A 66,336-nucleotide genomic window follows, 5' to 3' on the forward strand; every position below is an offset into this window, starting at 1 on the left:
GCTACACCAGCCAGGGTCCCCTGAATACCTTGAATATTGTTTGGTGTTTTGAACCTTGTGATATACATTAACTATTTTTTAAATGTTTTAATTAAAATAAGATAAAAACTTTATTTAAAAGGAAGCAAAATCCAGATTTTGCATACTCAACCAGAATAAAAATTAAAAATTGTTTTTAATGAGCCCTGGCTGGTGTGGCTCAGTTGGGTTGGGTGCTGGCCTGTGAACCAAGGGGTCACCAGTTCGATTCCCAGTTGGGGCACATGCCTGGGGTGTGGGTGGGGTCCCCAGTTGGGGGCGTGTGAGAGGCAACCTATTGATTTTTCTCGCACATTGGTGTTTCCCTCTCTCCCTTCTTTCCCCTCTAAGAAATAAATAAAATCTTTGAAAAATTTGTTTTTAATGATAAAAATGATATAAAATGAATTTTATTTTTAATTAAAAATAAAAACTTAAAAGGGAACAACAGCAACAAAAAAGAGAAACAGAATGTGGATCCTTCAAGAGCCATATGAATAAACATTATTTTAAAAACTGTTTTTCATTTAAAAAGGATAAAATCTAGAATGTGCATACTCCACATGAATAAAAATAAAAATAGTATTCACATTTTAAAGATTTTATTTATTTATTTTTAGAGAGAGGGGAAGGGAAGGAGAAAGAGAGGGAGACAAACATCAATGTGTGCTTGCTTCTCACATGCCCCTTACTGGGGACCCAGCCTGCAACCTAGGCATGTGCCCTCACTGGGAATCGAACCAGTAACCCTCTTTGGTTCACAGGCCAGCACTCAATCCATTGAGCCACACCAACCAGGACATAAACTAGTATATACATTTTAATATACATTTTTAATGTAGAATCCAGAGTTTTTACACTCAAGCTAAGTAAAGATATTTTTAAAAATAAGAAAGAAACCTTGCAAATTCTACCTAAACAAAAATATGATGAAATGACTAATTGAAAAAAAGTAAAAGCTGGATTTTATACTCTATCTCTATAAATAAATCTTACAAGTAAAATAAACATATTTTGCACACTTCACCCAAATAAAAGAGCCAGCAGTGCGAATCAACCGCAGGGACAATGGGAAAGAAGGACCGAGGAGCACTGTGTGCACAAGCTGAAGACACCACACTAAGTCCTCATGCCTCATCCTCCCTGTCCCCCTTTGTCCTCATGGTTCCCATGAGCAGGTGGCACATCCCTGGGTACCCCCAACCCAGGGCCCCATCTCACCTGCTCCTCTGTGGTATCATCCACATCAACATCGAACAGGGAGCCCAGGTAGGCCAGGTGGAAGATGGCCAGGGCTCCGAAGAGCAGGTTTAAGGCTCGTACCCCCAGGCCCTGTTGGGGGACAGATGGATTTGTTTGGCAGCTGGACCTACTCATTGCCTCTCAGTACCACCTGGACAGGGGAGCCCAGGGAGATGCACAAAGTGCAGTGGGTTCCAGGAATGAGGATATCCACAGCACCCCAGGGGTGGGAAAGGGATGGTTCAGATCATCCTATGGGAGCTCAAGAGGTATCCAGGGATGAGGGTACTGGTAGCATTGAGGGCATCCAGGTTGACGGAGATGTGAGTATTCAGGCAAAGGAGGCAGAATGGTGGAGCTCCACATCGGGGGTTTATGATAATAAACATCAGTAGTCAGATGGGAGGCAAATCTGAGGTTGTCCGTACTTCTTATTGCAAACAGAATAAAACAAACAAACAAGCAAACAAAAAAAGCAAATCCCCACCACATTTTAAAGGGCCCACCATTCTCCTCCTTGCTCACTGTGCTCAGGCCACAATGGCTTCCTCGCTGTTCTTCAAATGTTCCAGGCCCTCTCCCATCTCAGGGCCTTTACACTGGTTCTTCCACTTGCCTGAATGCTTCTGTCCCTCACCTCCTTCAGTTAAAGTACTCAAAAGGCACCTCCCTGAATAAAATTGAATCCACTTACCCCTGATATTTCCCTTCTCCTTTCCCTATGTATTTCCTCCTTGGCACTAATCGCAGTCTAACAAACTATTATACTTTACTGACTTATTTTTTATTCACTGTCTCCCCTGTTAAAATGTTTGTCCCAGAGGACTGAAATTTTATAGTTTGTTTTGTTCACCATTGTATCTCCAGCATCTAAAACAGTGCCTGGTACCAGCGGGTGCTCAATAAATGTTCACTGGGGACATAAATGCCCGGTGTGTATACAGCAGGTGCTTGATAAATGTTTGTTAGAGACACAGGTGGCAGTGAACAGAGATGAGGTTTTGGGGATGGCTCAGGCACCAGAAGAAGAAGCTGGGTGCCCTGAGACAGATATGATGGAGACAGAAGTGACACTTTTGAGGGGGAGTGTTGGGCTTGAGGTTGCCCAGGCTGAACTCTCACCAAGCGATGCTGGTGTGAACATTCTGGTGGGCACCGTTTGGACAAGACGCAGGCACTGAGGATCCGAGCCAGGCGCTTCCGGAGGACTGGGGTAGATGGGGGGAGGTAAGAGGGTCAGGTTAGCCTCAGGGGACAGTGGTTCCAGTGCCCTACCAATCTTCCATCCTGTCTGCTAGACTGGGCTCTACACTTACCATGCTCCACATAAGTGATAAAGGCCAGGGACAGCAGCACCGCAGCCAGGTGGAAGCTGAAGCCCTGGTGGGGGCCAAGGGAGCAATAAGGTGAGTGAAGCGGAGGCCCTGACACGCCCGCCCATCTTCCACCCTAATCCCACTTCACCCTGCTCACGTGCAGGAGGGCGCTGGCTGCATAGGTGACCAGCACGGCTGAGAAGGTCCCCAGGCGGAGAGCATTCTTGAAAACATCTGGAAGAGGGTGATGCAGGTCAGGAGTCTCCCAAGATTCTCTCCTGCCCTTCCTGGGGGGCGCCGTAAGGCAGGGTGAGGATATACACAACATGTTGGAAGCCCCAGGAAAAAGTCTTTATAATGGCCTCATGCTTCATATGTCTAAAACTTAGCTCCTGAACTTCTCTCCCAATCTGTCCCTCCCACAGTCTTCCCAAGTGTAGCCAAAGTCAATGCCACCCTTCCAGTTCCTCAACGCAAAAACTTGAGAATCACCCTTGAGCTGTCCTCTCCCCACTCTCACAACCAAATTCAGCAAATCCTATCAGTTTTACTATCATAATTTATCCATAATCCAGTCTCTCCTTTCCACACCCACTACTGCTTACCACCATCCCCGGCCTGGACTACTGCAGTGGCCGTCTCACTGCTTCGGCCCTCACCCCCTCCTGTGTCCTCACAGCAGCCAGTGGGTACTGTTACAACCCAAGCGAGCCCAAGGCCCTCCTCTACTCAGACCCATGTTGTGGCTCCAGCCCTCTCACAGAAAAAGCCAAAGTCCTCCCCATGGCCAGTGAGGCCCCACAGACCAGGTCCCTGTCAGCTCTCTGACCTTACCTCCTACCACTGGCCCCCTTGGCTCTCTTTTTAGGTTTTTTGCAGTGGCCGTTCCCTCTATCTGTTATACTCCTCCCTCACATGTTTACATTGCTTGCTCTCTCATCTTCTTTAGGTCTTTTCTCAACTGTCATCTCCTGCCTCAGATTGGCCCAGGCTAATTTATATTAAATGGCAACCTCCTACCCCCACTGGCAACACTCCCAAATCATTCTTTCCTGCTTTATTATTTTCTTTTTTACCATAACACTTATCACCATCTGAACCATTGTGTATTTTTTTTCTCTTATCTGCTCCCCCACAAAAATGCCAGCTCCACAAGGGCAGGGATTTGGGGGTATTATTATTATTATTATTATTATTATTATTAGTCCCTGCAGTACCTTCAGTAACTAGCACACAATAGGTTCTCAGTAAATGTTTGTTGTATGGATATGTGAAAAGGGCCTAAGGTAAGGACTTTCCACTCTTGGAGTGGTGACTTGGTGACTCACAGTTATTTAGCCAATAAGACATGGGCAGGTTCCAGCTTGTGACAACTTCCACCATGGATCGAGGCAGCTCCACATTCAGTGGCTTGGACACTGTCAGGTCCCTGTGAGCAAAAGAAATACAAATTCATCTGGGATCTCAATCTAGCTAACTGCCACACTTTTGTCTTGGCTATTTCCTCCCACGGGAGCACCCCCTCCCTGAAGCTCCTCCAGGCAGCACCCTGTGGGAGAGGATGGCCCCCCAGCCCTCCCCACCATTCCAGGTGATCCTTCTCCTCGGTAAAGCCAGCTCCCGCCAATGTAGCCGTGGCCTCGGACAAGAAGCCCACAAAATAGTTGCTGAAGTGGAAGGAGACAGCACTCTCGTAGGCTCGCAGCCACCTGGAGAGAAAGGAACAGGGGGAAGAGGCATCATGCCCAGGGGCCAGCGTGACACCCCACCATGCATCATCATCCCCAGCCCCACTCTGTAGACTCACCTTACCACGGTGCCCCTAAGGCCCGCAGGGGTCAGGAAGGCAGCAGAGAAGAAAGGAAAGAGAGTCAGAGGCCCAGGAGGCTGGCCTGAATTATATGTAGACAAGACAGAAACATAGTGGCAAAAAGAGGTGCAGTGTGATAGTCACACACATACATACATTGTCAGTTTCATGGGGCTCAAACAGATGTGTGAGCTGCCCATGACAGTCTTGCAGTCTCACATGGTCACACATCCAGACCCAGCCACTGTCAGAGGCCTGACCTAACAATCCCACACTGTGACACAGCTACTCGGCCAGGCACAAACATGATCAGACTCACAGCCTCACAGCTCTCAAACCTGGCTCACTGACCATGAGACACACAAAGTCCTGCAGTTAGGCACAGAGATCACCAAGCACCCTGCTCTGAGCACATGCACAAGTCTACACTCAAGATAGTCATCCTGTCAGTCATACAACAGACACAGTAAAAGACAGGCAGAGTCGCGCATTGGAAAAACGGTCGGTTCTGGAATCAGGCCTGGGATTAATGCCTGCCAGCTTAACTGAGTGACACTGGGCAAGTCACTCCACCTTCCAGAGAGCCTCATCCAGCATCAGACACAACCAGTGGCCAATGAGTTGGGGAGGAAGGGGGGGTCATACAATCAAATAGCCAGATGAAATTCTGTAGTCATACCAGAGGCTGATGGTCAGCCCCGCACACAGGCACAGGCACAGAGTGGGTCACAACTCCTCGGCTAGACAACACCATGCAGCCAGAGAAGGCAGACCCACAGGCAGAATCCATCACAGACAGGCACATAACATGCTACAGGCAGACCCATTCCCAGCCAGAGTTACAAGCCAGACTTAACCCAGTGACAGCCACACACCCCATCATTGACAATGGCACAGTCAGACAGCCAGAACTCCAGGCCCACATAGGGAATCAGTGGCTGAGAGACAAACAACCCATACACACGCCTAGCCAGAGTCACAGACAGGTCAGCATCACCAACCAACACATACTTGTCACCCTCTGTACAGTCATGTAATTTGCTTCTAATGGTGAAACAGCAGACCAGATAGACAGTCACACACAGTATATGTCAGTGTCAGTCATACGCAGTCACAGAGCCAATCTTGGCCAAACAACAGCCACAGACAGACACTCAGTTTCTGTCCAGTCATGGGGTAAAATGGTCAGATGGTCTCAGACTTAACAGAACCAAGAGGTCAGACTGGGCCCCCACCCCCCAGTTAGCCCACTCGCCCTCAGCACCTGCCCTCATTTACCTGGCTTTGCGTTTCTTGCTGTAGTAACAGAAGACAGACAGAAGCATTAAGAGACAGGCTCAGAGCTGGGGAGACCCCAGGTCCCTACCCAAACCCCTCACTGCAGGGCAGAGGCCTCAAAGTCCGTGCTCACTTTCGAAGGAGGCGGTCACCATCAAGAGGGATGAAGTATGGGAAGAGGTAAGGGCCCACACAGGTGGACAGCACAAGGCACAGCAGGGCCAGTGCCAGGCTCCGAGCCACCTTCTGCAGCCATCGGCGACTCTGTGGGGATCAAGGCTCCATGAAGACTGCCCCGTGGGGGCTCCCATAGTCCCTGCCCACCTGTCCACCCAGAACCTCACCAGCGGGCGACCTTGGACAGCCTGTAGGTAGCTGTGGAAGGATATCCAGGGCCCAAAGACGATGGTGCCCACGAAGTAGAGGTAGCCCATGAACTCCACAGGTGAGGGCACCGCACCCACCTCGCCCCGGTCCAGGTCGAAGCCCAGAGACACCGCCTTCATGGCCACGATCATCTGGGCCCCTATGTGTGGTGCCCATGGTCAAGTGAATGGGCAGAGAGCAGGTCAGCATGGGGAGATGGAGAGCACCAGGTGAGGGGAGGTAGGAAAAGAACAGTTCAAGGGTGGACAGGTAGGCATGGAGTCAGATGGGCAGATGAGCAGGTAGGCCCAGCACTGGCAGATGCCTTTTTTCAAAAGTCAGGCACATACATGGGATGGGAAAGACAGGTGGGGGGAAAGGTGTGGTAGAGAGAGAGACACAGATGTGAAGGGAATCTGAGGCCTGCACATCCAGTGGGGTGGGCAGATGAGGGACAAAAGTAGGGAAGGAAAGACAGGGTTGGGGGAGTTAGGAGATGTAGAATGGGGCAGGTGAGAGAACCAGGGTGTCCTACCTCGCATCTTGTGCCATGTCACAGTGTCTACCATGTGCATCTCACTGAGGAAAAAAGGTGGCGGTCTTGGGCCCCTGACTCCCATGGCCTCAGAGACCACAAAGGGCAGACCAAGGTTCAGAGAGGGTTATGCCTTCCCCTGTCCTGCACCACCTCATGGAAGAATAATTCTCCAGGATTCCCTCCTCCAGAGGGAGCTCAAAGTCCAGCCTGTTCTGTACAGCCTTTAGAAAGAACTGGTCTCCCACATTCCCTCCTCCAGAAACCCCTTACCCACTTCCTGTCCTGGACAACTTCACACGGAGCATCCAGGGGCCCTACTCCACCCATATGCCAACAGTGTGGGAATGAGAGCTCACACCCATACCCCATGAGCAGGTAGATGAGGATGGTGACAGACAGGAAGACGCCGCGATGGGAAGAATGTCGGCAGAGGAACAGCACAAGGTAGCATAGGAGGCTGAGCAGCACAACCCAAACCATGTGTAGCTGGAAGAAGTGGTAGAGGCTGAAGAATCCACCTGCCACGGTGCTTGCATGCTTCAGGTAGGATGGTAACCCTTCCGGCAATAGAGGGAGAGAAAACAAGAGAGGGAAGTCAGGTCGGCTGACAGGGCAACCTGAGCAGAGAGCACAGCCTGGGCAACGGCCTAAAGGTTACAGTGTGGTGGGATTGCAGGGGGCTCAAAGCATGTGTTGGGGAGCTGGAGAGGTGGCAAGGCCTGGGTTTAAAGAAAAGGAACATCTATGAAGGATATGTGGAAACCCTGGGAGAAATGTGAGTACCAACTTATATTGCATAATATTATTGCATCCAGATTAAATTTCTTGAGGGGTGATGGTTGAGACGGTAGTTGTTGGGGGAAGATGTCCTTATTATTTGGGGACACATACACCAATAGATTTGGGGTGAAGTAATTTAGGAAGATGATAGAATGGGCATTAGTGGGAAGATATTGACAGTTGGAGAATCTGGTAATGCATATGTGAGTATTCATTGTACTATTTTTTTCAACTTAACATCAGTAATTGAAATATTTCAAAATGAAAAACCTAAGAAAAATAAAATAAAATACCTTTTTTTATTTAAAAATACCTTTAAAATAAAAGAAAAAGATGAAAGTGTAAAACCTTTGAATTTCATATTTCCAAAATTCTCAGCATCCTATAGGGACCTTGGGAACTTGCCATCTTATCATTTGGATATAGGCTTGCTGTGACTGTAGAAACATTCCAGAATCCCAGCATCCAGAAATCTCATCATGCCCTGATTCTAGAAATGCAGAATGCCAGCATTTTGAAGCCTAGAATATGAGAATTTCAACTTGTCAGATCCCCAGACCCTGTAATGTGGTACTTTGGGATTCCATAACCCTTTCACAGCAGCATTCTAGAATCTTATAACCTTGGGATATAGACATTTCAGGATCCCCAAATTCAAGAACCTCAACTTTCCAGAATCCTAGAGCCCAGGAATACCGAAAGGCATGGTGTGGCATGGTTGGACATGGCATCATGTGGCATGGGGTGGCTGGGTATAGTAGGATGTGGTGTAACCTGGTGGGATGTGGTGGATGGGACATGTTGGCATCTGGCTTGGCATGGCAAGATGTGGCAGAATAAGGTGTGGCTTGGTATGGATGAAGTGGCAGGTGTGATATAGACTGGCATGGTGGTACATAGTGTGGCAGGCACTTACCGAGCCTCCAGAAGAGGCGGCAGGCGAGGCAGATGGCAAGGAGCAGCCAGATCTGGTCAAGGCCCTGCTGGGCAGTAGGCAGGAGACAGCCCTGCAGCAGTTGCTGGAAAAATTCCTGGCGGCTGAAGGTGGCCATTGCAGCCCCCCCACGGACGGATGGACAGATGGATAGACCTGTGAAAGTGGGTACACAGAGCCAGGATGTCCATGGGGCAGACCATGGTCAAGGAATAGACTTGAGCACTCAGATTTCAGTTTGGGGCCGTCCAACCCATGTAGGCACAGGATACTGGGGTATTGGGGGAGGGTGTGAGTGTCAGGTACATCAGACCGAGCTGCCAACTGTGTGTGTTGTGGTGTCCTGGGTGCCCACACACAGGCCATGACCTGTGGTGAATGAAGGACTTGTGTCTCTCCTATGTTATGAGGAATCGGGGTCCAATGAGGAATGAATGGTGTACATTCCAGGCCGGTATATCAAATGAAGGGGGGGTCCTCTGGTTTCCAAGGTAGAGTCACTGTGTGTGGAGTGCAGAGAGGGAGATTCTGTGACATTTGGGGGCCATGTGCATCTCTCCTTGTACGGTCATGAGGGGTGTCCTGTATCTCCAGCATGCCCCATCTCACCCCCACCCGGCCACTCCTGGCCACCAACAAAGCCCTGACCATGCCCGAGGGCTTCAGGAGGGTGGTGATGGTGGTTGGGGGCAGAGGAAAGGGGGGAGTCTGAAAGGTGATGGAGAGGGGACCCCAGAACACGCGCTGCAGACCAGTGAGGGGAGGCCGGCTTAGGATGGGAGCAGAGCAGCCGCGAGCGCATTCCTGCGACCTACCTGGCAGGAAGGAAGCTGCGGTCCCAGGGGCCGGGGACGCACTGCTGCCGCCGCCACCGTCGCCGCCTCCTCCCGGCAGCCTCCCCAGCAGGCCGCAAGGCCGGGACCAGCTGCGGCTCCCAGGGCAGCGCGGCGAGCGGGCCCTTTAAATCCCAGGGAGGCCCGGCTTGCCACCTCCGCCAATGAGACGGCAGAAGCGGGGCGGGACTGGAGGAGGAGGAGGGAAGCTGGAGATCGAGCAAAGGAGGAACGGGGAGGTTGAGAGGAGCCGGTCGCTGCGAGATTTTTTCGCGTACCACGTTTGTGCCCCCACCTTTCCGGCCCTGAGTGTTGCAGCCCCTGAACATTCGCGTCCGGAGGTCTTCTGATCGTCCTAGAACAAACTTTCCAATCGTCATATTCCTAATTCTTGGAAGCTGACATGGGAAAGATGGGGTAGGGAGGAGGGAAAGCCCGCTCACCTTGACTGTTCCCCCGCGCACGTCCTTTCGACACTGTAACGCTCCCGATTCACAGATGGGAAGATAAAGCGAGGTCTCTCCTATTCCATCCTTTGAGGGAACTAAAGGAATTTCCAATCCTCCCCATCCCCAGGGGCAGGCTAGAAACATTTGTAAGTATTGAAGATGTAACTGAGAAGAACCAATTAGGTACCTGTGCTTCCCCTAGGGACTCCTTGTGAGCGCTTTGCTGGTCGTTGAGAACTGATTTGTTTGCTTAATTTCCCATCCTTTAATTTTTCACCCTGAATTGAGGGTGAACCCAGCAACTAGTGAGTATTCCCTGTGAACCAGGATGCTAGTATGGAGCACCAACCGATACGGAACATTTATGAAGCTTTTACAGCGTCCCCAACGATGGTTTGTATCAGGCTCTGTATGCACCAACACAGAATTTATGCTACACCTGCTGTCTGCCTCCCCTACCGCGCAGTGTCTGGGCACTCCACTCTGTCCTTAGGCTGACGAAGGGCCTATTTTTCCAAAGGAGCATCTGTTGCACGCGTACTGCATGGTTAGCTATGATGTGTAAGGGAGAAGGAAGCCCAGGTAAAGCTGCGACCCTACCTTGACCTGAGGAGGTAAGGAAAACAGGTTCTAATTAGATTAGTGTCTGCCTAGATGGAGCTGGACAAGTCCTGCCCACTCACAGGGCTTTAATGTCCCTTTCTGTTAAAAGAATGGGATTAGTAGTTCTTGGAAATACCTGTGACAATTGAAGAGAAATATGTAAGTTCTCCCTCTTTAAAAAAAGTGTTAACATGAAGTTAAATGGAGTTTTAACTCATACATTAATATTCATGTATCACAAACAAAAAATATTCCCTGCATGGGTAGCTTAGCTGGTTAGAGCATCTTCCGGATGCCCCAATGCTGCGGGTTCACTCCCTGGTTAGGGCACATATAAGAGGCAGCCAGTGAGTGTGTAAATCTATATTTCTCTCTATCACTCTAAAATCAATAAAAAAGAAAAATACTGAACCAGTAAGAATATATACAATGAATAAATTACATAGACCAGATACATGAATGCTAATTCCTTTTCTTCTTTTTATTTATTTATTTTGTTCTTTTTGATAGTTCCTTTTCTTAACAGCAGAATACAGCCATACATTTTATGCATTAGACTTCATTCTCATTTTTTTCTCTTTTCAAACATACTTAAGTAGAGTCAACAATGACCCACAGCCCATGCCAGAAATATTTCCCTTAATTGCAAAATGACATTTAAAACAGAAAGATCCTCACTATGCACCACACTGAGCTTCACAGACTTGTTTCCATCTAGTTTTTTGATGTATGTGATAGAGAACTAGTATCTAGATTCTACAATGTATAAAGGACATCTACCAATCAATAAGAAAAGGACAAACAATACACTGGAAAATGGACAGTGGACATGAATAGGTAATTCACAGCAGAAGTTCCCTGAAGTGGCCAATAAATATAACCTATGAAAAGACAAACCAATCTCTTTCATTATCAGGGAAATGCAAAATTAAAATAACAGATACATTTCACATCTACTAGGTGTGGTGCTTCATATTTTTATCACTGGAGCTTAGGAGACAAGTGGGCACTTAATAAATACCTGCCAAATTTTACAGCCTTTGTAGTCATTTTGCATTATGCTTTCTGGAGCATTTCAAATGGTCTCCCCAAAATTAAAAATATGCAAATCAATATAATAAGATCGCCTTTTCACTTATTAAATTGGCAAAAACTGTCAAGCTTCATAATATTTTATCTATTTATCTATATTTCTAGTTATATATTTTTCTAAACTATTTGATAGTAGTTGCAGACATGATGCCCTTTCAACAAAAGAGTTAAGTATGAATTTCCTAAGAACAAGGACATTTTCTTAGATTCCTACCAGCAGTGTATGAGGGTTCCAATATCCCCACATTGCCATGTCCACTTGTTGTCTGACTTGATTCTAGCCGTCCTAGTGGGTGTGCCAATAACACCCTTCTATAGGGAAAGGAAGTCCTGGGTCAGAAGCTGCATTCCATTACAGGTCTTTTCAGTCTCCTTCAATCTGAGCAGTGCTGCAGTCCTCCCTTAACTATCCTAATCTTGATGCTTTCTTTTTTTTTTTTTAAAAAAGATTGTATTTCTTTTTAGAGGGGAAGGGAGGGAGAAAGAGAGGGAGAGAAACATCAATGCATGGTTGCCTCTCATGCGCCCCCTACCGGGGACCTGGCCCACAACCCAGGCATGTGCCCTGACTGGGAATGGAACCAGCAACCCTTTGGTTTGCAGGCTGGCACTCAATCCACAGAGCCACACCAACCAGGACAATATTTCCCTTTGTAATTAATAAATATCTTGTAGGGACATAATTTGAGACTATGTAACTCTCCTATTTTCTTCAAACTTCCATTCACTAGTTTATCATCCATTGGTGATTCTTGCCTGAAGCAATTACTACTGTTATGGTGGTCAAATGATTTTCTTTTACATGTACAACTGGGATTTTACTCTAAGGAAGAGCTTTCCCTTCTTCCCCACGTATGTATTTATACATTTGTTTATTTGTATTAATATGAGATTCATATGTTCCTCTTTTAGTTTACAGGCTAAAGTCAGTTTCTATATTTATATATAAAAGTAGATAAATTGAGGTATAATTTACATACCATAAAACTTACCTGTGTTAGTTGTACAATTCAATGGTAGTTAGTGTATTTTATAGATTTGTATAAAAATCACCACAGTTTAATTTTAGGACATTTCAATCATTCCAAAAAAACCTTGTACCCCTTAGTAGTTACTCCCCATCTACCCCTCAGAGCCCAAGGCAATCACTAATTTCTGTCTCTATAGATTGATTTGCTTATTCTGGACATTTCATATAAATGAAATAATACAATGTATCATATTTAGTGTTGTGCTTTGTTTCTTTTACTGAGTATCAACACACCAGTATTATATGAAATGTTAAAGGGTCTTCTTGAAGAAGAAGAAGAAGATCAAAAATATAAACAATAAAATGGGAATACATATCTATCAACAATTGATTCTAAAAAAATAAACAAACTAGAAGAACAGAAACAGAATCATAGATACAGAGAATGTTTTGATGGTTGCTAGATGGGAGGGGGTTTGGGCAGATGGGCGAAAGAGGTGAAAGGATTAAGAAGTACAAATTGGTAGTTACAGAATAGTCATGGGGATGTAAAGTACAGTATAGGGAAGATAGTAGTCAAAGAACTTATATGCATGACCCATGAACATGAACAATGATGTGGGGATTGTCTGAGGGGGGGGCTGGTAGAAGGAGGCAAAGATGGAAAGTCTGGGACAACTGTAATAGCATACACAATTAAAAAATATATAAGACATTTAAAAAAAATAAAAAAGCACAAACAAGAAAAGCTGCTATTCACACGAGAAACCAAACAGTCTTTCTTGCTGCCATTCAATAGTCCATGTTGGTTTTAATTTATTTATTTTAGACAGAGGGGAAGGGAGGGAGAAAAAGAGGGAGAGAACCATTAAAGTGTGGTTGACTCTCGTGCACCCCCTAAGGGGGATCTGGCCTGCAACCCAGTCAATGTGCCCTGATTGGGAATCAAACTGACAACCCTTTGGTTCTCAGGCCAGCACTCAATCCACTGAGCCACACTAGCCAGGCCATGTTGGTTTTAAGATTGAGGGATTAACTTCACAAAGACTGGCTTTTACGGACTGATTAAATTTTACCACCATTGTTGGAGCCTCCACCAGTGGTTACACCCTGGCCCCCAACCTGATGCTGCCATCAGAGCCACCCATTTCACAGAGACAGCAACTGAGGTCACATGTAATAAGGCACAGGAGGGGCCACCTATGGAGAGCTATCTGTGATTCAATCCCTGTCTGTCTGGGCTACAGGTGATTTTAGAGAGTTAGCATTTGTTTGTTTGTTTCTTTTTAAAAAATCCTCACCTGAGGATATGGCTTTTTCTTTATTTGCTTGTTTGTTTAGATTTTATTTATTTTTTTAGAGTGAGAACAATGGGGGGGGAAGAGGACGAAAAGCACTGGTGTATGAAAGAAACACCAATTGGCTGCCCCTTGCACTCCCCCCACCGGGAACCTAGTCAACCCAGGCATGCGCTCTCACCAGGAATCCAACCAGGAACCTCTCAGTTTGCAGGACAACACCCAACCCACTGAACCACACCAGTCAGGGCATGAGGATATGTTTTTTTTTTATTGATTTTAGAGAGAGAGGAAGGGGGAAAGAAAGAGAGAGAGAGGGAAAGAAACATCATGGATTGGTTGCCTCCCATACACGTGCCGACTGGGGATTGAACCCACGACTTAGGTATGTGCCTTGACCAGGGATCAAACCTGCAACCTTCTGATGTACAAGACAATGCTCCAACCAACTCAGCCACCCAGCCAGGGCAGTATTTGTTTCTTTGTGGGATCACAGGCTTCCCAGAAAATCTGATCAAAGCCCTCTCCTTAGGAACACACTGGGAAAGAGAAAAGCAGCCTCTACATCCAGGAGCTGGCCTTGCACTCACAGCCAGGCTTTGGTGTCCTCCTGTTGAACAGGAACAGTTTCATAGACCATCAGCTTCAGACAAGGCTAGTCTGAAAATGGGATATATTGCGACAAAATCAAGACCACTCCATAACCACATCTGAATACAGACAGAACATGAACATTGCCCAAGCCATACAAATGACCCTCTGACTCTCCCACGTAGAATTATCTGTAATAGTCCAGAAGAATAAACTTCCCTCTTTAGAAAGATCCTTCCTCAATGTTACAAATTGATGCTTGATGAATGAATACACAACTACACAACAACTTTGGAGCAGAGCTGCAGTGAGAGGCTGACAGCTGGACAGATAGATTCCTCAGAGGAACGGAGCAGAAGAGCCTAGAACTCTGACATGCCTGGAGGGCCATCAGCCTTGAGTGGACATCTAAGATGAGAAGGAGCTTTTTCTTTCCTCCTGGGCAGCCTTTGTGCTATTAGGTCCACTGCGTACTTGGAAGTCTCCCCAGAGACCTCCCGGGGCATTTTGTCACATTGCCTTAAATTCCACCATTAGATTAATTCTACCATTTCCAGTGAGGCGTTACCTTCTTTCACAAAGATGTTTAACCATTTCTGGGAGACATTGACATTTGACTATACTACCTGTTAATCTGTCACAGGAGACAGAATTTCTGGTGGCTGAGAGAGATGAGGTAACTTTACTGCATAAACCTGAGGAACTCCAAATGGTGGGCAGAGAGGGACAAAGGCTGCCAGTGATTTCATTTAAGGATACAGTGGTGGCCGAATGTAGTAGGCAGGTGTTCCGTTTGTCACCTAAGTACTCCTTCCCTCTTCTATTAAACACCACCCTCCATTTTCTTTTGGTGACATACCACACCCCATCCCAGTGCATGTAGTTCTTATGGGGCTAAGTCCTCCCAGCCCTTCCTAAAGCTCTAGGAGTAGACCTGTGACTAACACAGTCCCTCAGAGCAATCTGTCATCCTGAGCACAGAGTCAGGAGAGCCAAGCCCAACCACATGACCTAAAGCTGGGACTACAGGGAAAGAACTGTTTCTATACCTTGGGGCTCCTAGCTGTTAGGTGGAGGTAAGGTGGCCCCACATGAGGGGCAACCATTACATGAGGAGGGCCTGCTGAGGGTGCAGCTACCAAAGAAAAAGTAGAGCCCACTTTCAGTGAGAAGTAGGGTCCTTAGATGTGAGGTGCATGCCCCATGCTCCCTCTCCCTTCAGTTACCTACATCTGTTTTCCTTCAGCTGGTTTGACTTGTACTTCTGTCACTTACAACCTGCAGATCCCTGAAGAATATATCTACGTTCCCACCTTTTCATTCCCTAGTGGAGTTATTTGCTCATTTTTAAGGTTGGCTCACTGGGGTCAGAACAATGCCACAGGAGTCGGGGACCCCTCAGGTCTTTAGTCCACCCCTTTGGCCCCTACAAGTTCCTCAGGCAGACCTGGACCAAAGTGTCTTCCTCACTAGCGAAGAAACTTGGGCACCTGGGCTCTTGGCCAACTCTCCCTTTCAACCTGCTATGTTATGGAGGTGAGTGACTTTCCCCTTCTTGTCTGCTGTGCTTTGTCTCCAGAAGCAGGGCCTGGCCTGGGAGAGCTTTAGCTTCCAGCTCTTATGCTCTTGAAGACCATCTGTTCTTCCGTCAAAGGTAGCTGCAAAGTCAGCAATTCCCAGCTCCAAAGTGCCTATTGTGCAGATGGAGAAACCAAGGCCCTTAGAAATGACTTCCCCCACGGCACCACACAGTTACCTGTAAGAATTCACCTTTCCTTATGCTCCTCCTCTTTTATCCTCCAGGTCCCAGGATCCCATGGGTGGGAACATGGGGTGCCAAAGACAGCAGGCCAGGCATATCCTCACTGGCCAGAGATCTGACTCACTGATTCATCATTCAGGAAGCACTTGCTGAATGTCTTAGCCAAGGATAGAGCAGCTGGGTCCTGCTAGGCCAGCATCCAGCAGTCCCAAGCATCCTTTCCCAAATGTCTGCCACTGAAGTTCTGTAAAGCAAACACAACTAATGACTGACAGCTATATTTTTGAGCGCTTACTCTATACCAAGCTATTAAAAGAGCTTCATGTCCGCTATCTCATTTACTCTTCTCCACACCACTGTAAGGCAGGAACCATAACTATCTGCATATTATTGATAAGGAAACTGAGAGGAGGCTCGGCAGTTTAAACAATCCACCCAAGAATAAAGCCCTTCCCATAGGTGTCACCAGCATAGTGTCCAGGATGGCAATGGGGGTATTTCAGCAGCTGCATATCCTGAATAAACCTACCCAAACTACCACTGGGGATGGGGAGCTCACTGTGTCTTGGATCAGAATTAAGGTACAGAACAAAGGGTGGGATCCAATCGGGGACCCTCACCCCAAAGGGACCATTCCACATCCTTGGAATGGGGTGTGTTATAGCCCCCCATTCCACATCCTGTGCAAAGCACAGCCCCCTGCCTCCAGGAGCAGGGCGGAGTCCAGAATGGCCTGGATTCAGCTCTGTCTCCCAGTCCCAGCCCCTGAGAGACACTGGAAGTAAGTCTCCCTCCCCGCATGGTGACCTCAGCTGTACTATGAGTTGGTGAATTCAGTTAAAGGATAATTTCCAAAATGATAATATCACTACATACAAATATAAAATGAATATGTGTCAAAAACCTTACTTAGGCCTTTTATTATTGAAAAAATTGGCAAGATGTTACTAATTCTCAAAGAAGAATCTGCAGAACAGATACATATATAGGCTACCATGATACTGAATGAATTTGCCAATAGATGACTCGAGTATTTGTAATCATCTTTTCTAAGGGCATAAATCAGTTATATCTTGAAAGGACCAAATGTATTTGCATGTTTGTGAATGGAAATTGTCAGCCCTGCACAAGTTAACTCTTGTGTTGTACAGGCCCAGAGACAGGTCTGCTATAGAATCAGATAAGCTGGAAAGACACCAGCATTCCATTGAAAGGACACCTGGGGCTAGTTCTGCCCATTAAAAAGCCTTTCAGAGTCTTTTCTGACAACCCCTAGGGCTGGACTAGACAATGACTGAGACTTTTCCGGCTCAGAGGCACCCTGGGCTAAGGTGTGCCTACTCATCGGGGGATGTCCACTTTCAGACTCATCTCCTGACTTCTTTTGCCTTTAAAGACCTGAATGCTGAGTGGTGCCACTAGTTCGCTCACACAGTGCCTTTGTGTATTTCAGAAAAAGAGGCCCCTTCCTTCTAATGAATGCAGCCCTAAATCGGGACTCAGGATACAAGAGAAGCTGAGGCTGCATTTCTGTCACCACTCTTCTCCTTGGCCAGGCATCCTTTGTCAGGGCACAGTCTGTGCAATTGTCACAGTGGCCTGATGCTGCCTGACACTCACAGTCAGTAGTGGTGGCCCCTGGGATCATCTAAAAGAAAGTCATCGGCTTGGGGTTGAGGTGGGGGCACAGAAGGGTCCTGACACTACACCTGAGGGGCTTTTGGGGGGCGAAGCTTGGCAGGACTGGGGTGCTGAGGTGGAAAGGAGAGACCCCTCTGCTTTCCCCAAACCTGGTTTATATCTGGGTCAGATTTGGAATTCAGGAGCAGCAGTCATCCCTTGTTCAATCAGAGCCAGGAGGAGGGTTGGGTTCCCTGTGCCTCCCTTGCCATGCTTGAGTGGGTTGGTGGGGGACTGAGACTAGTGGTGAAGGTGTCCCCTCCAACCCCAGGGTTGTGTCCCCACCAGGTCGGGGTTACTTGCTGCTGATGGGCCAGTGGGCATGGCTCCCACAGCCCATTTTAAAGCCCTGCTCCTATGGGCAGGTTGTGAGGACTCAGAGGTGGCAGAGGAGCAGGAGGGAGGCCCAGTCTTGGGGAGAAGTGACATGCCTGCTTGCAACAGGGTGCGGCCAAGAGGGGGGCCCCAAATAGGGATTTGTAATGGGGTCCAGAACTCAAGGTGTCCAGGAAATATTAGAAAAATATATATAGGATGTCCTCACCCCCACAAGTCTGAGCTGGGGGAAGGGACATATGGAGCAGGGCCATTGAGAGTTGTTTTGAATAGCAACAGTTTTGCAGATAACCTCTGGCAAGGTCATTTAACATATCTATAACCTTTAACTGATTTCATAGATATGTTAAATAGCTGTGGCCATGCTTTGAGCCAGGGAGCTGAGAGTGACTTCCACCCAAGATGTAACTGGGAAGCAACTCCCCCTGGTTACAGTGCCTGTGTGACAGCTTGGAGATGATTAGCTCCATGCCATGGGGCCCCACCTGCCCAGACTTACTATGGCAGCCCAGTAAAGCTGGAAGAATACGGGAATGCTGGCAGGTGTAACTGATTGTAGGAAGAGTCGGAAATGGGGCTGCAGAGGAAGACTGGCGCTGGGATTTAAACCCAGGTGCGGCAGCCACACCAGAGAGTGGACCATGCGGTTTTGGGGGAGAGGAGAGAGGACCACGCGGTTTTGGAGGAGAAGGGAGAAGACCACACGGTTTTGATGGAGTGTGGGGAGATAACCACGTTGCTTTGGAAGAGTGCGGACCCCATGGCGGCAACACAGCTGATGTAGCCGGGAGCCTGAATCACAGACTTCTACTTCTTTTCCTGAGATACGGTACCCCAGACTGGGCAGAGGGAGAAGGAAGCACTGTGTGCATCTGTGGGTATTCTAAAGGACTTTAATATTTTAATGAAGACATTAAGTCTTTAAGTCTGTATAACTTTTAAATAAATAATTTCTTTCCTTTTCACCAGTCTCTGGCATTGAGAGACATCTTTCCTCTGGCGGCAGGCAAGGTGAACCTAGTAGGTGTGTGGGGGGGACCCCCAGAGAGAAAGGGGGGGTCCTTTCTGTAATAGTATATTGTTTACCCCCCCGGGTCTGTTCTGTAACATGCTTACTACCTGTGAGCTACTGTTTTAGGATAAATGCTCCCCTGGGTCTGAGCCACAGACAGGTGAGGCCAGCTGTTTGGCAGCAAGGAATACTGAGGCCTAGAAAGGGCAGGTGGCTTACCCTAGGCCCCTGTGGTCCATGGAACCTTAAAAATCTTCTTAAGTGTAGGCTGCCTGCTCTAGGGACAGAGAGATGACTCTCCCTGCCACCAACCCTCCTTCATTGCGGGGCCCCTCCCAGGCCTGGGCACTCAGTCTCCTACAAGTGATGAGAGAGCCACAGGCAGCTTCCTGACCAAACAAACTGTTGTCCCAAGGTCCAGACCTTTGCCTTCAGAGTTTTCTTTGCCTTTATTTCCTTCTCCCTGCTCCCATCCCTGCATGTCCAGGTTCCCTACCCCATTGCTGTGGACTCCTTTCTCTGCCCATTCCTACCTCTCCCCCTCTCCACCCCTGAAACCTTACCTGAGGCTCTTCTCCCTGCTTTCAGCTGTTTCCCAGCACTTCTCCTTCATATCATGGTGGCTTATAAGCATTGCTCATCTTTCCTGGAGTCTGGAGTCTGGCCACATTACCTTTGGGTTGCCACAGAGTCCAGCACAGTACTCAAGTTGGGAGCATGGGGCTGAATGAAGGAAGGGGAGTTTTCCAAGCTCCAGCTTTGTCCCAAGTAACAAAGTTTGAGAAAATCAAAGGGGTCCTGATTTCCGCTCCTCTGGCTCTGTTGAAACCTGGATTCCTAGAGGAAGTGCATTCCTTGCATTTCCTTACAGTCCCAGCTAGGTGTAGGTGGAATTGAAGTTACATACCCATCCCCTCACACTGCCACACATACATGCACAGATGCCATATGTGGACCTCCAAGGAGACATGTGTACAAACTCCAAAATCCAAGCCCACAGATAGGCATATCTGAACACATGAGCATACCCATGGATGGGCCCCTGGGGATATGCCCTGACCCAGGACCATGGCCATACCTGAAACCATGCACACACACATGCCTGAACACCCAGAGTTACATATGTGTAGATACTGAGGTCCAGGCCCATGTGCACAACTGCACCTATACACACATACATGTACATTCATACAGGATCCATGTGCACAAGCACCCAGACCCAGGCCCTAGGCCCATTGACAAATTTGCACTTGTGCACACATATACACATTTACGAGCACCAAGGGGTATATGTACACAGATGCCCAGGCCTGAGCCCATGGACACAGCTGCACTCATGCACGTACACATTCATGGCTGCCCAGAGGTCCCTGTACACAGGCACCATGGTCCAGGCTACTGGGTTCTTGTGCATTCATGTACACACGTGTATGCATTCATGAGCAACCCCACCAGGAGACATTAGCACAGATATCCAAGTCTGGGCCCCTGGAAGTACCTGGACCCATGCCATACACATGCCCAGGGGCAGGCTCTTAGGAGTACATGTGTACTGATACCCATACCCAGTCCCATGTGTGCACCTGTACACTCACACTTGCACATGCGTGGTCACCCAGGATATATGGGCACAGACACTGGACACACAAGCCTGGGCTAACGGGCTCCCCCTGCACTTGTGCACTAACACACAGCATATATGTGCACCTTGGGGTACACATGTACACACACAGATACAAACACTCAGGCATGTACCCCTGACCATAAGTGTTTGAACACAGAATCTCATTCATAAGCACATTCTCAAGCATATGCACAATTGCTTTTCACAAAACTCTGTTAAGGTACAGGCCCCTATGTACCTGCTAGGTTCACCTCCACAAGAATGACATTAATCAAGACCATCAAAGCCTGAACGCACACACACATATCACATGTGCATGCATGTATGAATGACTGCACATAAATGTCATACAGGCATAAGGACAGCATGCACACAATTGCACACATGCTGGGACACACACATGTGCACACCCCCCCATATAGAAATACACACCAAATTACTCTTTGAGATTCTCATTAGCCAACCCTGCCTCATTGGTAATTGCTCCCAGGTTCTGCATCTGGCAGAACTTTTCTGTGTGATGAGGGCTGTGGACCACGATTCACCCCAGCTTCCCCCAATGCCTGTCATCTAGGGAGACTCAGACATTTGCCCCCTTCTTTTGGGCTTCTGCCAGGCCTGATATGACGCCACTACAGCTACTCTCCTGAACTGAGGCAATGATGGCTCTAAAGTTACATATGTGTTCCATGGGAGAATGACCTGGCATGAACCAGGTTTGAGCAGGGCTTTAAAGGCAGACCCATTCTGAAAGTTCCCCAGACAATTCTTACTCACCTTACTCACCATGGACACAGCTGCACTTATGCACGTACACATTCATGGCTGCCCAGAGGTCCCTGTACACAGACACCATGGTCCAGGCTACTGGGTGCTTGTGCATCCATGTGGTCCATGGTCCATGATGTTCTATGGACAAAGTCCCAGAATCCGATCCATGGTAGTGCTGTGGATTTCATCCCTGGGTTTCCCAGGACTGCACATCCCCTCTCTGGGCTCCAGAGCTGCCTTCAACTAGACAAGGAAGATGTGTCGGATTTTCCCTTCTTTCACTTGTATACCTGCTGCCTTCACACATGGCCAAGAAGAGTCTCCTGAATTCAGATCTGAAACTAAGGGGCAATGTGTTGGTCTGGTCAGGCTGCCATAACAAAATACCACAGACTGAGTGGCTTAAACAACAGATATTTATTTCCTCATAGTTCTGGAGACAGGAAGTCCAAGATCAATGTGCCATTAGGGTTGGTTTCTGGTGAGGACTCTTCCTGGCTTGTAGATGGCTGCTTTCCTGCTATGTTCCTCACATGGCCTTTCCTCTGTGCATGTGTGTAAGGAAAGATCACACTGGTGTCTCTTCCTCTTCTTATAATGCCACCAGTCCTATTGGATTAGGGTATACCCTTATCTCATCATTTAACCTTTATTATCTCCTTAAAGGCCTATCTCCAAATGCAATGACATTGTGGGTTAGGGGATTACCGTATATGAGTTTTGAGAGGACACAGTTCAAGTCCTAACAGTCAATAAACAAAGCACTACCTTAAATGGCTTCAGGATGCTCATGGCACCGCCTTTTCCTCAGGGGCATTCCTGAGACACGTCTGTGCAGACACCACACGGAGAGGAGGAGTAACAACAGGCATAATCACAACCCTCCCATAGAGAATTCTTTATTGCTTGCAAAGTATTACACTTAAAAAATGTCATGTTTATTGCAGTATATTTTACATAGAGTAAAATTTCCCCTTTGTAGGGTACAGTTCTCTGAGGCTTGACAAGTAAAATAGTTGGTTAACCGCCACCACAACTAGAACACAGAGCTGTTCTCTCACTTCAAAACAGTCTCTGGGTGGCCACTTTTTAAAAAAGATTTTATTTATTTATTTGAGAGAGGGGAAGGGAGGGAGAAAGAGGGGGACAGAAACATTGATGTGCAAGAGAAACACCAATTAGTTGCTTCTCGCATGTCCCCAGTCAGGAATCAGGGACTGGCCTGCAACCCAGGCATGTGCCCTGACTGGGAATTGAACTGGTGACCTTCAGTTTGCAGGCTGAGCCACACCAGCCAGGGCTGTGTGGCCACTTTTGAAGTCAGCCCCTCCCTCCACCCCCAATCCCTGAGAATCACTGATCTGTTTGCTATTCCTACTGTTTGGCCTTTTCCAGAATGCCATATAATGGAATCATATAGTATATACCTTCGTTATTCAGGCTCTGTTCACTTAGCATTGAGAATTTGAGAGTTATCTATGTTGTATGCATCAGTAGTTTGTTTTTCATTAGTGGGCAATAAGTAAGGATGTATCAGTTTATTTAGTTGTCAGTGGAAGGACATTTGAGTTGTTTCCAGTTTGGGGAAATTATGATTAAAGCCGCCATGAATATTTATAAGATTTTATGTAAACATGAGTTTCATCTCTCTAGGATAAATACATAGAATTTCTGGCTTATATGGTAAGTGTTTCACTTAATGAGAAACTGCCAAACTTTTTTTTCAAAGTCACTGTACCATTTAACATTCCCACCAGCACCATAGGAAAGTTTCATCCTCAGTGACACTTAGCATGGTCAGTCTTTTTAAATTTTGCCATTCTCTAATGGGGAGCGGAGTAAGGGTCCCTGAAAATAGCAGAGTATTTTCCCCATAAACCTTAATTGGGGGGAAGGGAGAAGTGGAAGATAGGGCACTTAAGATACTTTCCATAACAATGGCAAGTTAATAGCTGTGCTGCTGCCCAGGGCAAAAGGTGTACTTGGCGTATAGTTAGTGATTTGTGACATAGCCAGGGGAGGTGGATGCCCCTGTGTCTGGGAGAACTCTTGTCCTGACTAAAGATAGCAGCCAAAAGAAGGTAAAAGATATGGGGGAACTGGCAAAAGTAGCACATCATAGGAGGGGCGGCATATGAAGAAGTTACATAGGATGTTCCGGGCTGAGCATTTAAAATAAGGGTGGGCTGAGACAGGTAGGAGCAGCCATGCAGTCTGTAGTGAAGTAGTAGAAGTTATGCAGGCTGAGAGAGAGGAAAAAGAAGCCACGAGGGAGAAAGGGTGTAAGGAGAGAGCCGATGGAGCTGTGCAGACAGGCATGCAGCAGACCTTATGAAGCTGAAGCTGTGCAGGGAACTGCCTAACCACACACGGACTGAACTGTGACCAGAAATGCAGACTTCTGCTTCTCTGAAGGATGTACAGAGAAGCGACTCTCTTGGGACTGTGCCTCCCTGGACTCCACCATGATCCAGTGAAATATGGCACATGTTTCCTCGAATCATTACATGGAGCTGAGGACAACACACCTCAGATCCTGAAGGGGAGAGCTGCTGCGAGAGGATGGTGACTCTGAAACCCACAAGAGTACTTTACAGAGGGGATGGACACCTGTTTGCGCAGCCAGCTTAAAACCAGATAAGCATGTGGGGAACTTCTGGGCATGGTTGTGGCTTATAGCCTTTTGGGGAACAAGGGAAGTGCTGGGTTTTGTGGGCGAACCGGCCTCTGGGCAGGAGTGCTCTCAGATCCCCACCCTGAGGCTGGAACCCTGTAAATAAAAACCTGTTTCCCTCAACACTAATCGTTGGGTCGTGTATCAACATGCCACGTGGCCGAGCTCTGGTTTGCTTGGTTAGAGTTCTAATAAGCATATAAGGATAATATGGTTTTAATTTGCATTTTCCTAATGACTAAGGATGTTGTGCATCTTTTCACATGTTTGTTTGCCATCTATATTTCCTCTTCGATGCAGTGCCTGTTCAAATCTTTTTTTAAATTGGGTTGTTGGTTTTATTATTATTAAATAATAATAATATTTGGGAATATTATTATTATATGGGAATTCTCTGTATATTCTGGATACAGGTTCTTTGCCACATAATGCATTTTCTCCTAATTTGTGGCTTATCCTTTCACTTTTATATTATACTTTTATATCTACTTTTTTGCTTCATGTATTCTTTCAACAAATATTTATAAAGAACCTGCTGTGTGCCAGACCCTGCTTTAGGTACTAGAAACACAGAAAGGAACATAACAGACAGGTCCTCCTGTCTTTTGGGACCTCCTATACTTGATATTATTCAATAGACACTGGAAAACACTAAGTTAACCTGTTGGATATTCTATTTGTCCCTCTGATCCATTCTCCCTCCTTCCCTGTCTTGCTCTGTGTCCCAGAAGATTGTATGGACTTCAAAAGCCAGGTTCTGCCCCAAGTGGATTCCAGCTGGGTTGGCCAATGAGAAGCCCTGGCAGGTGACTGGACAGAGAGAGCTGTGTGTTCACTGCTCACATCCTTGCTGCTTCAGCACTGGGTTTCTGGCTGGGGCTGGCTCCAGCTTCCCCTGGGTTTCATGCTCAACTTTGGCCACCCTCAGAGTCACAAACTTTGGGGTCTGCACACTCCTGGGGTAATACAGACAGGGACAAGGACATTACTGAGGACATGTGAAAAGGGGAGTAGACACTACTACAGTCAAATGACTGTGATGTAGATGCTCCTGGACTATCATAGGTTCCACTATGGACAACCCCATAGTCACACTGCTTGTGGTATGCACTCCGTTGGGGTCACATCAAATGGAGCAGAGACACCTCTCAGGACATATAGACAGGGGTAGTTACTCCTGTGATCATGAAGAATTTGGTGTGGGAACTCCTCAAGTCACACTGAATGGGGGGTTAGCACCTCTGTGGTCACAGACACTGGGGTAAGAAGATTTCTTTGATCACAGGGATGATGGGTGGTGTCCTTTCCTGGACCACCTAGCTGAAGTGTGAACCTGCCAGTAGTCACAGGCATGGGAGTTTCATACTGCTGAAACTCAGTCACCCTGAGAGGGTATACTGTCCTGGAGCCACAGAGACTGGGATGTAGACACGCTGTGCCAGGGACTGTGGGTTTGGACACCACTGGGGTCACATATGTTTGGGATTGGACATTGCTTCCATCACAATCACTTAGGTTTGAACACCCCTGGGGCCATAGAGACTGTGGAATGGAAACTTTTTTTTTATTGTTGTTCAAGTACAGTTTTCTGCATTTTTTAAATGTATTTTTTCTTTTTATTTTCTTTATTTTATTTTTAGAGAGAGAGAGGGAGGGAGAGAGACAGAGAGAGAAACATTGATTTGTTGTTCCACTCATTTATGTACTCATTGGTTTGATTCTTGTATGTGCCCTGGCTAGTGATTGAACCCGTAGCCTTGGCATATTGGGATGATGCTCTAACTAACTGAGCTACCTGGCCAGGGCGAAATAATGGGGTCTCAGATACTCCTGCCTAACATAATTATTTATTTTTTTAAAGATTTTATTTATTTTTATTTTTAGAGAGAGGGGAAGGGAAAGAGAGGGAAAGAAACATCAATGTGTGTTTGCCTTTCATGCGCCCCCCCCACTGGGGACCTGGCCCACAACCCAGGCATGTGCCCTGATTGGGAATTGAACCAACAACCGTTTGGTCCACAGACCTGTGCTCAGTCCACTGAGCCACACCAGCCACTGCTGTTACTATTTTTTTTTTAATTTCATTTTAGAGAGAGGGGAAGGGAGGGAGAAGAGAAAGAGAGGAAGAGAAACATCAATGTGAGAAACATTGTTTGGTTGCCTCTCATGTGCCCCAACTGGGGACTGACCCTGCAACCCAGGCATGTACCTCAAACAGGAATCGAACCAGCGATCTTTCACATTGTGAGAAGATGCTAAACCAACTGAGCCTCACTGGTCAGGGCTAACATTCTTTTTTTTTAAATATATAATCTTTATTATAGTTTTTCCATTACCACTTAGTCCCCTTATATCTCCCGCCCCCCAGCAATCACCACACTATTGTCCATGTCCATGAGTCCTTTTCCTTTTTTTCTCAGTGCCTCCACCCCCTCACCTCCACCCCCCTTAGCTGTCGTCTGTTCTCCATCTATGAGTCTGTCTCTGTTTTGCTTGTTAGTTTAGTTTGTTCATTACATTCCACATATGAGTGAGATCATATGGTATTTATCTTTCTCTGATTGGCTTATTTCACTTAGCATAATATTCTCCAGGTCTATCCATACTGTCTCAAAGAGTAAAATTTTCTTCTTTTTTACAGCTGAGTAGAATTCTATTGTGTAAATGTCCCATAGTTGTTTTATCCACTCATCTACTCAGGGACACTTGGGCTGCTTCCATATGTTGGTGATTGTAAATAATACTGCAATGAACATAGGGGTGCTTATGTTCTTTTGAATTAGTGTTTCGGGTTCCTTTGGATATTTTCCCAAAAGTGGGATTGCTGAGTCAAAAGGCAGATCCATATTTAATTTTTTGAGGTATCTCCATACTGCTTTTTTAAAAAGATTATTTATTTATTTATTTTTAGAGAGAGGGGAAGGGAAGGAGAAAGAGAAGGAGAGAAACATCAAAGTGTGGTTGCCTTTCACATGCCCCCCACTGTGGACCTGGCCAGCAACCCAGGCATGTACCCTGGGCTGGATATTGAACCAGTGACCCTTTGGTTCACAGGCCCACACTCAATCCACTGAGCTACACCAGCTGGGGCGTCCATACTGGTTTCCACAGTGGCAGCGCCAATCTGCATTCCCACCAACAGTGCAAAAGGGTTCCCCTTTCTCCACATCTTAGCCAGCACTTGTTTATTTATTTTGCTTTACTGATGATAGTCATTCTGACAGGTGTGAGATGGTAAATCATTGTGGTTTTTATTTGCATTTCTCTGATGATTAATGATGTTGAGCATCTTTTCATATGTCTATCAGCCATATGTATGGCCTCTTTGGAGAACTGTCTATTCAAGTCCTTTGCCCATTTTTTAATTGGGTTGTTTGATTTTTTTTGTGTTTTGTAAGTACTTTATAAATTTTGGATATTAACCCCTTATCAGATCTGTTAGCGAATATGTTCTCCCATTCTGTGGGTTGTCTTTTTATTTTGTTGATGATTTCCTTTGCTGTGCAAAAACTTTCTAGTTTGATGAAATCCCATTTCTTTATTTTTTCTTTTGTTTCCCTTGCTTGGGGAGATATATCCAATAAAAAACTTTTATGAGCAATGTCTGAGATTTTGCTGCCTATGTTTTCTTCTAGGATTTTTATAGTTTCAGGTGTATAATTTAAGTCTTTGATATATTTTGAATTTATTCTCGTGTGTGGTATAAGAAGGTGGTCTAGTTTTATTTTTCTGCATGCATCTGTCTAATTTTTCCACAACCATTTATTGAATAAACTATCTTTAGCCCATTGTATGTGCTTGTTTCTTCTGTCAAATATTAATTGACTATAAAAGTGTGGGTTTATTTTTTAAAGATTTTATTTATTTATTTTTAGGGAGAGGGGAAGTGAAGGAGAAAGAGAGGGAGAGAAACATCAGTGTGTGGTTGCCACTGGCATGCTTCCCACCAGGGACCTGGCTCATAACCCAGGCATGTGCCCTGAGTGGGAATCGAACCGGCAACCCTTTGGTTTGCAGGCCAGCACTTAATCTGCTGAGCCATACCAGCCAGGAAGGTGTGGGTTTATTTCTGGGCTCTCTATTCTGATCCATTGATCTGTGTGTCTGTATTTATGCCAGTACCAGGTTGTTTCGATTATTATGGCCTTGTAGTATAGTTTGATATTATGTAGCATGATTCCTCCAACTTTGTTCTTCTTTTACAGGATCGCTGTTGCTATGTGGGGCCTTTTGTGGTTCCATATAAATTTTTGAAATATTTGTTCTAGTTCTGTGGAATATGTCATTGGAATCTTGATAGGAGTTACATTGAATCTATAGATTGGGTAGTATGGGCATTTTAATGATGTTAATTCTTCCACTCCATGAACACAGTATGTGCTTCCACTTATTTGTATCTTCGTCAATTTCTTTCTTCAGTGTCTTATAATTTTCCAAGTACAGGTCTTTTACATCCTTCATTAGGTTTATTCCAAGGTATTTTATTCTTTTTGAAGCAATTGTGAGTGGGGTTGTTTTCTTAATTTCCCTTTCTGGTAGCTTGTTATTGGCATATAAAAATGCAACTGATTTCTGACTATTAATTTTGTATCCTGGTACTTTGCTGAATTCATTTATCAGTTCTAGTAGTTTCTTGGTGGAATCTTTGGGGTTCTCTGTGTAAGCTATCATGTCATCAGCAAACAAAAACTGTTTTGCTTCTTCCTTCACAATTTGGATACCTTTTATTTCTTTTTGTCTGATTGCTTGTGACTAGGATTTCCAGTACCATGTTGAATAAGAGAGGTGAAAGGTCTTGTTCCCAATCTTATGGGGAACACTTATACTTTTTGCCCACTGAGTAAGATGCTGGCAGTGGGTGTCATATATGGTCTTTATTATGTTTGGGTATGTTCCCTCTATTCCCACTTTGCTAAGAGTTTTTATCATAAATGGGTGCTGGATATTTATCAAAAGTTATTTCTGCATCTATTGATATGGTCATGTGGTTTTTATCCTTCATCTTGTTTATGTGGTGAATCACATTTATTGATTTGCAAATATTGTACCATCATTGTGTTCCTGGAATAAATCCCACTTGATTGTGGTGTATGATCTTTTTGATGCATTGCTGTAGTAGGTTTGCTAATATTTTGTTGAGGATTTTAGCATCTATGTTCATCAATGATATTGGCCTATAATTTTCTTTCTTTGTAGTTTTAAATATATTTTTTATTTGTTGATTTTTAGAGAGTGGGAGAAAGAGAGAGAGAGACAGAGAGGGAGAAACAACAAGTTGTTTTTTCACTTATTTATACATTCATTGGTTGATTCTTATATGTGCCCTGACTGGGGATCAAACCCTCACCTTGGCATATCAGGATGATGCTCTAACCAACTGAGCTCATGGAGTGGACACTGTTGAGGTGGCTGGACTGGGGCAAAACCACCCTTGGAAAATCACAGGCTGAGCAGTGGACACCTGTAGGGGTCACCCAGACTGGAGTGCGGACACCTCCATGATCACACAGTTGGAGAGGCACACACTCGTGGTGCCACTGAGACTATCGTGGGTAAAGTCCTGCAATCACACACACCAAGTTGTTGCCACTTCTGAACTGTCACCAAACATAGGGCAGACACTCCTGGGGTCACACAGGCTTGGCTGTGGATGTTTCTGTGGTCAAACTTTGGGATGTGGACACAGCCAAGGTAAAACTTGCTGGACCCATCTGGGGCCATAGGGACATGTGGGAGGACACATTTGTGGTCCCACGTACTGCAGTGTAGAAACATTGTTGGGATGTGGACACTCCTGGAATCATACAGAATGGAGTTTGGCTACTTTCCTGTGGCCACACAGATGACATAGTGAATGAGTGTGGGGCCATTGAGACTAGTGTGGCCACTCCTTGGTCCCACACCAGGTAGAAAATTCTGGAGTTGCAGACTGGGACGTGACACCCTGGTGGTCACAGAGCCTGGGGCATGGAGACTTCTTTGATCATACAGTCTGTGGTGTAAAAACCCTGGAAGTTATACAGCCAAAGCTATAGCACAGGCTGGGTGGTGGCCCCTCATGTGGTCACACAGAAAGTTAATCATCCTGGAGCTATGCAGACAGACTATTGTGTGGACACTTCTGGAAACAAAGGTTGGCTGTGGGCCCTCCTGGGGTTACATAAACTGGGGTATGGCCACACCTGGCATTTCATGGTCTGAGGAATGCTCACTCTTAGGGGACACTGACTGGGAGGTGGAAAGCCCACGGTGATAAACTGGGGTGTGAACAATTCTGCAGTTACACAGACTGCAGATGTGTTCCCCTGAGGACATGCATTGGGGTCTGGAGCCTCTTGGGGTCACACAGAGAGGGTGGGCACTCCTCTGGTGACAAAGGTTGACATATGGCCGGCCATTGGTGAGGTCACCCAGACTGGAATGTGGGTACTACTACACACTCACATATTTGACAGTGGGCATCCCTGGGGTCACATAGACTGGAGTTTTCACAACTGTATGGTCACAAACTTTGGGGTATGGACACTTATGGGGTCACCAGATTGTGTTTTGAATACTTCAGGTATGCACAACAGACATCACAGCTCCTGCAGTGACACAGACTATGTTTTAGATACCCCTGGGGTGATAATGACTGGGGTGTGGTAACCCCTCAGGTCACGAAGAATGGGGGATGGACACCCATTGTTATTATATAAAGAACTGACAAAACTATGGCCAAATTAACTGGGGCATGTACACTTTTGGGGTAACATGGCCTGGGTTATGGAAAGCGTCAGGTCGCACACACTGGAGAATAAACATTTCTGTCATCACAGACTAGAGCGGAAACACTCCAGGAGTGACTCAGACTAAAGTCAGTATTCCACTGAGGACACTTGGTCTGAGGTATATGTACCTCTGTGGACAAACTGACTGTGGCGTGGAAAGTTCTGGAGTCACACAGACAGGTGTGGACACTCCTCTAGTCACAAGACTAGGGCATGTACAATAAGGGCCACACAAATGGAGAGGGGCACTACTGAGGTCAGAGATGGCCTGGACCAGCTGGTCCCTCACGGGCCACACACTCGGGGGTATAGACACCACTGGGCCACGCAGACTGGGGATTAGACAGTTCTGTCATAGCCACTTGCATGCATATAGATGCAAGATGTGTACAGATGGGGATGGAACAACTAGAGACACACAGCTTCATGTGAGTACACTTGCGGGGTCCCAAAGGCTGTGTTTATATTTGTGCAAATTTAGATGTGAACACTGCTATGAAGACAGAGACTGGAGTGTGCAAACTACTGGGGTCTCACAGAGTGTAGTGTTGATACTGCTGATTTTGCATGGTATCGGGCATGGGTGCTCCCGTGGTCCCAGAGCCTGTTTTGTCTTGCATTCCTGTAGTCACAGTGACCTGGGTGGGGAGGACCCTGGGTTAATGTGCATGCCCCCTAAAACCACAGAGTTACAGAGACTTGTATGGACACTCCTAGGGTCACATGGTCAGGTGGAGAAACACCTAGGGTCACAGACTGGGATGTGGACAAAGAATGTTGAGTTTCTAAAGATAATGGGAGTGAGCTGCAGAAACTAGTTCTGCCGGAGTAGTTGCTGAGTTTATCAGCTCCTGTTTGCTAAACTGTAGAAATTCAAGACTGCAGTCAAGACACACGTCCTGACATTTCTTTCAGAGAAGAGCTTTTAACATAAAAAATTGTTCTGTGGAACCCTTTGGCATTTGGTTAAACCTGTGGACCTCTTAACAGAATATTTAAAAAAGCATGCACATGCAAAAACACAGCCAAATACACAGGATGACTAGGAAATTCAATTATACAGTACAGACGTGCCTCAAAAGGTTAAATAACTACCACCTGATCCAGCAGTTCCACTTCTGGGTATTTATCCAAAGGAGGTGAAATCACTATCTCAAAGAGATATCTGCATCCCTATGTTCACTGCAACATTACTCAAAACAGACAAGATGTGGAAAAAACCTAAGTGCCTGTCAAGAGATGGACACAGAAAATGTGGCGCAATGTGAAATGTTAAAGCTGCGTGTATGCCAATTCTACTCCTAAGAACAGATTGTGAGAATGTACGGCCCTAAAAAATGAAATCCTGCCATTTGTGACAATATGGATGGACCTCGAAGGTTAGGGTTAGGGAGGTAAGTCAGACAGAGAAAGACAAATATGGCTTCACTTCACTTATATGTGGAATCTAAAGAAAATGAACTCAGGGAAACAGAGACCAGATTGGTGGTTGCCACAGGCGGGGGTAGGATGGGAGAAATGGGTGAATGGTCAAAAGGGACAAACTTCCAGTTATAAGTAAGTCATGGGGAAGTAATATATAGCATGGTGACTATAGTTAATAATACTGTATTGTGTATTTTAAAGTTGCCAAGAGAGTAGATTTTAAAAATTCCCACCAGACGAAAACATGTATAATTACGTGAACTGATGTATAACTAAGTTCACTAAACTTATTATGGTGATCACTTCATAATATACACACATCAGATCAATATGCTGTGTACTTTACACTCATATATTATATAAATTATATTTTAATGAAATGGAAAAAATATGACCACCTGTAGTAAAACGAAACAACATTGGGATGCAGTGATATATGAATTTTTTTATTAGTACATCAAATTATAAGATCTTCCATGATTTCAAGTAGTGACAAATGTGAATGATATTTCAAGATGCCTGCAACGACCCTACCATAAAAATGAACTGATTTATATTGGCGGAAAAGTCACAGGCACTGGTTTTACAATCATGATTTACTGCTAGAATTTGTATTTGGGAATAAAGCTAAATTTCAGTGGTATTAGTGAAAATAAAGATGTAATTTTTTCCTCCACCAAGTTCATGGACACCTCTGACTTCTCTCCAGGTTAAGAACCCCAGACTTTTGGGTAAATTCTGGACATAGGACAGCCCTTGGAAGATTTAGAGAAGAAGCAAGATCTCATGCAAGAACCCCTTCTCCAGTGGAAATGAACAGTCCTTGATGTTTCCCTTTCTGGCGGTGTCCGTGGTGCTTGTTGCAGGTTCCCGGTTGGAGCTTGTGTGCTGGACCCATCAATGAGATCATATTGGAAAAACAAATTCATCAGCGCAAGTTCTGGCTCTCCTGACAGCAAAGAGCTTCTGTGTTGTCTCACACTACCAGCTATTAAAAGGTCAAAGAAAAAGTTTTAAACAAAAATGTATTTTCCCACTTTTTGCTACTTAATCATTGTTCACTTGGCCACTAGTATTTTTGTGGTTTTTTTCCCTACTTTTACTGTAAACAGTGACATACAGAAAAAACCACATAAAACATATATATGTTCCATTTAATGAGTAATAATATAGGGTATTATTTCATATAATTGTAGGATGTTCATTCTCATTGCTAATAATTCTCCATCATGAATATACCACAATTTAATGATCCATTCTATAGTTGATGGATCTTTGGGCTGTTTCTAGTCTGGGGGCACTAGAAATAGTGCCAGCCAGGAACACCCTAGTACTCATTGATAAGCCACTGTCAGAAAGCGATGTCCTCTAACACGAGGTCCTGAGGATGAGAAGCCCTCCAGCACTGCCGGGTTGGCCCACTCTGCTATAGGTAAACTGGGAGTTTACCCACTGCTCCCTCACACACCAGGCCCAGTTCCACCTCAGGGCCTTCGCATTTGCTATTTCTTCTCCCTAGAATGCTCTCCCCGATGTAAATACATGAGTTCCCTCCCTCATCCCCTTCTAGTCTCTGCTCAAACATTACCTCAGTGAGGCCTTCCATGACAACCCCTTTAAAATGTGTATGCTGCCACCCCCAGAATCTGATTCTTTTTACCCTGCTTTATTTACAATTTTTTCATGTCCAATATTACTTTACATATTATGTATAACATGTAAATACAGTGAAGTGCAAGCTCTAGGTGTGAGTACATACGTGTGTGTGTGTTGGGGGCAACACCTACATTCAGACTGTGTTATTGTTTATTACCTCTTTCCCACTCTTGGAAAGTATTTGTCTGTTTTCCCCACTCTACCTCTAAACCTAGAACAACGCCCAGCACACTGACATACAATGTCACATGCTTAGTAAAAGGTTTACTGACTGAAATCTTATCAGTTGATGTAAAAATGTCAAAGGTGAAAATTTTACTAATCTTTTCCTCAAATTCAAACTCTTCAACTCTTCTTATTCAAACTCTTTGATAAAAAGGCAGATTTACCTTAATGTGTTAAGGTGAACAATTCATTTCATTGTCTTCCACCTACTCAAGAAAAAGAAAAGGGACTCAGGTACTTGGCTAAGCTATTCCCATTCATTATTCTTGGTTTTACCCATTGATTTTTATAGCTATTGGGAGGCAGGGAAGAGAATTTTGACCCCCAAAACCATGTCATTTGGGGGCAGAAAGAGGAGTACTGGGAGGGGTCACTGTGGGCGCACAGAAAGGGCATTGTAGGCCCTGGGCCACATGTTTCCAGACCTCAGAGGCCAGCAGGGTGTGGCACTGTGGGGCAGCCAGGGGCTTGGGCAGTGTGTCCATTGTGCTGATAGGGCAGTCCTGAGGGCGGATCTCCTTGGCCAGCCGCCCCTTCTTCTTCAATGTGCATGCCTCCTGGTATGGTGGCGAGATGGGGGGCTGCGTGGGTGGAGTGTATCTGTACTCTGAGCCGTCCTCCAGCTGCAGGGACACATGGTAGGGAGATGGTAAGGACCTGGGAACCTAGGGTAGCCCCCACCACAATCTGCCTGCTGTTGGCTAGGCACTCACATCCAGTGGGTAACTGCGGTCTGAATCATAGGAGCTCAGGTCCCCACAGGTCACAAATGGCACAATGATGCGGGAGGGACCATTTAGTTGGTTGAAATCTGGATCTGACAAGCAGGGAGAAATAAGACAGGACAGGGCTGGGATGCCCTGGGACCAGGCATAACGCAGGCTGAAGCATGGGTACCAAGGCCTCCCCACACATCCACCAGCTACTCTCATGCTCCTCCACCAGAAATTCTACACTCGGTTCAAATCACCTCTTCTAAAACACTGCCCCCACCCCCCACTTTTTTCGCACCACACTTAAAAAATATTTTAAAAAATCCTCACCAGAGGATATGTTTATTGATTTTAGAGAGAGAATAAAAGAGAAACATTGATCAGTTGCCTTCTATATGTGACTGGACCAGGGATTGAACCCACAACCTAGGTATGAGCCCTGACTGAGGATTGAACCCATAACCTTTTGCTGTACGGGGATGACACTCCAACTGACTGAGCCACCTGGCCAGGGCATCACACTGCACTTTTATGTCTGTCTACCGGCCTTTCTATATGGCCTAGACCTTGTCTCAATCCCGCTTGCTGAATGAGCAGGCACTATACCTTTTCCCACTAAGAGCCAGGTGAAAGAATCTCATGGGGAAAAATTCCCACATGAGTAAGGTTTTCACCTGGGGGCATGACTGAATCTTCCTAGGTTATAATCTCCTTAGGTGGGTGTCTCTGCTTGGTGCAGAACTCAGGACCCTCCTGGGACAGAATTTTACCAGGTCCAAGTGTAGTTACCACGAGGGGACTGGGCTGAAGATCCTCCTGGGATATAATATCCATATGGAGCAGGGCGGGGTGAATTTCCACCAGAGGGTAAGGCAGAGGAACCTCTACGGACAGAATTCCCACAAGGAACAGTCTCTACCAGGCGGTAGGGCTGAGAGCCCTCCTGAGACATAAATCCCACAAGGGGCATGGTTTCCCCAGGGACAGGGCCCAGGGCTCTGGCTCTCACCGTATGAATGGTCCAGTAGGGGTTTGGTCAGGTCCGGCAGAAAGCCCTCAGGGGGGTCATAACCCTGACAGACAGCGAAGGCCTCTGTGGGTGAAAGGTGGAGTGAGGGCAGACTGTCACCTCGACCCAGGGGCTGGACAGGTCCCTGAGATTCGCACTGCCTGCCTGACCCCTACTCCCCACTGACCAATACTAGAGTTCCGGCTGCTCCTAGGCTTGGCACAGAGCACACTGGAGAAGAACACACGCAGCTGGCTGTAGATCAGCGTCACATCCCGGCCTCGGAAGATCTGCAGCGTGGGGAGGCAGAGTTAAAAGGCATGAGCACGACCCTCAGGGACCTGTCTCTGTCCCCCACCAGGTTTCCAAAGGCTTACCTTGGCTACGAAGCAGCCCCCTGGCTTCAAGACATGTGTAGCAATGTTCAAAGCCTGTGGGCAGGACAGATAGCTAAGGCTGAGGCAGAGGTAGCTGGAGGGCGATAAATTGAGGCAGGGGCAGCCAAGGTTACTCACGGCCAGGAGGAGCTGGGCCTGCATATACTCATCAACATCATGGAGGCCAGTTACTGCGGCAAGAGGAACGGCATTAGGGGAGCCATCCAGTTCTAGCTATCTTCTTGTCCCAGAGAGGTTAGAAGGCTAAAAACATTTCCCAGGCTCGCTTACTGCTAAGGTTCTGCATGTGAATTAATATCTGTCCACTAGATGCATATTCTGAACTCCTAACTCCTAGGAGCTCATTTTAATGCTCAAAACAACCTTATCTGCCAGTCTCTTTATAATCATTTCTACCCAGTCCAGACTCCTAACTCCAGACTCAGATCTGACTTGACATCTCAGACCTGACCTGTCCAAAACCAAACTCCTGAGCTTCCTGCTCAAACGTGCTCTTCCTACCATCTTTCTCATCTCATCTGATCCTTCCAGTTGTTCAGGCCAAAAACCTTAGTTACCTTTGACAAGTTCTATTCTCTCCTCACATCCACATTCAAACCATTAGCAAATCCTCTTGGCTCTACTTTCAAAAGACCTGCTGAACTGACCCTACTCATCACTACAGTCATCACTCAGCTGGTCTACTGCAGTGGCCTCCTCTTGCCCAGGCCCCTGGCTTCCACCCTTGCCTCTCACACTGCTCAGAGCAGCCAGAGGGATCCTGTCACAACCCAGGGACAGGGATGGCCCTCGACTACTCATAACCTTCTCACGGTTTTCTCTTGAGTTCTCATCTCAGTGAAAAAGCCCAAGTCCTCACTGTGCCCCGTAAGGGTCCACACAAGGATCTGTGCCCTGTGGCCTCACTGACCTTACCTCCTATCACTCTCCCCCCACTCTGATCTTACCATATTGATCTCCACGCTTGTGTTCACACATGTCAAGCACTCTCCCACCTTGAGGCCTTTGCACAGGCTTGTCCCTTTGCCTGGATTGTTCTTCCTCCAGGCATTCCTCTGGCTTACTCTCTCACCTAGGTCTTTGTGCTGACATCCGTGAGGCCTTCCGCATCCACTTTATTTAACATTCCAACAGGACTCCTTCCTTCCCCCCTTTTCATTGATTTCCCCATGGTAGTTATCACCTTTTGATAGGCTACAGAGCTCAATATGCTTCTTTCCCGTCTGCTCCCACTAGAACACCAGCTCTATGAGGGCAGAGATTAGTGGAATTTTATTCACAAATGTTTTCCCAACATGTACGACAGTGCCTGACACATGATAGGTGCTCAGTAAACATGTGTTGAATGGATGACTGACTGACTAAAATGAATGGGCAGTGAGAGGGACTTCAGAGATGCAGAGAGCATAGAGAGGAGATATGAGAAGAGGGAAGGTGGGCAGCAGACAAAATCGAAGTGGTAGAGAGTGAGGAGGGAGAAGACAGAGGCAGAGAGCAGGCAGCAGGGCAAGGAGAAGTTGCCAGATGTGGGAAACGGCTGACAGAGGAGGAGAGGTAGGGAGTCGAAGTGGGAAAGAAGCTGCCAACAAAACAGGAGATACAGAAAGGGCATGCACAGGGTCCCCCACCTGGCCTCCCAACCCGTGTTTACCATCGGGAGCCCCGTCGCACACCACTAGGTCCGCAGGGCAGCCCTCAAAGTGCCGGATGATCTCCTTGGCAGTGGACAGCTATGGAAGAGAGGGTGGATGAGTGGCTCCAGGGTTCCACCATGCTCTGGCCTTCTAACCCCACCTGCCCATGGCCCTGCTGCAGGCCTTGGGTCACTCAAATACTCAGGATTTGCCTAAGACCACACTCCATCTGTGGGGACCCAGTCCCATAATTTGTTGCCATCTCTCTGGGATGACATCCTGCTGGCTCTGTTTCTCTGCCTCTCTTTTATACTCTCAGGTTCTCTCGGTCACTCTGTCTCTGTCTTTCTCAGTCTGTTTCTCTGTCTCTTGCACTGTCTGTGGCCCCCAGGTTGGGGGATCTTTGCCCAGGAAATGCCTCAACATCCCCAGCCATGCTCTTACCTGGGTGATGTCGCCCTGGATCTGTAACACACCTGGTAGTGGAGCCATAGCCTGAAGGTCCACAGCCACCACATGGCCGGACCCCTGGCTCCTGTGGACAACATGGCCCATGTCAGCCCAGTTTTTACTCCTGGCCTGCCCTCCACCTAGTCTGCCCTCCCAGGGGCCCCCATCTGGGACTCCACACTCACCCGATCTTCTGGCTCAGCACTTGGCTCCAACTGCCTGGGGCTGCACACAGGTCAACTGCCCGTGTCACGCCTGAGCACACACAGGAAGGTGTAGTGTCAGTTGCACTCACCTCTCCAACCTGGGAACCCCGCAAAAGTCATTGCTCTCCCCGGGGGAGCACCCACATCTATTTGCTGCCCAGGGGCCCAACTCCTCTTGAGTATCTGCACATCTTCCTGCCTGTCCCCCCACCCCATAGTTCCCCCCAAGTCAGCCCACCCACTGCAGGTTGCTTTGCAGACCTAGCTCACTTGTCTGTTCCCTGTGCCTGCCCATCCCCCAGGGACTTGCCAGCCAGGTAGGGACCTTGGAAGAGTTGGAATTCCTCATTGAGTTGTAGCAGCTTGAAGGCACTGCGGGCACGCCAGCCATTCTCCTTGGCCAGGCGGTAGTAGACATCCCGCTTGTCCTTCGATGTCCGTCCCATCTCACACACTGTTTGCCCAGGGACCTGCCAACAGTAAGCTGATGCCACCCTGTATCAGTAACTGGGCGAGTGCGCCACCACCTACCTCTGCAGGGCAGCCAAAAACACACAAACCAAGCTGGGCTCACCTGACCCACATGAGAGCTCACTCAGCAGATCGGAAGACTGGAGCCCAGTCACTGACCCAACTCACATAGCCTGAAGAACCCCAGCACTGAACTCTCAGGCTCCACCGCTCACCCCACCAGAATCCCCACAGAGCTCATTACTCACCCCACAGATCCCCCAACGCAACACTTGACGCATTACTGACTCTGTCAAACTCCACTGCTGTCACCCACACTCTGTATATTAGACCCTGTGACTCTATCAACCCTTCTCTGCCCATCTTATTCCCATTAACATCTCACTGTTTCCCCAGCTGTCCGCATCGCCCCTAGATTCTTATATCCCTATCAGCTCCCCCATTAATCCCTTGCTTTCATCCTCATTATCTCAATACTACCTCATTGTACTCCCCACCCCCTTAATCTCTCTCTCCCTACCCCATTCCCCATTAATCCCTGCAATGATTAGGTCCCCAGTAATTCCTTTATTACTACAACGTTATCAACCCCCATTAATGCCTGAAGGATGATGGCCTATTAGCTTCCCATTAAACTCTCAATTACAATGATTTAACAGCCCCCCATGAACTCAGCCCTCCAATTAATCCTTCATAGATCACACCATTAGTGCCCTGACATTCCTTCATTATCACACACCCAGGTTAATCCTGAGTGATCAGTTTCCCATTCTCCCCTGACTGCCCACCTGGACCCCGAACAATCACTTGATGATCACACCCCAACACCTTACTATTATCCTTTCTTTGCTCACCGTTAGCATTAATTCCTCCATGACCGTGCCATGATCACCCATTAAAAGCCTTTGACTACGTGTCTTTGACACGTGTCTATGTGTCTCTCACTTCTTTGATCACTGTTTCCATTAGTTCCTTGATCATGAGCCCCACTGGCCTCTATTATTCCCTCCAGAACCTCGTCATTATCCTTTCCATTACTATGCCCACCACTCTTCATTAACCTATTGAAATCATACTTCCATCAATCCCTCAGGGATCACATCCCCATCTGCCTCCCATTAATTTTTAGTTGCCCACTCTACCACCCCCCTCATTAATCAGTGAACACACCCCCACTAGTCCCCATGATCATGTTGACCATTAGCCCCTATTGATTCCTCTATGAAGCCCTAGCAGACCTCCGTACACTCACGCGGACTCCCCTTCCATTAACAGCCCTCTGGCCAAACCCTCGCTCCCTCCTCGACCTTATTTCAAAGATCATGTCTCTATTGGAGCCTTCAGAGCCCTCTCAATGCGGCTCCACTGATATCTGGACCCCCGCCACCCCCAGCCTCCCCCCTCAGCCCACCCCGCAATAGTGGTCCCGTTCTACACACAAACCTTGGGTCTGCAGCCTCCCTGGTGTCAGCCGCCCAGAGTACGTAGCTCTTTCCTCCTTCCCTCGCTGGCGGGACAGTGCAGTCGTGCCTCCACTGTCTTGACTTGGACCCGCGTCCTCCGAGCACTGGGGCCTACCTTTGCTTTCGGATTGGGGAGAAGCGGAACACAGGAGGCCGGTCCGCCAGCAGCCCGAGCCGTGTAAAGAGCGCAAAGCGTTGAGAAATCTTAGGGCTTCAGTTTCTGTTCTGAGCTGATCCGAATGCCTTATCGCGCACGCCTAAGGGCTACTGCAGTGTGGCAAGCCTATCGTGAACACCAAGGGTTGCCCGAGGTCTGCACCCGATCGGAACGAGAGCGTGAGTCCAGTCCCCTAGGGTCGACCTCGCTGGGCTGGAGAACTGCGCTTCCCAGCATGCAACGTGCAGAACCAAAGATGCTGGGCTCACGCATGCGTAATTGAAACTTCGCGAGGTGCGAAAACAGGCTCTGCTTTTTTGTTCCGAGGCTACGGTTGTTTATAGGTACTTCCCCGCTCCTCCCTGATTGTACAGCGAGGTTCGTTGAGCTTATAGACTACATTTCCCAAAATGCTATGAGAACGACAGCACCCATTCATTTTAGGCGTGCAGCGAAGTGAAATTACCGCTGGAGTCTTGAACGTGAGAGGAAGGCATGTGGATTAAAGTGCATTCTGCACTAGGCTGCAGTTTTGAATTTCACTTACTCAAAGTGATATTGCTGCCTGAACTGTACCATTTTAGAACTTCAGTTTCCTCATCTGTGAAACGGGGATAATAAGTACTACAGATTTCAGAGTTATTTGGAGGAATAAATATGTGTTCACATAAGAAACATCCAGACCGGTAGAAGATTTTATGAGTTTGAGTCAAACTGACAACATGCTGGGGAGGAGGATCTCAAATGCTCCTGAGGATAATAGTTTTGCAGTTTCTTTTATGCATTTGATATTAAGGAGAAAATGTATATGGAAGATTGGAGAAAGCAGGGCAGGGATTGGTACAGGATAGTTAAGATTATGTGCTCTCTTGAGGGTTAATATCCCTTTTGAAGGGTATTAGCTCTGATATTTCAAAGGTGTGTTAAATTAGATGTACAAGAACAATGGACAGAGTTGGCTTAAAACCTTTCACTAAAAAAGTTAAAGGTCTGTCCCAGGCTAGTATGGCTCAGTGGATTCAGCACTGGCCTAAGAACTGAAAGATTGTTGGTTTGATTCCTAGTCAGGGCACATGCCTTGGTTGTGGGCCAGGTCCCTGGATGGAGGCGTGTAAGAGGCAAAGGATCAATGTGTCTCTCACACACTGATGTTTCTCTCCCTCTCTTTCTCCTTTCCCTTCTCTCTAAAAGTAAATAAATAAAAATTTTTTTAAAAAACTTAAAGGTCCGGGGCGTGACTACCAACTGGCTTTGTGTAGTTCCATGTTCTTCAAACATTTTTAACTCCAACCCACAAAAAACCCCTATGTATTCCCACCCAGTGAAAAAGCAAAGATAATAATGGAAACATTTATTATAGAGTTTACCGTGTGCGGGGCACTATTCTAAGTGCTCTCAATGGTGTGCTGGTAAATGGTTAACAACCAGCTCTTTGAGGGGAATGGGGGAGGGGAAATGTTTGAATGTCTGATTTCAAACATTTGGCAATGTCCACGGTTTACACACTATCATCTTGTTAGATTTCAAGTTACCAATATGTAGTCATGAAACACAGAATTTAGAAGCAGTATTGCTCCATTGTGTCCTATTTCTACTGTACAGTTAAAATAGGGGTAAATGACCTCAAGAGCATAGAAAATAGTGAAATGCAATCAAATAAGGAAGTGATGAGTTTTGAGTATCATCTTTTAAAAATCTAATTTATTTAATTGTAAGTTTATGTCATTTTATTTTTAGTAATAGCTGTGTTTAACCACCAGTTTACAAAATTCCTGATAATTGAACAAGCAGTCTGCACACCTGTACAGGTAGGCTCCAGCAGACTGCTGAATCCTTTCCTTGAACTCATTTTAATCCTTACAACAACCATATGAGGTAGTTACTGTAATTATCTCCAGTTTACAGATGAGGGACCAGACAAGGGAGGATATACACTATCTCACTTAACATCATAGATGTATTTTTGGAAACTGGGGCTTTAAGCACAATGACATATAACGAAGGAAGTCAATTTTACCATAGGCTAACTGATATAAACAAGAATCAAGTTCCTACAGCATATTGCTGGTCACAAAAACATTACTGAATTTCTAAATGAAGACCCAAAACATTTCTAATATTAAACATTGAAATAAGTGTGAACTATGCATACATTTAAGAAAGATTAATAAAAACAAGTAAGATAATTCTTTTCTAACCTGCTTATTCCAGTTTAGGGTCACAGGTGGCTGAGCCTATCCCAACAGCTCAGGATAGAAGGTGGGACCCAACCTTGGACAGGATGCCCTTCCATGACAGGAGGCACTGACATACACACCCACACTCATTCAGATTGGGACAATGTAGACATGCTAATTCACCAAATGTTCATATGTTTGGAATATGGGAGGACATTGGAGTCCCTGGAGAAAACCCATGCAGATGTGGGGAGAACATGTGAACTTCACACAATGGCCCTGGCTGAGAATTGATTTTTTCCTCATCAATGGTATAATAAACAACTTTGAACAAAATGATGCTATTTGAGCCTTTACTGGTGTGGCTCAGTTGGTTGGTTGTGGTGCCACAAAGTGAAAGGTCGCCGGTTCGATTCCTGGTCAGGGCACATGCCTGGGTTGTGAGTTCAGCCCCCAGTCAGGACACATATAAGACACAACCAATGGATGTTTCTATTTTACATTGATGTTTCTCTCCCTCTCTTTTTCCCTCCCTTCTCCTTTCTCTAAAAATTAAAAAAAGAAAGAGGAAAAAAAAGGATGTTATTTGAGGATAACCTGTCCTCAAATATATATATATATGGTATATAAACATATATGGTATTTAATATGTATGATTATACAGAAATATAATGATATATAATATTTACTAGTATATAAATTATATGCTATTAATCAAATATAATAAACATAAATATGCTATTATATATAAATATAAGAAAACATAATAGTATATATTTATGCATTTTGTATAGTGTATATATAAACTATATGTTATAATATATGTGCATATGCTGATATATAAACATGCTATATCTATATACATTTACTTACTGAAGTAACTGTACTAAATATAAATATATTTAAATCGTTTTTCTTTTATTGATTCTGGAGAGAGGGGATGGGAAGGTGAAAGAGGGAGAGAAACATCTATATGAGAGAGAAACTTTGATCAATTGCCTCTTGTGCGCCACCCAAATGGAGACCAAACCTGCAACCCAGGCAAGTGTCCTGACAGGGAATCAAACCCAAGACCTTTTGGTTTGCACGACGATGCCCAATCAACTGAGCCACACTGGCCGGGGTAATATAATATTAAATATGTAAATATATAATGTTACATCAGGTGGTGTAAAAGCTATGAGGAATAATAAGGTAGGATGAAAGGGATGGAGAGTAAGAGAAGGATTGAATTGCTAATTCAGTTATATGTCAGGGAAGTCTTCTCTGAGGAGGTAACATTTGAGCTGAGACCTGAGACATGAAGAGGAGTGCACCCTACCAATATTTGGAGGAAGAGCATTCCAGGCAGAGGGAACACCAAGTGCGAAGACCCTGAAATGTTCAAAGAACTAAACAACTGATTCATCATTCCTTAGAAATGTAAGCTTCACTAGACAGGGATTTCTGTTCTGTCTTGTTCATTGCTACCTGCCACGCACCTAGAATAGGGCCTGGCACACAGTAGGTGTTAGATAGATGTTTGTTGAATCTGAGGCAGGATGGTAAGAAGCTAGGAAAATTCCTTGGCAAATGGAATAGGAAAACAGACAGACAGCTGAACACAATGGCTGAGCGGTTTACAGCCAGGTGCAGAGTGTCACCTTCTGGGGATAACATCTAGGCCTCCCTTGTAGTTCAGCCCCAGGCCCAGAAAAGCAGAAAAATCAGGTGGGTGCTGCCAGAACCAGCTGCAATTACTGACTGCCCTGGCACTGACCAATCAGCAGAGACCACAACCCTGAAAAATCACACCTGGAAAACTGATGAATATTCTGCTGAGATCCTCCCCTGAGACCTCCCCTAAGATTCCCACCTGCAAGGAAGAGAGAAAAGCCTCAAGACAAGGAGTTAGCCCCCTACCCAGCAGCCTGTGCCAATCCCTCCCCCCTCTACTTCCTCCACTCCTTCCTCCGCAGGCACACATCTGCTAAACTCTAAGGAACCCCATAAGACTTGCAACCAGGGGAGCAATGAGCAGCAGCAGGTATTCCCAGGCTAACCCCTTAAACCTGTCCCCAAGGCCCCCTTTTCTTTGACTTGCCAGTGAGCTAAGGCAGCCCAGCCTAGGCTCTCCTGTTGCTTTTTCTATGCTGAGCCCTTCCTTGTTTTACTGTCCCCAGCTTTAATAAATATTCCCTCGTAGTCACCTGGACTCGTGTTGCAAAGTCTTTCCTACACAAAGTCAAGAACCCTACTGGCTGGCATTGGGCAGACCCACTCAGGGCCAGGTCCCCTGCCCGGTGACAAATCCACTCTTTGTTGCTCCTTTCCTTCATTCTTTTCTCAGTGGTGCGTTCTGCTTTTATGTGGGGCCCTGGGAGGTGTAGACAGATGACAGGCATACACAGACATGGAGAGACACCCCCTGGTCTTCCTGAGACCCAGGGAGGAAGCAACAAGAGCTTGTCAAGGGGAGCCCAAGGGCCTCACGGGGGTGGTGGGAACACAACTGCCTGCGAAAGTGAGCAAGTGTGAGAAAGCAAGGGTTCCAGCCACCAGCCACTGCTCTACTGAGAAGAGGGCGTGCCAGGCATTAGAGACCCATGTGCACCTTGTGGGACGCTTGCTGCGTCCTGTTTTCTTGCCTCTCACAAAGGGGATATTTAATTTTTTGCAAAGAAACTTGCTTCCTCCAGCAGGGCCAGGGGGTTGAAGGAAGGAACCAGGCTCTGAACTCCCCATGCTCTTCCTGAAGTAAGGTGTCAGGCTGCAGCTCCCGCCTGACACCCCACTGAGTATAAAGGTGTCCTCTCCTTGGTCTCCTGAAGATGTGAAGGAGGGGGAAGCTGCCAGGCCAGCTCTGTATGGGAGAGCATCTTACCGCTTGAGGGAAAGACACAGGTGGTCCAGGTGCAGGGGACAAGCCTTGCTTTGAGTCAGGGTGGCTTTGAGAGACTGAAGTTACTCAGTGGGGGGCTTGCATAAAAGGGGAGATTAGAATCCTAAATGTAGCCAGTGAGGGGCTGCTTTTCACAGCAGAGTAGAATTCATTAATTTCTTTCACAAATATTGCATTGGCCAAAAAGTTCATTTGGCTTTTTCCAGAAGATGGCTCTAAGTAGTGCTTAGTTTTCTTCAACTTCATTTGAAACAGTTTTGTTAAATTGTATCGTGACAGCTGTCATATCAGCGTGCATTTATTTGTTTTTAAATAAATGGTATTTTTTTCAACCACTGAACCACCAATGCCTAGCCACTAAATAAATGGTATTTTAAAAAAGATTGTATTTATTTAATTTTAGAGGGGAGGGGAGGGCGAAAGAGAGGGAGAGAAACATCAGTGTGTGGTTGCCTCTCATGCTCCCCCTACTGGGGACCTGGCCCAGCAACACGGGCACATGCCCTGTCTGGGAATCAAACCAGTGGCTCATTGGTTCACAGGACAGCACTCAACCCACTGAGCCACACCAGCCTAGGGCTCAGTGTGCATTTAAAAAAACTTATCTAAATTGGTGAAATTTTGTGTAGCCATTTTAATATTGAAGATGAAAGAAAATATGCAACATTTTCAGCATATCATGTTTTATTATTTCAAGAAAGGTAACAACGCAACTGAAATGCAAAAAAAGATTTGTGCAGTGTATGGAGAACGTGCTGTGGCTGATCGAATGTGTCAAAAATGGTTTGCAAAGTTTTGTGCTGGAGATTTCTCGCTTGATAATGCTCCACGGTTTGGTAGACCATTTGAAGTTGATGGCGATCAAACTGAGACATTGAGAACAATCTCAATAGAGATTGAGTCTGTGGGAGATAGCCGACAGACTCAAAATATCCAAATCAATAAAGTTATTGGTAAAAATGAAAAATATGTTTTTAATTTAAGGAAAACACCATAATGGACTTTTTGGCCAACTCGATATGTTATTGAGCAATTACTGTGTGTCAAGAATTGTTCTAAGTGATTTACCTGTATTCATTCAACCTTACCAATGGCCCTAGGCATCATCACGCCCTGGGGGAAGCTGAAACTGTCAGGTTTCAGAACTGGCTCCTGGCCACACAGCTAGAAAGGGGCAGAACTGGGAAAGCTTTTGCTGTTAACCGCTTTGCTCTGTGGCTCCCTCCCCTGAAGACTGCTGAGTTTTGATGAAAAGCAGGGGTCTGCTTGGAAGAACTGACAAGAACCCAAACTGACTTTTAAGAGACTCAATAGGAATTCCAAATGTCACCCAAGGGTCTGCTTTCTTGAACCATCAAAAGCTTTAAATGACCCTGAGAAAGGGCCCTACTGTGATGAACTAATAAAGTATTATTATCCCTGACACAACTTCAGTACCTAGGTCAAGCTTAAAGATATGTTACTTCCAAAGCAGGTTTCCTGCCCCCCACCGCCAGATTTCACTTTCCTTTTATTTTTCCTCCTACCAGCATGTGTTGAGCAACTGCTATTTTCAGTGCCTTGCAATTTAGCTGAGCTATGGGGTGCAGAGCTGGATGAGGGTTAGTGCGTGCCCTAGAAGAGTTCACTTGGCAGAAATAAACAAAATAATGATGATAATATGACACCTGATAAGTAGCATTTATGGAGCACATGCTGTATGCCTGGTGGCCCTGTGCTGGACAATGTTGGAGGGTGGGGAAGGCCCTGGGAGAGAAGGGGAGGGTAGGGAGGGGAAGGGAGTGATCAAAGCAGAAAGTTGTTATCCAGAGGTGGTGGATGGGGGTATGTGTTTCTTTGTCCAAGTACGCTAGTTCTTTGGACAGGGCACTTCAGACTTTTCTTGAAATCTAGACAGCTCCCTAGCTCCCTGCCCCCTTAGTCATCCGAGCCAAGGCCTCTGCTGACAGGTGTCTCTTTCCCTGGCTTGCCTGTAGCACAGATGTGTAATGGCTCTGGGGGGCGGGGAGGAGGAATATCAGAGGAGAGAGATATCAGAGTAGGTCAGGATAAACAGGGGAGTGTGTGTGTGAATACCCCAAATGCATCTCATCTGCCTACACATGTTCTTGGCCACAAACATACATATCGGAGCTCCACATGTATCTTCCTGTGTAACTAACCCAGTTGTGTCTTGTGTCTATGGCTGTCTGTCCAATTCGTGTTTCCTTTTTGGTTATCTCTGTGTCGGTACTGTCTGCTTGGGCAACTCATCTACACCGGGCTCTGTGTGTGTGTTCTTTGAATGTTCATGTGTTTGCTTTGTAGTGCTTGTGGGTGATTCATGTGTTTCTCTTTCTCTTCTCTGTGTGTCACCTATGTACGTGTCTTTCTTCTCTGCCACTGTGCTTCTGTCCTTGGTGAGCGGCTGTAGGTATGTGTGCCCTCTGGGTGTTTCTTTTGGTGTCATTGTATGTATATTATCTGTTTCCCTTTTCTTCTTCAGGCAGCTTTAGGTGTATTTTCTGGATTTCCTTTAACAATAGGGAGAGTACTCTCTGTACTCTGGTTTTCCTGGTTGTGCCCCCGTCTATGCACTCCCCACCTGTTTCTTCTTGACTTGATTGGTGAATAGTTGTATGTGTACATGGCTGTGTGCAGCCATCTGCTTGAAGGCAGTTGGTGCGTGTCTGTGCCTGTGGCTTCTCTGTCTTTACAATCCTGTCTGCTGTGAGTACTTCTCTCTGTGGCTAGAGCTGGATGTGGTCACATATGCTCACAAGTCCACACATGAGTTCATATCCACACAGATCATTATAGAGCCTGAATCTGGACTTTGGCCTCCGGGGCCCTCTAAACCCTGAAGTTTGCGTGGCAGAAACTGAGCCTGTGCATGGTATTGTTGGCTGTGTGAAATTGATAGGGGACTCAAGAGTTGGAAAGTTTTAGTTTAAGGTAAAAAGTTATAAGCCTCACAAGTAATGCATACGTTAAAGCTTTTATTTCAGAAACTACAGATAAGGCCTGTCCTGGCTCTTGGGAAAACAGCCGACCTCCTGGGGCACTGCTAAAGATCACCGCCTGGGGACAACTGGAGGCATCCGGGCCATTGTCTTGTTCCAGGGAGAGACAGACGACCCCCCCCCCCCCCGCCCCCCAGGGAACAGCTAACCGCCCAGGACAGGAATGTTGGTTTCTTTCACCCAATCCTTCCTGAATCTGAAAGCCCTCACGCACCTTGTTTATTCCCCGTTATAAAAAGTCTGGCCTGGAAAGAGAAGGGAAGATGGTCTGTTAGGGTATGAGCCCACCATCCTCTCAGATCACCAGCCATCTGAATAAAGCACCCATAAAAATTCAATCACTATCATTGCTTATTGGGTTTGGTGTGACAGGCAGCTCGAACGCTGGTGTCTGAACCAGTTTCAAAATCAGATTTGTTTGTGTACATTGTGTGAAGCTGTGAGCCTGTGTGTGATTTGCCTTTTGGTTCTCTTGAGTGTGGCTGTGAGTCCATGGGCGTGCCTGTGAGTCCACGGGCGATGATGTCCATGAATCTCAAGTGGCTCCAGGTGAGCCTATCCTTGTGCCACTCTATGCTGTCTGGGTGTGGTCTAAGGCTGTGGGTGATGATGTCTGTTAAGACTAAGTCACTCCATGTGGCTGTATGTGACTACCATGGGCGTGGGCTCTCCATGTTCAGTCTATGTGTATTCATATCTGTCAGCATGTATTCTGTGTATGTGGCTGTGAGTGTGCATGCAGTTTTGTGTCTCTGGCCCTGGCAGGGTAGCTCAGTGGGTTGGAGCACTGTCTCGATACTCCAGGGTTGTGGGTTCAGTCCCTGGTTAGGGCACATACAAGAAGCAACCATGAATACATGGATGGGTGGAACAACAACAACAAAAAATCGATGTTGTTTTTCTCTCTCTCTCTCTCTCTCTTAAATAAATTTTAAACATCTTAAAAAAGTTTGTATCTCTCTAGGTGATGGGAGTCTGCCTCCATCTCTGAGCCCCTGGACGGAGCTGTCATCCCTGAGTGTGGGGGAGTCTCTCTCCTTCAGTGTTGAAGTAAATGCCCTATCCCTTGCCCTCCTCCAACTGCAGGTGGGGTGGGGGCATCTAAGTTAACTTTGAATCCCAGCCAGCCCTTGGCCTTTCTGGGAATTCTGTGTTCCCTGTGGGGGGTGGGGGGTGGGCGGGTAGGTGGAGGGGCCCAGACAGAGGGCTCTTGTCCACTTGGGCCTCAAGCAGCCCAGTAGATCTGGGCCAGAACCCCAAGTCCATCTCACCTGATTCCCTGCAGGAGATGCATTCTTTGCCTCAGAAAGACATGCTGTTACATACCTGGATGGAAGTGGACAGGATCCTCCCCCCCTCACCCCCGCCCCATATAAGACAGGTAGACCTACAGACAGTGGAGCTCCTCAGTTAGGGTGTGAACAGGCCCCACCCAACGCCAGAGGCAGAAGGAGGGAAAATGAATTATAACTAAAACGTCTTCCCAGAAAACACAAAAACAAAAACAAAAAACCCGCGGGCCAGATGGGGCCGGGGCTGCTCTGATTAGTCCCTGAGCAAGCACCTCAGCTGCTAATTGGCCGCTGGGCGGGGCAGGGCGGGGCCAGGGGCCAGTGAGCCAGAGCCCTGCGGCTCTGGGGTCCTCCAGCCTTAGTCTGAATCCTGCCACTTAAGGAGCTCAGAGGAGTAAGGAGGTGAGGAGGGGATACAGGCCATAGTGGGGGGTTTGGAGACTCCAAGGCACGAGTGAGGGTCCTAGGAGGGGGTTTGAGGGATTTCTGGAGGTCTTTTTAGCACTAGTGGAGAATTGAATGGGAGGGGGAGTCCTCTGGTACCTTGCACCCAGGAAGTGAATTTAGGAGTGGGTAGGAGTCCTTAGAGAGTGCTCACGGCTGAGGATGGGGCTCCATAAGAGTACTCCACATCCCAGAAAGGGAATTAAGGGTGGGGGTCTCCTGGAGGCAGTTTTAGCAACGATGGGGGCCTGGAATGGGGATTTCTGGGCTATTGCATTTGCAGGAAGTGAGCTCTGGGATGGGTTTTTTTTCAGAGACATTCCACCCAGAAACAGAAACTGTAGGCTGGCCTGGGGATCAAACAGACACCCCCGTCACCCTGGAAACGCATCAAGTCCTGGAGGGGACTTCTGATGAAAATCTCAGAGACAGCTTATCCTCGGGAGGGTATTTAGGGCTCAGGCCAGATTCCTGAGACACCCCAAATCCAGGAAGGATCTCAAGTCTGGAAGTGTCCACAGCTACTTCTGCCAAAAGGAGTTTAAGACTTGACAGGGGACCTAGAAAATACCCTTGGTCCCTAAAAGGGGGATTAAGGGGAGCATTCCTGGGTCACTTCTGTCCCTGGAAGGGGACTCAGTTGGGGAATTGTCTCTGACTTGTAGTGAGGATATTCAGGGTTATGACAGGTAGAGTTTGCAGTGGCAGGGCTGGGGTCTCCAAGCACGTCCCCACCCCTCGCCCAGTCGATTCATTGATCTACAGGTTGCATCACCTCTGGGCTTGACTTGGGGCCCAGGAGGGAAGGAGGGGGGTAGGGGGCATTATGAGAGGTGGGGCAGTCTGCCGACAGGTGTCCCAGCAACAAGCAAGGCCTGGCCACACGGTGAGGGTGGAGGAAATTGGGGGTGGGGGGCAGTGTGCTGACCTGGAAGACCTGGGAAGGAAAGAGACAGCAAAAAGACAGAGTCTAGGGTCTGGGAAGAGAGGTTATTGCAGCTCCAAATGGCCATCTCATCTGCTGTGGGGCTGGTCTCTCTCTTTATTTCTGTCTCTCCCCTCTATTTATCCCTCCATGTCTCTCCGACTAACTGTTGGTGTTATCCTTCTGACGCCCTTTTCTCTCTTCCATATCTACCTCTCTCAGCCTCTCACTCACCTTTGCTTCTTTCCATTTATCTCTCTGTCATCCCTCTGTTCCTGTTCCCCTCACCTCATCTCTGTTTGTGTTTCTCTACCTGTCTTTATCTGAACCCCTACCCCTTCAGATCCAAAGATGAATGGAGCCCTAACTGTGGGTGCTGTGCGGTGAGTCAGGGCCCAAGGGGTTGAGGTCAGGGGATCAGGATTACCCTCTTATCAGCCCCAATTTCTCTGCCCTCTCCAGCTACAGGCAGGAACGCCAGGGCTTTCTGCCCAGCCATAGTCCTGCTCCTGGGAGGAAGCCAGCCCAGTTCATGGATGTGAGTGCACAGGATCTGTCCCAGATGCACCTTGTCTAGCTCATCTCCTTCCCTACTCATCCCTCTTCCTGGCTACTACTTCTTCCCAGCTGCTCCTCATTTCCAGCTACTCCCCTCCCCAGTTGTTTTCCTTTGTGCTCTACCCTCTTCCGTTCCTCTCTACTTATAGATGCTCCCTTCCAAAATTTCTCCTAGTTTTCCCCTTCCTGGCTCTCCCTTTCCCAGCTTCTTCCAATCTTCAACTCCTTTTCTTTGCTAACTTCTTTATTTCTCCTCTGGTCCTTCCTGGGCTTCCTCCTGCCCCAGTCTTTCCCAGGCCCCAGCATTGGTATCCTTACCTGGCCTCCCACCCCATGAGTGCCTGGGCCTTGTTCCTTACCCACAGAAGACACAGTGTTCAACCTCAGAAATGCCATCACGGACAGTGGCATCCTGGGGTTGGCTTATGCCATGGCCCACATAGGGTCCTCTTCATCTTGTGAGTCCTGGGTGGCCTGGGGAGCAGGGGTGTTTGGGGGCAGGTGGGAGGCCTGGGGGGCCAAGTTCAAATTGTGACATCTGCCTCAGGGCCCTGTTGCTGTGTATTGCTCTTCTGTCTTCATACTCCATCTCCTGCTGACCTGTGCTGGTGTTGTAGGTGAGTCACAGAGCTCAACTCGGACCCCAGACTCACTCTCCTGATCTGAGACCCCAGATTTCAACCTAAACCCCAGACTCTGGACATACAACTCTGACTCCAGATCCTGGACCCAGGACTCCAGACCCAACACTTAACTCCCTGCAGTCTAGACTCTAGACTGTGCCCTGGACCTCAGACCTCATCTGGACCCCAGATCCCCAATTCCCAATCTCCACCCCTCACCCATTATCCAGGCCATAAATTCTGTTGTTCAGACCCTCTCCACCTCCAGACCACTACATTCCACCACTCAGTTTCTAGCCACCCCCAACCATGGAAGCTAGCTGTACAGCCCCAAGACCCAGTTCTCAGGCCCAGCTTCCAAGTTCCCAATGCCCCAGATCTCAGACTTCACTCCCACCATGGTCTCAGACTACGTATATGTGATTTGCTCCCAAGACCCCCACTACCCACCTCCAGCCCACCTCCAGCCTTTTGCCTGGCCACAGTTCCTGGCCACAGATCCCACCTCACAGTTCTACCCCCAAGCACAATCTTAACTGCTTAACCCTCACCCCCAGCCCCCATCAATCAGACCTAATTACTTCAAGTCCCAACTCCCCAGTCCTCAGACCCTCTGACCCTGACCTCAATCCTGGTCTGGCTTCCTAGACCCACAACCTGTGGCTTCCTGGACCCACAACTTGTTCCTTCCTGTCCCCTGCCTCGCTACAAGTGTCCGATCCTAGGAGCAGCTGGGACAGAAGGCGCTGGGGCCTGTGGGGAGGGTAGTGGTGGCTATAGTCGTCTGTCTGCACAATGTTGGGGGAGAGAAGTCTGGGAGATGAGGGTCATCTTGGGGGAAGGGGGTGCGGTGAGGTGGGCTTCCCTGGCTGGGCTGGAGAAGATGGGGTAGGAGGACAAGGGGAATCCTTTTGCTTACACCTCCCTCCACCCGCACCAAACATGTCCAGTTACCTGTTCATCATCAAATCTGAACTCCCCCTGGTTATTGGTGGATTACTGTGCATGGACCCTGAGGGGTGAGTGAGCAACACCCCTTGGCTCTGGTTCACAGGTCATTGACTGCCTGTCAGGTCTGGCAGTTGTCTTCAACTCTGTCTCCCAAATGTTCTGTTTTGAGACTGTTGGGCAGTCCACTTTAGTCAGACTGTGTTTCCTGTGTGCCTGTAGCTCTGACTATAGGAGTCCAGTAGACCATGTGTATTGATTTCTGTGACTTATTCTGGCTGATTCCATCTGGTGGCTGATATGTCCTGTGTACTCTGATGCTGAGCATGTGACTACTCTCTAGTAGCTCTAAACTCCGTCTGTGGGTTTGCCTTTGTTACTGTTGTACTGGCAGGTTCTCTTATCAGCTGTATGAGAGCCAACTACAACTGTGCCTGTATACTGTGATTTCAACCATGTGTGTTTGACATTTGTTTACTTTCCCCTATCTGGAAGATTCTGTTTGATTCTGGGTCCATTAGGCTGGCTGAGTCTGTCTCGCTATAAGTGTGTGGTCACTGTCTCCAGTGGTGTGTGTGTGTGTGTGTGTGTGTGCTGTGTACTGTCATGCCAGCTATGTATATGTGATTTCGTTCCAACTGTATGTGCCAGTAGACTCCATCTATGTGATTATAGAAATTTAGTGACCATTTTTCTGGCAAATTCTCTCTGGCTGTGTGTGTGATCCTCAACTATGACTGTATATATCCTCTGTGTTTTTCCAACCATGTATGTTTGATTGTTGTTCTGAGTATGCATCCACATGACAGCATTTTTGATTCTGGATCCATGTGGTGGCTGAACCTGTTCAGTCATTTGTATATGATGGTTGACTCTGTGTGTCTTGTTAGATTTGTGGTTTGACTCTGAAACCATCCAGGTAGGTGACAGTCTATGCACCCATCAGTGTCTAATTATAATTAGCTCCCACTGTATGTATGGCCAATGATGCTTTGTTGATTTATTCGTGTGTAACTTTGTGTATGAGGCAGAAAGAGAGTGTGTGAATGCCTGGAACATAGTAGGTACTCAATAAAATTCTTTTGAATACATGAGCAGTTGTTCAGCTGATTCTGTACTAAATATCTTGCCTGGGTACCTCCCTCCAATATCTGTATAGATCCCACTGTTTCTTTCAGCTTGGTTTCAATATTGTGGCTAGCTGGCTGATCCATATGGCCGCTGTTTCTGTTTTTGGCCATGTGGTCAAATGGGCCCAGCTCCTTTCAGGTCTTCAACAAAACTTGAGCTGTTCAAACAGCCACCCATGCGCATTTCTGACTTTTTGTCTAACTCCGCATCATTGCCTGCCTGCCAGCCAGATCATCAGACTGTTGTTTTACCCGTCAGACACCAGGATCATGGCTCACTCTGTGCCTGGCACCTTGTATTGGATTATTTGAGTCTGACTGACTTGGGGTATTGTTTTTCCATTAGGTTGTATGTCCATTTGTGAGTCTGACAGCACTGTTTTGTCTAGCTGTGCTTGTGTTCTCAAATATATTCTTCTGAAAGTGTCTGACTGATTGTCTGATAATCAGTCTGGCTACTTCTGTAACTCTTGTTGTGCCATCACTGTAACCACCTGAATGATTTCTCACAGCTGAACTGTTGGCTCATCTCTACTGATATTGGGCAGAACTCTGTCTGTCTGACTATCTTCTGTGAGTGTCTGCCTGGTAGTTTTCTTTGGCAGGCAGCTAGTCACTATGTTTGCCTGTCTCCCTAGAAACTGGTTCTTGACGAGCAACTTCCTCCTCCTCCTCATCAGAGTGTTAATCATCCTGCCACTGGCCCTCATGAGACACTTCGGTAAGAAGCTTCCTGAGTTGGTCATTGGATAGTGAGGTTAGAGAATGGGAGACGGACTGAGAGAATACCCATTTTCAAGGACTGTGGAATAGCAGGGGAGAGCTTGTTTGATGTGGGTTTTTTTTTTAAAGATTTTATTTATTCATCCTTAGAGAGGGGGCAAGAGGAGAGAAACATCAATGTGTGGCTGCCTCCTGGGCACCCCCTGCTGGGGACCTAGCCCACAACCCAGGCATGTGTCCTGACCAGGAATTGAACCGGCAACCCCTTGGTTCACAGGCCGGCACTCCATCCACTGAGCTATACCAGCCAGGGCTGATGTGGGTTTTAACAGATAAACAGGAGTTTGCTATGGAGGGGAGGCTGGTCCAGGTAGAAGTAAAAGCTTATGAAAAGGTGTGGCATAATTGGGGTAAGGGGTCTTGGAGGCCAGACTGGGGGTTTAATATTTGCTGTAGGGGGTCCCCTGGATTTTTGAATATCTGTGTTATTGACCCTTTTAGGCTACCTGGGGTATACCAGTGGTCTTTCCCTGACCTATATGCTGTTTTTCCTCATTTTGGTGAGTCTGAGAGAGTAGGACTGGAAAAAGTGGAGAAAGTTTGGGACTTTGGGACACAGTCTTCCCTGTAACCTCACCTTCCCACCCTCTCTCCATCCCTCAGGTCATTTATAAGAAGTTCCAGCTTGGTCATGCTGTGGGTTGTAATGATACAGCAGTGGACAGTAAGAGCACCCTGAGCCTTCCCATCCAGGAACTCAACAGAAGCTGCGAGGCCCAGTGGTTCACAATGGACTCACAGGTGGGTGTACAGGCTGATAGGGCTTGTACCACACTCAAGCCCTCTGGTCCTGTCACACAGTGTGCTCTTCTCTGAGTTGCAGACAAGTATTGAACATTGGTGGCTTCCAAGTTTCTTTTCTTTTTTTAAAGTATATTTTATTGATTATGCTATTACACTCGTCCCAGTTTTTTTCTCCCCTTTATCCCCCCTCTGCCCTGTACCCCCTACCCTCCAGCATTCCCCTCCCCCTTATTTCATGTCCATGGGTTGTAAATACAAGTTCTTTGGCTTCTCTATTTCCCATACTATTCTTAACCTACCCCTGTCTGTTTTGTACCTACCAGTTATGCTTGTTATTCCCTGTACCTTTTCCCCCATTCTCCCCCAACCCCTCCCCACTGATAACCCTCCATGTGATCTCCATTTCTGTGTTTCTGTTCCTGTTCTAGTTGTTTGCTTAGTTTTTGTTTTTGTTTTTTAGGTCCAGTTGTTGATAGTTGTCAGTTTGTTGTCATTATACTACTCATAGTTTTGATCTTCTTTTTCTTAGATAAGTCCTTTCAACATTTCATATAAGGGCTTGGTGATGATGAACTCCTTTAACTTGACCTTATCTGAGAAGCACTTTATCTGTCCTTCCATTGTAAATGATAGCTTTGCTGGATACAGTAATCTTGGATGTAGGCCCTTACCTTTCAGGATTTTGAATGCCTCTTTCCAGCCCCTTCTTGCCTGCAAGGTTTCTTTTGAGAAATCAGCTGACAGTCTTATGGGAACTCCTTTGTAAGTAACTCTCTCCTTTCCTCTTACTGCTTTCAAGATTCTCTCCTTATCTTTAGTCTTGGGTAACTTAATGATGATGTGCCTTGGTGTGTTCCTCCTTGGGTCCAATTTCGTTGGAATTCTCTGGGCTTCCTGGACTTCCTGGAAGTCTATTTCCTTTGCCAGACTGGGGAAGTTTTCCTTCATTATTTGTTCAAATAATTTTTCAATTTCTTGCTTTTCCTCTTCTCTTTCTGGCAGCCCTATGATTCAGATGTTGGAGTGCTTAAAGCTGTCCCAGAGATTCCTAAGCCTCTCCTCATTTTTCTGAATTCTTGTTTCTTCATTCTGTTCCAGTTGAATGTTTCTTTCTTCCTTTTGTTCCAAATCGTGGATTCGAGTCCCAGTTTCCTTCCCTTCACTGTTGGTTCCCTGTGTATTTTGCTTTATTTCACTTTGGGTAGCCTCCATTTCTTCCTTCATTTTGCGACCGAGTTCAATCAACTTTGTGAGCATCCTGATTACCAGTGTTTTGATCTCTGCATCAGATAGGTTGGCTATGTCCCTGTCACTTAGCTCTTTTTCTGGAGTTCTTTTTTTTTTTGGTAGTGTATAATTTTTTTTGATATGTTTATTGATTATGCTATTACAGTTGTCCCATTTCCGCCCCTTCACTCAACTCCATCCTGCCCACCCCCTCCCTCCCACATTCCCTCCCTATAGTTCATGTTCATGGGTCATACTTATAAGTTCTTTGGCTTCTACATTTCCTACACTATTCTTACCCTCCCCCTGTCTATTTTCCACCTATCATTTATGCTATTTATTCTCTGTACCTTTCCCCCCTCTCTCCCCCTCCCAATCCCCTATTGATAACCCTCCATGTGATCTCTATTTCTGTGATTCTGTTTCTGTTCTAGTTGTTTGCTTAGTTTTCTTTTGTTTTGGTTTTAGGTGTGGTTGTTAATAACTGTGAGTTTGCTGTCATTTTTACTGTTCCTATTTTTTATCTTCTTTTTCTTAGGTAAGTCCCTTTAACATTTCATATAATAATGGCTTGGTGCTGATGAACTCCTTTAACTGGACCTTATCTGAGAAGCACTTTATCTGCCCTTCCATTGTAAATGATAGCTTTGCTGGATACAGTAATCTTTGATGTAGGCCCTTGCCTTTCATGACTTGGAATACTTCTTGCCAGTCCCTTCTTGCCTGTAAGGTCTCTTTTGAGAAATCAGCTGACAGTCTTATGGGAAGACCTTTGTAGGTAACTGTCTCCTTTTCTCTTGCTGCTTCTAAGATTCTCTCCTTCTGTGTAATCTTGGGTAATGTCATTATGATGTGCCTTGGTGTGTTCCTCCTTGGGTCCAGCTTCTTTGGGACTCTCTGAGCTTCCTGGACTTCCCGGAAGTCTATTTCCTTCGCCAGACTGGGGAAGTTCTCCTTCATTATTTGTTCAAATAAGTTTTCAATTTTTTGTTCTTCTTCTTCTCCTTCTGGCACCCCTATAATTCGGATGTTGGAACGTTTCAAGATGTCCTGGAGGTTCCTAAGCCTCTCCTCATTTTTCCGAATTCTTGTTTTCTTCATTCTTTTCTGGTTGGATGTTTCTTTCTTCCTTCTGGTCCACACCGTTGATTTGAGTCCCAGTTTCCTTCGCATCACTATTGGTTCCCTGTACATTTTCCTTTGTTTCTCTTAGCATAGGCTTCATTTTTTCATCTAGTTTTCGAACAGATTCAACCAAGTCTGTGAGCATATTGATAACCAGTGCTTTGAACTGTGCATCCAATAGGTTGGCTATCTCTTCCTTGCTTAACTGTATTTTTTCTGGAGCTTTGAAGTGTTCTGTCATTTTGGGCCTTTTTTTTTTTTTGTCTTGGCGCATCTGTTACTTAAAGGGGTGGGGCGGGGTAATGCTGGTTGCTGCACTGTGAAGCTGTACGTGGGGGAGGGGCCGAGAGGGAGCAATGGCGCCCACTCCAGTCTCCACCGGTTTTCAGTCACTCCCTCTGCTACCCACAATCAAATTGGGCCCCTCTGGTGCTGGTTCCCAAGTGGGTGGGCTTGTGCACACTCTAGGCCCCTGTGGGTCTCTCCAACGACCTCTCCTGTGAGGCTGGGAGTCTCTCCTGCTGCCGCCCCAACCCCCATGGGCGTTTTCAATCAGAGGTATGAGGCTTTATTTCCCTGCGCTGGAGCCCTGGGTTACGCGGTCTGCTTCGCTCCCTGCGTTCATCCTGGTTTATCTGTGCGCGAATGTGGGGCCGCAGGGTCTGCTAGTGGTTTGACTGCCTGCCCCGAGACTCCGCCAGTCTCCGTCCTGCCACGGCCACTCGAGTCCTCTCCACCCCGGTGCCCGTCTCCGCCCCTCCTATCAGTCTGGATGTATGTTTCTTTTTTATCTACTTGGTGTCAGACTTCCTTGCCATTCGCTTTTCTGTCAGTTCTGGTTGTGTGAGGAGGCGCAGTGTGTCCACCTACGCCACCATCTTGGTTCTCCCTTTTCTGGAGTTTTGATCTGTTCTTTCACTTGGGCCATATTTCTTTGTCTTGGTACACCTGTGAAGTTGTAAGGGGGCAGAGCCTTAGCTATTCACCAGGGCGATGCAACCATCTTTGCTGCTTTGTGGCACTGTCTGTGGGAGAGGGGTTAGAGAGGGAACAATGCCGCTCACTCCCTCTGTTCTAGCTCCAGTTTCCAACGAACTCTCCTGTGAGACTGGGAGTTTCTCTTGCCTTTGCAGCCCCCACAGTATTTTACATCTAGATGTTTTGAGTCCTTAGTTTCCCCATGAGCCAGCCCCTCCTCGCTCATACAGTCTGTGGCCTTGCTGTGGGTCCTCTCCACTTGTCCTGCTGCCCTTCTCCACCCCTTCTACCAGTGTGGATGAATGTTTCTTTAACTCATTGGTTGTCAGAGTTCCATGCAGTCTGCTATTCTGGCAGTTGCAGTTGTTTATTGTTTTTAAATTGGTTGTTGTCCTTCTTTTGGTTGTGTGAGGAGGTGAAGTGTTTCTACCTATGCCTCCATCTTGGCTAGAACTCACATTCTCTTTTATTATGCCAAAACCTCCTTGTGGCTGATTTTATTTATTTATTTTTTATTGCCCCTTTGGCTGATTTTGGAACATTTACAAATAACCTAGCTCTCTCTTCTCATCAGAGGACTGCACAGTCTCGTACTTGTGGTCAGACTTTGCCATTTGATGAGCCAGTTCATGCTTAGCCACACTCTTTTTTTTTCTCTGCTATGCCACCTGTTTGGCTGCTCTGTGTCCCTGGGTCCTGGCATGAGGATGTTGATAATGTGAAGAGCCCTAGTTCAGCTGAGATGGACAAGTAGCATGAGTGAGAAATAGACCATAGTTGTCTATTTCATTTCAGCATAACCCATATGGGCTCTGAGCCCATATCCCTCCTCACCAGGAGAATGAAGCCTGGTGTGAAATAATAGAAAATACATATGTTGGCCTCTTCTCCTGTTGCTGGCACAGAGCACCTAAAACCCTTGTAACTTCCTACATGGAAAGAACACTAGAAGCATCTTTTGTTTTAATGAGGCAACTCTGGGTGGCTCATGAATGGCTCCTGGATGGAGGCTATTCACCAGAAAGACCAAAGCATGATTACAAGCTTAGAACTTTCAGCTTCACCCTCCATTCTCTGGAGAAGGAACAGGAGCTGGGAATGGAGTTAGTGATGGATCATGCCTATGTGATGAAGCCTCGATGAAATGTGAATAGTATGGGGCTCAGGGAGCTTCCATGTTGGTGAACACATCTACGTGCTGGGAGAGTGACACAACCTCATGTGACAGAAGCTCTTGTGCTTGGGACCTTTCCAGATATCGTCCTATGTATCTCTTCATTTGGCTGTTCATCTCTATCCTTTATCACATTCTTTATTATTTAATGCCCCAGTAAACATAAGTGTTTTCCTGAATTCTATGAGCTATTCTAGCAAATGACTGAACTTGAGGAGGGGTCATGTGAAACTTGGATTTATAGCCAGTTGGTCAGAAGTACAGGGACTTGCAATTGGCATTTGGGGTGGGAGAAGCAGTCTTGTGGGACTGGACCCTTAACCAGTGGGCTCTGAGGTAACTCTGGTGTCAGGATTGAACTGAATTGTGAGACACCCAGTTGGTGTTGTAGAAAAGAGTTTGGCGTGAGAAAAAACCCAAACATCTGCTCTCAGAAGTGTTTTGAGTGTGGCAGTAGTGTGAGAGTAAAGGAGAAACACAGGAGTGTTTTTCCCAGACAACTGGGATACCTCCCTATATATCCCACCCCTGGTTAGGCCTGGGCCAGGGGATCAAGATGTGTCCAGCTCATCATTTCCCAGGAAACTCTGGCCCAGAGAGAAATCATGAGACTTTCTTGACTCTTCTCTATAGGACTGAGAGCAGGGAGTCCCCTGGTGGACACACACTGGGACTGAAGAAGGGCTTTCCAAGCTGCAGGTTGACTCATGAACAGGTCAATGGAATGCTGTATGGAACCTGAGCAGAATTTCATGTTTTTAATGAATTACAATGGAATAACCTAGCACATTACAGAGTAGAATAGAAAATATAAAAGTGTATCATATGTAGAAAGGGTCAGCATGGTTTCATGAAGCATTTGTTTTAGAATCACTGCAAAAATGTGTTCTTTATTGTGAGTCTTGGTGAATAACGCTAAAAAGTTTCCTCCTGTGATGCACGTACTGTTCTTTCTCACACACTGCTGCACTTCCCAATTGTCTGCTAGGGAGTGGGATTAGCTATAGAACCAGTGTAAAAATTGTTGAAAGACAAACAAAACAGACAAGGTTTAAACAGTGATTTTGGACCCTCATCAAAAGAGCACATGCACCCACATGGGGTCCCAGGCTTGGATGGGGGGAGAAGGCTAATTGGGGATATGCTTGGGGCCATGTGCAGGCTGATTTTTGGAGTAGGGCAAAACCATACTAGCCCTGCATCTCAAAGTTTGGATCTGTCACATGAAGGAAGGGAAGGAGGAAAGCTCTATCTACCCATAGAACCTAAAGGAAAAACATTCCCCGTTGTGACTACAAAGTGTTTTCAAGTTGCCCTTACCTGCATCTGTCTCCCTTGCTGGACATCCAGTTGGTGGGAACCATCTTCCCAATGAAAAAGAAAAGTGAAAATTTTCAGGATCTCTTTTGGGTATTCTATTTTGTATTTGCATAGAGAATGATGTACTATGCAATGTCTATTAGCAGAGTATTAAATATGAGGAGTGTGGAACTATATTAGGGTAAAAGAGAATTTGTTTCTGCTGAGGCACAGGTAGAGCAGCATCCTCACTGACCTGGGTAGCACTTTGCTCTCACTGCTCTGCCATGCATGGTGTGCTCTTGCTTCTGGGGGACCTTGGCCCCAAGTGAGCTGACCCTTCACACCCTCCATCCTGACACTTTCTCCCTTTGGTGGCTATTAGAGCCCACACTGGGCCCTGGAACTTCTATACCTGCCCACTCTTCTACACACCCTGTGCATCTGCATTCTCCCCTGCCCCCATCAACACTGGGACCCAGCCTTTGCCTCTCTGGAGCTTCCACTCTGGAGCTTCTTCATCTTGGAAAACTGACCCTACATCTCCTACCCTGAGATCTGAGGCAGAATACAGAGCAATTCCCACACATCCAACCAACTGCAGAAACCTGTCTCCGGATTGTGGTGTACAGAGTCCGTCTAGTGAAAACTGGAAATATCCCCCAGTAGAATGTCAAGTTCATGTGGGCAGAGACATTTCTGTCTTGTTCCCCAATGTCTCTTCAGAACCAGGGACAGCGCTCAGTACAGGCCCATTAGGTGTTTGCTGAATGAATGAAACCTTTCTAGCAGCAATTGTACTTCTAAGTATGTGTACGAATGAACCAGTCACATGTGTGCATAGGCTGATGTGCACAAGAACAAGAGGAGCAAACAACTGGGAAAAACTTATGTTTATTAACTGGCAGTGACTGATGCTGGGAAAATGAATAATGGGGGTTTGAAACAGAGCAGCTACTAAACAGGAAACAGACTAAAAGGGACATGGCCAGGGCACTCCATTAGTGGAGAAGAGCACGTGGGAGATGCTTATAGTTGCACCCCGTGTGTGTACGTGTGTGTATACAAATGCATAAGAAAACACTCAGAATCCAACCCCTAGAATTGCCTTAGCAGTCAGGTCGGGGGAGGGGAGGGTATGAATCTTCTGTGCAGAGATAACTGACAATGCTTGTTTCATGAGGTAAGTACATGAATACATAGAGAGAAACAAGCATTAGGTATATGTGTTACTCATTAATGAGACTCTTAACATCTAACAGAATATTTGGCACATAGCAAGAAACATGTTTAACTTTTCTGTATTGTGAACATTTTCTTTCACTTGTACACCTGAAGACCAGGAGTTCACAGCTTTGCTCATGTTCATGAAGGGCCGCCATGTTCTGTTTTCTATCACGGGCACTTGTCACAACACTGAGTTGGAGGCAAGGAGAGAAAGAAAATAAGTGGCAGTGAGCTTCCATTGTCTGATCCATCAATACCTAACTCCTCATCCTGACAGGCAGGACCCCAAGCACTCCAATTCTGCCCTACCTTATGATGTGCACTCAAGTACCACTGCTACTCAAAGTGAATCTTCTGCTCATGCCACAGAGTGTCTCACCTGGTCTGATTTCCTAAGCTAGAGGACACTGTGGCCTATAGTTTGGGAGCTGAACAGGGGTTAGGAGCCCAGGGCATCAGGGGTGGGGAAGATCCCTGGATATATAAAACAATGAGTAGAAAGCGTGGGAAGCCTCATTTTATCTCAATGCTGCATTCCAAGGGTTTTGGCAAAGGAATGATTTGGGGAAGGAATGACAGATGGCATACCAGTCCCATAAGAACAGTTTTACATGGGTGGGGTCTGGTATGAAAGGTCACTTACATAGTCATCTTCTTCAGGGTCACTGATCTCTTCATACACAATAGGGTTCCCTCTTTTCCTCAGCCTATGGAGCCATACATTAGTTTTCCCTTTCCTTGATCCTGTGGTAGAGATGTGTTAGTTAATAAAGTTGTTAGATAAGAAGATGTCTCCTTCCCAAGAGTCCATGAGCGAAGGCTCAACTTGGTCTGTTGTCCACATCCTCTAGCTCAGACAGACTGAGATGTTAGACCCACACAAGCTATTTCAAATGCCTCCCACTGTCAGGTTTAGATTCCCAAACTCTTTAGTTACCAGAACATTCATTCAGACTTTTCAGCATACATTGTTTAGGGCATATTGTGTGTCAGACATTGAGCTGAGGGCTGTGGATACAACTCTGAGTAAGATATGTTTCCAGGTTATCATAGATGGAATTACTTGAGCACCATTCATGTCTTGGGTCATAGCTTTCATTCAGTGTTTTCAAACAATTAATTTTGATTCTTCATTTCCATTTTATAGAAGAATCTGGAGCTCAGAGAATATGGATGACCAGCCCACAGCAACACTGATTTTATGCCGATGAAAACTCAATCTGTGACTTTGGAAGTCCTGTTCTTAGCTCTCAGCTGCAGCTGAACAAGCTCAAGTCCAACTTGGACCCAGGCCTGTTCAGGATCCAGCCCTGACGGCAGTGCAGCCAGAGAGATTGTTCCTCCAAATTCACCCCCTTTCCTGGCATCTGCTTTCTGGGCTGACCAGAGGCACTCACTTTTCCCAGGCGGGTAGGGCTGTTTCTGAGCTGGCTCTGAGTCTGGTGTTACTGGCAGTAAGCTTCAAGTCATTTCCTTCCCTTGTTTCTTTCCTGGGCACCACCCATTTCATATGAAAGTCACATGTAAACAGTGTCAAAGCCATTTTTCTGGTGCTTTAAAACTTACAAAGTGTCTTCACATGCAGTGCCTTAATGAATATTCTCCACTTCTTGGGGAGATTATATGACCAATACCTCAACTGTGAGGAACCAGGGCAGTTAGAAGGAAAGAGGAATGGCCTAAATGACTAGAACACTTGGCTTCATGCTATTTCCAGACCGGCACTGTCACAAACATAGGAAGGCAGAGGGGACTGGTACTTCCTGTTGTGAGAGTGAGTGTTTGAATAGAAGAATCACCAGCACAGGGGGAGTAAACCCCTGTGGAGACAACCTGAACTTCATAAACATAAGAAAATGTCTATGAGCTTCGAAATGGGTCAGTGCTTTGGATTAGACTACTGTCACTGCCCCTGTGGTTTCAGGGAAATTATTTAGCATCTGTGACACCACATTTTCATTATTTTAGTTATTATGTGCTATTATTTTTATTAATATCCACCCAATTATTTGGATATAATAACAGTAACTCTTGTCATAAAAGTTTTCTTGTGGATTATGTAAATTCATCTGAATCGCTTAAAATATCTGGCATCACTATGAAGACAAAAGAAGTATGAGCTATCACAATATTCTCCCACTCTTACCATATTCACATACATGCAGGGAGAAAGGCTCTGTGGTCCTTCAGATTTGAAAGATACCTTCAGGTGTTTTCTTGGTTGGACTTTGGAAGTCTCCTGAGGGTGTTCATTGAAACGAGCATGATCAAGCATAGTTCTTTGGTGGATAAAGTTCCCAAAGTTGATGGAGATTACTGAAGTACCATGGAATTCTGAAGCAGGTGGTATAAATCCACTCACTGTCAAGAGGTTATTTTGAAGTTGGCTTCTGAATCTTCTCTAATAATGGTTTATTGATGTTATAAATTCATAACTTTTTTCATGATGGTTTCTGATGCGAACTAAACCCCATTACTGCCTCATCCCATTCCATGACACATTTCTTACTCTTTTTCTCAAAGAATCAACTCAATTAGTTGGGAATTTGAACTGTATCCACTTAAAGATGTATGACAACTAGAAATCACACTTAAAATAGGCAAATTTTATAGAATGCCTATTATACCCCAATGAAGTTGTTAAGTGTGTGATTAAGCAGGGATGATTTAGCCCATTGGTTTTGGGAGGTTTCCAGTATGAAGACACTCTTCAAATGTCAAAAATTTTCCACTGGATTTTCAGTCCCCTGACATTAATTTTGGGGGCTTGTGGAGTTGGAGACAGTCTGAGCATTCTGACCCTCTTCTTGTGACTGTGCTGTCAGAGCAGAAGAGCAAGTGAACACTTTCGTCCTCTTTATAGTGAGTAAACACACTGTTACTATGCACAGAGTTTTTGTGACTCTGTCACTTCTTTCACCCCACGTGGCCTGCTCACTGACAAGTAGGAGAGCTCAGTGTGTGTGGCATTGCTCTCTCGAACCCTCTCCCAAAGTCAATATATAGAATCAGATTCAGTTAGGAGTGAGAAGACCATTCTGCTTGATAAAGTTCAGGAAATTAAGTGAATGTCAGTACAAAATACCTTAATCATGTTGTCTCTTATGATGCTTATCTACAGCTACATATTTGGTATTCTAAAATTGACTCTGGCTGTTTCTGGAGGATTTACACTTCAATCAAATTTTTCTTAATTTTCATGCGGTTCATGAGGGTGTTCAGCAGGAACAATAACTCCGTTAAAT

At 46.4% G+C, this 66,336-nt stretch overlaps 3 protein-coding genes across 10 annotated transcripts in view; 1 reads left to right on the plus strand and 2 right to left on the minus strand.

Moving 5' to 3' along the window:
* PORCN (porcupine O-acyltransferase) overlaps nt 1-9,221 on the minus strand; it is a 10,915-nt gene extending 1,694 nt beyond the window's left edge. The window contains exons 1-14 of one of the 4 annotated variants that reach the window (XM_053917600.1): nt 9,098-9,221; nt 8,265-8,438; nt 6,933-7,125; nt 6,566-6,609; nt 6,009-6,190; nt 5,798-5,928; nt 5,665-5,682; nt 4,384-4,398; nt 4,160-4,285; nt 3,905-4,005; nt 2,734-2,810; nt 2,577-2,640; nt 2,383-2,468; nt 1,240-1,350 (exon numbers count right to left, since the gene is read on the minus strand). In XM_053917600.1, coding sequence (XP_053773575.1) covers nt 1,240-1,350; nt 2,383-2,468; nt 2,577-2,640; nt 2,734-2,810; nt 3,905-4,005; nt 4,160-4,285; nt 4,384-4,398; nt 5,665-5,682; nt 5,798-5,928; nt 6,009-6,190; nt 6,566-6,609; nt 6,933-7,125; nt 8,265-8,400 — 1,284 coding nt within the window. In that variant the 5' untranslated portion in view covers nt 8,401-8,438; nt 9,098-9,221. The remainder of the gene's footprint in view (nt 1-1,239; nt 1,351-2,382; nt 2,469-2,576; nt 2,641-2,733; nt 2,811-3,904; nt 4,006-4,159; nt 4,286-4,383; nt 4,399-5,664; nt 5,683-5,797; nt 5,929-6,008; nt 6,191-6,565; nt 6,610-6,932; nt 7,126-8,264; nt 8,439-9,097) is intronic. The other 3 variants (XM_053917602.1, XM_053917601.1, XM_053917603.1) reach the window with 3 other exon arrangements.
* Nucleotides 9,222-32,603: 23,382 nt separating this feature from the next.
* On the minus strand, nt 32,604-40,825 carry FTSJ1 (FtsJ RNA 2'-O-methyltransferase 1). Of its 5 annotated transcripts, none has more exons than XM_045187607.3 (13): nt 40,378-40,813; nt 38,774-38,947; nt 38,443-38,512; nt 38,252-38,342; nt 37,825-37,903; nt 36,291-36,343; nt 36,153-36,206; nt 35,963-36,065; nt 35,776-35,859; nt 34,767-34,864; nt 34,479-34,676; nt 34,218-34,259; nt 32,604-33,160 (listed from the first exon to the last, which is right to left on the minus strand). In XM_045187607.3, the coding sequence occupies exons 2-12, from the start codon at nt 38,907-38,909 to the stop codon at nt 34,227-34,229; spliced, it is 999 nt and encodes a 332-aa protein (XP_045043542.1). In that variant the 5' UTR covers nt 38,910-38,947; nt 40,378-40,813; the 3' UTR covers nt 32,604-33,160; nt 34,218-34,226. The 5 variants fall into 5 exon arrangements, with proteins under 5 accessions (XP_045043542.1, XP_045043541.1, XP_024435776.1 ...); XM_045187606.3 differs by having other exon boundaries at nt 34,767-34,870; nt 40,378-40,811; XM_024580008.4 differs by having other exon boundaries at nt 38,789-38,947; nt 40,378-40,810.
* Nucleotides 40,826-50,590: 9,765 nt separating this feature from the next.
* Nucleotides 50,591-60,534, plus strand: SLC38A5 (solute carrier family 38 member 5). Its single transcript, XM_024579980.2, is given in 12 exon segments — nt 50,591-50,636; nt 51,619-51,658; nt 51,738-51,817; nt 52,199-52,277; nt 52,381-52,415; nt 52,418-52,454; nt 53,169-53,261; nt 53,398-53,475; nt 55,173-55,255; nt 55,759-55,817; nt 55,921-56,058; nt 60,229-60,534. Coding segments are annotated over 12 exon segments (1,074 nt in total).
* Nucleotides 60,535-66,336: the final 5,802 nt, after the last annotated feature.

The sequence above is a fragment of the Desmodus rotundus genome, chromosome X, assembly GCF_022682495.2.
Source record: "Desmodus rotundus isolate HL8 chromosome X, HLdesRot8A.1, whole genome shotgun sequence".
Taxonomy (NCBI): Eukaryota; Metazoa; Chordata; class Mammalia; order Chiroptera; family Phyllostomidae; genus Desmodus; species Desmodus rotundus.

Coding starts and splice junctions, on each gene's coding strand:
- FTSJ1 (XM_045187606.3), bottom strand. CDS start 38,909: ATGGGACGGACATCGAAGGACAAGCGGGATGTCTACTACCGCCTGGCC. Junction 37,904..38,251: donor TCCAGGGCGACATCACCCAG/GTAAGAGCATGG, acceptor TCTCTTCCATAG/CTGTCCACTGCCAAGGAGAT. Junction 36,066..36,152: donor GGGGCTGCTTCGTAGCCAAG/GTAAGCCTTTGG, acceptor CCCACGCTGCAG/ATCTTCCGAGGCCGGGATGT.